Source organism: Theropithecus gelada, chromosome 7a (assembly GCF_003255815.1).
Source record: "Theropithecus gelada isolate Dixy chromosome 7a, Tgel_1.0, whole genome shotgun sequence".
NCBI classification, from domain to species: Eukaryota; Metazoa; Chordata; class Mammalia; order Primates; family Cercopithecidae; genus Theropithecus; species Theropithecus gelada.
The window spans coordinates 49,983,003-50,053,053 of record NC_037674.1 but is presented as its reverse complement, the minus strand read 5'-3'; the positions used below and the strand labels follow the sequence as shown (position 1 = coordinate 50,053,053).

At 49.1% G+C, this 70,051-nt stretch overlaps 1 protein-coding gene and 1 long non-coding RNA gene across 4 annotated transcripts in view; one reads left to right on the top strand and one right to left on the bottom strand.

Moving 5' to 3' along the window:
* The window catches only part of LOC112628085, a 15,894-nt gene extending 6,983 nt beyond the window's left edge, over positions 1–8,911 (bottom strand). The window contains exons 1-2 of the long non-coding RNA XR_003120268.1: positions 8,812–8,911; positions 6,142–6,224 (exon numbers count right to left, since the gene is read on the bottom strand). This is a non-coding gene — a long non-coding RNA (uncharacterized LOC112628085). The remainder of the gene's footprint in view (positions 1–6,141; positions 6,225–8,811) is intronic.
* A 29,770-nt stretch (positions 8,912–38,681) lies between these two features.
* On the top strand, positions 38,682–69,368 carry LOC112627656 (cholesterol side-chain cleavage enzyme, mitochondrial). Of its 3 annotated transcripts, none has more exons than XM_025390203.1 (9): positions 38,682–39,105; positions 59,153–59,308; positions 61,936–62,135; positions 63,172–63,375; positions 64,026–64,186; positions 67,390–67,556; positions 67,816–67,894; positions 68,363–68,560; positions 69,026–69,368. In XM_025390203.1, exons 1-9 carry the CDS (start codon positions 38,837–38,839, stop codon positions 69,155–69,157), a joined length of 1,566 nt encoding a protein of 521 aa, XP_025245988.1. In that variant the 5' UTR covers positions 38,682–38,836; the 3' UTR covers positions 69,158–69,368. The 3 variants fall into 3 exon arrangements, with proteins under 3 accessions (XP_025245988.1, XP_025245989.1, XP_025245990.1); XM_025390204.1 differs by lacking the exon at positions 38,682–39,105 and adding an exon at positions 40,210–40,698; XM_025390205.1 differs by lacking the exons at positions 38,682–39,105; positions 59,153–59,308 and adding an exon at positions 40,216–40,698.
* Positions 69,369–70,051: the final 683 nt, after the last annotated feature.

Genomic DNA, 70,051 nt, shown 5'->3' with positions numbered 1-70,051 from the left:
CCTGGGTACTCCCAGAACCTGGCTATGCAGCAAATGTTCCTACCCTGCTTACATCTCAGCATCTGAGGTACCCTGGAGCCACACTGGACTTGCCTACCTTGCCCCACCCACAGTCTATGGTGCTGGTCTTTCCTCGCCCTGGACACTGGCACTCCTCTCTGGCACCAGCCCCTCCCTTTCTGCCCAGCATGCCCACTTTCCTCATGTGGCAGGGGCGGGGGCGCCTCCTGTCCCCCACCTCTCTGGGACCTTGGTCTCCGCCGGTCCATGTGCTGACCCTGTCTGGTCTGGCTCGGTAGATCTCTCGGTGCCTCCCGCCCTGATCGGGGGCTCTGCGGGCAGTGGGCAGCCCTCCCTTGCTTGTGTCTGGAAAGTGGGGCACCAACTCCACGTTGTTTCTCGCTCACTCAGCTGAAAAGCCACCGTTTCCCTGAGGCTCCCAGCCCTCACCCCACCGGTGCTGGCAGCTCCTTCCCTGATGCTGTGTGACAGGCCCAATGTCAGGGCTCCCGCACCTGGCCAGCCGCCCTGATACTGGGTGCCTCCCCCACAACACCTGCCACAAGCCATTCAGGGCACTGCAGCCCCTGCTGTATGGGTGCTGTCTGCCTTTGGGCCCAGCATGGGCCCTTCTGGGCTCCCCTGTTCCTGCCCAGTCTCCCCTCCCACCCTGAGGGGGATCATGGCAGAAAAAGTGGGGGTGGTGAGTGGACCCTGCTGTCGGGGTTGAAAGGTGATTCAGAGCACTTTTCTGTCCAGAGAGAAGGGGGTTGGGCCCTGGGGAGAGGTGATGGGGAATTTTGGACTGAGCTATGCCCCGAGGGCCTTGACCAGCTTTGCCCCACCGAGTACTTGATCAGGAACGTGCTGGCTGGAACACTCGGGGAGAGGCCGTCCTGTGCCTCCTCAGCCTACAGTCCACGGTGCTGGCTGCCGCCTCAGGAATGACTCCTGCAGACGTGGCCCCTTCCCATGTTTCTTTGTTCACGACTGGCCTGGTTCTTGCTGTGTCAGCATCGGCACTGTCCCCTGCCAGGCATGGCCGCAGTCCCACAACCAGCATGGCTCCCCAGGGAGGACAGTGTCGGGTGGGAGGCTCCCGGTTGTGGGGACCAGGTTGGGGCCTGGGCAAGGAGAGTGCCCATCTCATCCTGCCAGATAACAGATGGAGGGAGGGGCACCCACTGCCTCCTGTACAGCTGTGAGTTCCCCTGGACAGGCTTGTGCCTGCCACCCTGGGGAGGCCCCTCCTCCTCTCTCCTCATCGGGATGGCCTGGCCTGTCTCCCGCCTGCTATGAAGCCCCTCCCTGCTGGCCCGCCAGGGTCCAGGAGCCTGAGCTACTGGGACATAACCAGCTTACAACGGACAATGAGCCCAGATCTTCCCCTGCAAGCCAGCCGCCGTTGGGAAGGGAGACAGGCCAGGGCAGCCACCTGAGGGGGATCCCTGAGTGCCTCCTCTGCTCCGCCCTTTGCACCTGCTGAGCCCATCTCAATGCCTTCCTCCCTCCTTGTTGCACTTGAGCTCCCCACAGCACCCCTCTCTGAGAAGCCCTCCTGACTGCAGAATTCCCCAGCGTGAGTCTGAGTGAAGGACCCGTCTCTACGGGTCACTGTCCTGGGAGTCAAGGCTCCTAGGAGCCGGCCCAGGGTGTCCTTTTAGCCTTAGCCTGACCCCCTCCTTGGCTCATGCTAGGCCCCTGGGCTCAGTAGAGCCTTTCACAAGAGGTGGGGGCTCATGGCGGCCACAGCATGCTGGCCTATTGCTTGTGGCTCAGTTGCCCATCTGAGAAATGGGGGCGCTGTCACATCCTCTCCCAGCAATGGTCTCCATTCCTCCCCGCCTCTCTGGTTTCCTTTATGGAGCAGCTCAGCTGCTTCCCAGTTGGGAAGCGCCCTGCTCCTCTGGGAAGGGCTCAGGAAGCAATTGAGGATCTGACCTCATGTTTGCGTCCATCCAACCCTGTCTGGTGCCGCCAGATGTCTGAGGAGCTTCTGTGGGGGAGGGGGAAGGGGTAGGAGATGGGGCTGCAGGACTAGGGGCTGGATCTAACCCAAGCCCCTCTTGGCATGAGGCTGTTGTCCCTTTTGATGGGGAACTGAGGTCCCAAGTTGAGGGGAGCTCAGGCTGTAGAGCTGGCCACCCATGCCTTCCTGCTCAGAGCTACCCCTGGCATGTGCTAAGGAATTTGCAGGGGAAAAATTACAACTGGATGCCAGGCCTTGAGGCCACCTGAGTCCCACAGGCTGTGAGAAGGCAGGTTTGGGCTGGAGCTGGCACAGGAGCAGGGTCTGCCAGGGGCCGGGGAAGGCAGGAGGCTGACCACAGCTTGGGGGATGGAGTGGGAGGGCCAAGAGGACAACAGGCAAGGGAGGCTGGTCCGAGTGCCCCGAGGAGCCTGCCCAGGTGGGAGGCTGCCAGCCAGGCCCTGAGGAGGGGACCTCTGAGGCACTGCACCCTCTCTGGGAGTACCACTGAGCAGGGCGGGCAGGAAGGCTGGGCTGTTTGTGTTTCAGGACCAGTCACTTCCTCTCTCTGGACCACACCTTTCAGATGAGCTCACCACCTACTTCAGTGCCCAGCCCACCTAATGTTGCAGGAGCAAATAAGGTGATGAAGACTCTGAAAAGCAGAAAGGTAGTATTATTAGCAGAAGTCATATTTGACTTGCTAATTCACTTCCTAAAAATAGCCACGTTTATTATAGCACGGGGAGAACCCTATGCTACAGTTGGCACCCTGGATTCTTGGTGCAGCTCTGTGACAACTATGCTGTGTGACCTTGGGCTGGGCCCTAACCATCTCTGGGCATCTAATTTCTAGGTAGAGGCTGTGTAGTCCCTGAGGGCCATAGGCCCTGAGATTGGAACAGCAGCTGGATGCAAAATCATCAAGGACGATGTGGACTGGATGTGGGCTCTGGAGGACTGGCTTCCTCTGAGTCACTGGGTCAGGGCAATTGATGTCACTGAGGCTACCCCTGTAACTTGTTGGACGGGTATTGAGTCTTGAGTCTTGCCTTGATCTTGAGGCCCCAGGGGCAGGTTGCCTGGTCCCCACCACAGAGCCCAACCATTAGGAGGCTCCAAGGACTACGGATGAAAAGGGTCATAGAGAGAAGCTAGAGCCAGATGGGGTGGGGTGGAGGGAAACCGTGGGACATCCAGCTGGCTGGGGAACCCACTCATTCACAGCACGTTTACTGAGGGCCTACTATGTGCCTAGCACTGACTACTATGTGCCACATGCTGCAGAGACAATGGAGGGCGAACTAGACCAGGCCCCGGTCCTTGCCCACCTGGAGCTTCAGCTCTAGTACAGGAAGCAGGCTCTCATCACTAACCACACAACTAAACTCTGCAAAGAGCTCAGAGAGGGGTGCATGGTGCCACAAACACATGTAATGGGGGATTTGACTTAGCTGAGAGGTCAGAGAAGGCTCACTGGAGGTGACATGGGTTGAAACCTGAAGGATGAGTAGGTACTTGCTAGGCAAAGCAGGGGTGGTAGGGGAATGCTAGGGGGAAGAGCGAGCAGGAGCGCTGGCCAGGTGGTGAGCAGGGGATGCAGAGGGGCTAAGGGGAAGCCAGAGTGGCTGCAGTGGACACCAGGACCCAGGAGTCCTGCCTTTACCATCAGCTTGGTGAAAAGCCCCTGAAGAGGAGATTTTTGATCTGAGGCAGCTGCTATGTGGGCCTGATGGTGGTTGAACCAGAGTGCGGGGGTTTAGATAGGCATGGGCCAGACTCAGACGTCAGCATGAGGCAGCTGAAGGGATCAAGGTGGTTGTGTCTAGAGACGCTGATTCATAGAAACGCTGGTCAGGAAGTGCACATGTCAGAGGATACAAGTTACCTGGTGGGTGTTCCTTCCTCCTTCCTGAACTCTCCTGTCTGGTTTCAGCTCTTCGGTCAGCCCCATGAGTCACCGGCTCCTCTAGGCGGCGCAGGCCTGGGACCTGCCAGGATGCTGCCCCCACTCCCTGCATGTGCCCCCATATCCATTTTCCTTGCCCCTCTGTCCCTGGGTGCCTGCTGTGACTCCCCAAACCCCTGCCCACCCTGTCTGCTCTCTGTGCGGTGGAACGGTAGGCTTGGGAGGACTGAAGAGTTAATTGTAGGACAACTGGCCCTGACAGGGGCTTTCCAGTAGACCGTGCCTGAACTTCAGTGTATGGTGGCATTGATGGGAAACCAAGGGGAGTGGCGTTGAAAGGACCCCCTTGGAGGTCATTTGTCCATGCTGCACAGGGCACAGTGGGCTTGGGGCTGAGGACCACCATGAAGTCTAGTAGCGTGGGATGGGAACCTGTAGCCCCCTGGCATTTTAAATCTTGGGAGAGGCAGGTGTGTGGAGCATTTCTGACCCGGAGCTTCAAGGTCCCCTGCCTCCTAGATCTTGTATTGCCAGCTGCTGTGGGACTTTTGCTCCGAGAAACTGGACTCCTGGGATTTTGAAGGGAGGCCTTGGGGTCACTCATTATAGCAGGGGCTCCTGCTGGGACCAGATCCAGAAGTTTGGTTAGGAATACAAGCCCTCGCCCTTGGGAAAGGTCCCAGGGCTGATGGGGGTGATGTGGAGCCCCCTGCACCCTGGCCATCTCTCCTGGGGGCCAGAGTGGCTCATCTTCTTGACCCCTGCGGCCCTCCTCACTCCCCCATGCCCCTGCTCTTTAGCTGTCCTGGGGAAAATTATCCCTTGTCCCACTTAAGGGGGGCCTGAAATAGCAATAAGGACACCTAGCCCCTGTCTCCCCACAGCACCGCAGTTGGCCATCCTTATTCTAGAGCATTATTTTGGGAAAGGGACAATCCCAGAATCCAGGGTGGATACTCAGTGCGGAGGCCTCTAGAAGTTCCTCCTTAGGTCTAGCCTCCTTTGCAGGACAACTTTCTGTGGAAGCCTGTGGCCTGGGACACAGTCTCTTCTCCAGCCCCTTCCCCTCTTGAGAGAGCAGACTTTGGACGGAGCTGGGTGCGTTTCTACAATGTTCTCTCAACTGGTGGAGATGCAAGGAGAAAGGAAGGGCTTATTTCCTCCCTCGCTCAGGTTAGAAGGACCTGGCATCAGAATGTGCCCAGGAGTCCCATGCTCAGCTCTGCGTGCTGCTCCTCCCACCCCAGAAACCCTGCTCCCTACCTATGCCTTCTGTGTCCCCAGCCCTGGTTCTGCCCTGGGACCTTGAGATGGGCCTGAGGGCGGTGGCTGGGAGCCTGGGAGCTGTCACTCCTGGGGCAGTACTGCCCCCTGCTGGCCACCCAGAGAGGCCTGGAGGCTAGAAGTTTCATCTGGTGCCTGCTGGTCAGCCCAGTGCCAGCTGATTGGCCCCATGGGGCTGGTTCCTGGGTTCTCCAGGAACAGCCTGGGTGTGCTCTGGCACAGATCCTGGCTTGGTCTCTGGCAGGCTAAGTGGCCTTAGATGAATTTCTGTTCCTGCCTGGCCTCAATTTCCTGATCTGTACAAAGAGTAGGGTGACTCAAGGAGGTTCCTCCAATGTCTCAGATTCGGAACCTGCTCCTAGACTGCTCTTCATTCCCGTTCCTGCTCTCCCTGCCCTCAAGGCCTCCCAGCCCCACCTGGCCTCTCTCTACTTGGCATGTCCCAGTGTTGGCAGCCCCCACTTGCCCTCCACTTCCGTGGGCCCCCCTCCCACCGCCACAGTCCGCCTCTCCTCCCACTTGGCCCCTCACTCAGTGACGGGCCTGGCTAGCTGAGATGGGCTGATGAGCACCCCCAATCCTCCTCCCACTCAGGCATGAACTACTATGAGTGGACTCCTGACGAGTAGGTAAGAGATCATACTTATCCAGTCTGTCAACTGTAAAATGGGATAATAACACCCAACTCTCAGAGTTGTTATGAGGATTAAACAAAATAATGATATATTTGCGAAAGAGCTTTGTAGGTGGTGTCTGTGTCAGAGGAGGGGCCAAGAGTTACTTGGGCAGGTTGCCTGGATGGTCCCTGAGGCCAACAGTGGAAGGCTGGACGACCTAGACAAGCCCTCGCTGGACCCAACCCACCCTCCTGGGGTTGGAAGTCAGGTCAGACCCCTGGGAGTCCAGTCCTGATCTCCTGTGGTGAGAGAGGCCTGGAGTCTGGCAAAAGAACTCTGCCAGGCATAGCTCCAATACTTACTGGTCCCAGCAGAGACACGGGGGCAGTGGGGGAGCCAGAGACAGACCTCTCAGCACCCCTGGGGCAGGAGGGGCTCTCAGTCCCTGCAGGAAAGGAAGCACAACATTCCACAGGCACCACAGGCACCAAGACATTCCATAGGCACAACATTGATCAGAGACTTAAGACTTTATCCTAGGCCGGGCACGGTGGCTCAAGCCTGTAATCCCAGCACTTTGGGAGGCCGAGACGGGTGGATCACGAGGTCAGGAGATTGAGACCATCCTGGCTAACACGGTGAAACCCCGTCTCTTCTAAAAAATACAAAAAACTAGCTGGGCCAGTTGGCGGGCGCCTGTAGTCCCAGCTACTCGGGAGGCTGAGGCAGGAGAATGGCGTGAATCCGGGAGGCGGAGCTTGCAGTGAGCCGAGAGCTGGCCACTGCACTCCAGCCTGGGCGACAGAGCGAGACTCTGTCTCAAAAAAAAAAAAAAAAAAAAAAGACTTTATCCTGAAGGCTCTCCACTCATCTCAGGAGAAAGTTCTCAGGCCTTAGTTGAGCACCAAAGGTCTTAAGGACTTAAGGACCTGGCTCCTGTGCCCCTTTTTCTGCTTTCTTTTATCCCCTCCCTCCCATCCCCTATTGGCCACTCTGAATTCCTTGGTAACCAGACTATTCACAGGCAACTCTAGGAGAGAGGTACTATTAAGACAACGATGCACAGAGAGGTTGAGCAGATTGCTTAAGGCCACACAGTCAGTGAGTGGAGGAGCAGGGGATGGAATGCACTGGAGCCCTGCCTCTAACCTCTATGCTATGCTGCTCTCAGGACACACGGGAGGTGGCAGGTTCAGGTGGGGAGAGCAGGGAGGGGCCTTTTCAGAATTCTAGGGGACAGAGGATGGTGGCCTGATGTGGGGCAAGTCCTGGGGTCTGGGAAGAGAAGGGTGGGGTTTGGAGACACTTGGAAGAAGGAACAGGGGGAGCAGCAGTTTGACGCTTTGAAGACTGGATGAAAGGGGCTTGTGGTGAGGAGCAGGGGCAGAGGAAGCTGGTAGAGTTGGATTTGGGTGTGGCATAGGTGTGGGCCTGGGAGTTGTGGGAGGTGGGAGGCTGGGGCTCAGGAGTGGAGCCACTTGGGAGTGCCAGCTCTGTGCCTAGGACTGAGTGTGGGCACCTGGGGGGCGGGTATGTACAGTGAGAAGTCCCAGGGAGCCTCCACATCAGGGCTATCTCAGAAACTGGTGGGGCTAAGGAACCAGGTGAGGTTTAGGGGAGCCGGACACCTGCCCAGGAGAGGACCAGTAGAGGGGGCAGTATCCATTGGTACATCCAGGGCAGAGGGAGCAGTAGCCCCAGAGACTGGAGATGGGACTTGTGGGAAGAAATTGCACAGAGGAGGCGGGGCGCGGTGACTCACGCCTGTAATCTCAGCACCTTGGGAGGCCAAGGTGGGTGGATCACTAGGTCAGGAGTTCAAGACCAGCCTGGCTAATGTGGTGAAACTCTGTCTCTACTAAAAATACAGGTTGGGTGCGGTGGCTCACGCCTGTAATCCTAGCACTGTGGGAGGCTGAGGTGGGTGGATCACTTGAAGTCAGGAGCTCAACACCAGCCTGGACAACAGGGTGAAACTCCATCTCTACTAAAAAATACAAAAAGTAGTTGGTCGTGGCAGCAGGCACCTGTAATCTCAGCTACTGGAGAGGCGAGGCAGGAGAATTGCTTGAACCTGGGAGCTGGAGGTTGTTGCAGTGAGCCAAGATCGTGCCATTGCACTCCAGCCTGGGCGAAGAAGCGAGACTCCGTCTCAGAAAAAAAAAAAAAAAAAAAAATTAGCCAGGTGTGGTGGCAGGCACCTGTAATCCCAGCTACTCGGGAGGCTGAGGCAGAGTATCACTTGAACCTAGGAGGCGGAGGCTGCAGTGAGCCGAGACTGCACCACTGCACTCCAGCCGGGGTAACAGAGTGAGACTCCATCTCAAAAAAAAAAAAAAAAAAAAAAAGAAAAGAAAACGAAAAAGAAATTTCAGAGGAGGCTGGATGTGGTAGCTTACGCCTGTAATCCCAGCACTTTGGGAAGCCGAGGCGGACAGATCACCTGAGGTCATGAGTTCGAGACCAGCCTGGCCAACATGGAGAAACCCTGTCTCTACCAAAAACACAAAAATTAGCCATGAGTGGTGGGGCACACCTGTAGTCCCAGCTACTCAGGAGGCTGAGGTGGGAGAATCTCTTGAACCCAGGAGCCAGAAGCTGCAGTGAGCCAAGATTGTGCCACTGCACTCCAGCCTAGGCAACGGAGTAAGACTCCATTTAAAAAAAACAAAACAAAACAAAACAACAACAACAACAAAATCCCCAAAAAACAACAAAAAAGAAATTGCACAGAGGGAAACTTATCTTGATGGAAGAAGAGCTTTCTCATTAATGGAGTATCCAAAGGTCACAGAGGCTTGGGGTACTAACTCCCAGTCACAGGAGTTATCAGAGGCAGGGCTGGATGGCTGCTGTGCAGGGTGGAGGCTGTTGCTAAGGGATCTTCAGTGGTGGTGATGGACAGGAGGCCAGGGAACCTGTTATCTAGTGGAAGGACCATTGCTTTCTAAACTTAAACAGCCCCTTTCCTGGGGAACGAGCTCTAACTCATGCTGTGAAACTACGATCCACCCTGGCATTCTAAGACTCACCTGCTGTGTAGATGGAGGCCTTCTGCATGACCAGAAGGAGTCCCTCTCCCCCTCCCCTTGTGTCAAGCTCATCATCTTGAGGGGTTTTCCCCGCCTCTCTTCATCCCATACCCACCCCAGAGCAGGCCTTTGAACCAAGGTTTTCTTCCTGGTCTGGCATGAAAGGAAGCCAGGAGGTAGACGTCAGCAGTGGCCACAGGCACTCCCACTCCATTCCGGCCAGCCTGGGGGCTGCGGTTGACAGGCTGGTCCCAGGGAGGGGTTCCTGAGATGTTTCCTTAGACGCGTAATTGGAATTGCACAGCTTGGTAATTAGGAGAGGCAGCAAAGTGTTCTATAAATGACTGTAATTATGGCCAACATGGCGAAACCCATCTCTACTAAAAAATACAAAAAAATTACCCAGGCATGGCAGCAGACCCCCTGTAATCCCAGCTACTCAGGAGGCTGAGGCAGGAGAATCGCTTGAACCCAGGAGACGGAGGTTGCAGTGAGCCAAGATCAAGTCACTGCACTCCAGCCTGGGCGATAAGAGCGAAACTCTGTCTCAAAAAAAAAAAAAAAAAAAAAAAAAAAGCCTGTAATTATAGTTACTTTCTGCAGCCAAACCAGGAGTTTCCGGGATCACCTGGGGGAACCGGGTGAAGGGGAAAGGAAGAGGGAGGGGAAGATATGGTTGTGAAGTGTCAGTTGTCATGGAGGAGGCCAGACCTCCTCCATGAGCTATATACATGTTCACAAGGCCCCTCCATGGACTTCTTGGGGGTCTAGACCAACAGCGGGCCTGGAACCCATCTGGTTCAGGGCCCCAATTTGACAGAGGCGAGAAGCCTAGAGAAGGGAGTGGACTTGGTCCAAGTGACAGAGGCGTCAACAGCAGAACCTGGGCTGGAACCCAGCCATCCCCTCAGCCAGACTGAGCCATACATTTTTAGTTTTTGGACCATGCCAAACACTTTGTTTTCTCCTGGTCTTTTCCCAGTTCCCTCTCTAGCCTGGCACTCTCCCCTTACCCCTTTCTGGGATACATTTACCCTCCCCTCTGTTCTCTATAATGCTGCCTCCTCCAGGAAGCCTTCCCTGAACCCCTGCACAGAATGTCTCCTCTGGTTCTCCATGGCCCCCATGCATCCCTCTGTCCCCCCACAGACTGCCCCACCCTGGGTAGACCTGTCTCCCTCAGACAGCAGGGACCACACTCAATTCCCAGTGATGGGCTGCAGCCAGCTGGTACCAGCTCATGGGTGCTGGTGGCCACATTTTCAGAATTTTGCAAACGAGTTGTTAAGCCCAGTCATTGTTAGTAATTAAATTATATAAGCTTACAATTAAATACATTTTGTTAAAAAAGGAAATACCCACTAGAAACTCACCATTTCCTAATTATTTTACTATATGTTACCATTATTCATGCTCGTAAGGTATTTTATGTCTCTTGCACCTGGTGGTGTGCACGCTTTGTGATGGTGTGAACCAGCCCCACTCTCAGCGCTCAGTGATGAAATACTGGTGGCTTTATATCTGCCAGGGTAGGAATATTTGCACCACAGAAATGGGCAAAGACTACAAATCAGGGCCCCTCACGCATCCAGAGAGCTGGTTGTTAAACACTGTTCAGCTCGCCCCTGAATTTGCCTCTGACTTTCTGGCCTTGACAGCAGGCTTGGCACCTGGCAGATCCGGCAGGTGCTCAGTGAGGGAAGGGCCACTGCGCAGGAGGAGAGAGGATGCAGGCTTGGCCGTGGGAGGAGGGACTGCCTGCTTCTGCTCCCAGTGCTGGCTCTGGCCTCTGCCCCATTTTCCAACCCCCACCCAGGGCTCTCACAGGGGTGTAGGTAAGCCCTGTGGCAGGGGCCTGCATCTTGGATTTGGGTGAAGCCACTTTCCCAGGCCAGGGCTGAGGGGCCCCAGAGAGTCAGGCAGGTGTAGGTGGCCTTGGCAGGGCTCACAGAGAGCTGGGCCTGGAGGGGTTCCTGGCTCTTCCTCTTCCAAACTGTACATGGCAGTGTGCCACCTTCCTGCACCCCATCAGCCTGGCCATAGCAGGTGGGGTGGGTGGAAAGGCCGTGGGAGTGGGAGGTTTCAGAGAGGCATTTAGTGGGTTTCGGCATTCCACCACACACAGGTCAGGTTTTGGGCTAAGGATGTTTGCAGAAATGTGTTGGGGTTAAAGGTCATACCACACCTATAAAAACTGGAAACGGTCAATTATTGCCAATGTCAAGAAGAAAAATTGCCCCTTTGTTGCCCTTTCGCTATAGCAGAGTGCTACTTCAAACAAACCAGTACGCAAATACCAGCCCACGGGTGTGTTCTGAGAGGGATATAAGAATGATCTGGCCCTAAGTATCAACAGTGCTGAGGCTGAGAAACCCTGCCCTGAAAAGATGTTCTCACACACACCCAATTTCAGGGGAGCCTTCGGTCCAGAGGAAGGAACCCCTGGTCTCTGCAACCTTAGTTTACAGAAGAGAAATTAACCAAGGGCTGAGGTGGGGGTGGTAAAGAGCATGCTCACGATCACCCAACAAGTCCCCCTTGTGCACTCAGCATGGTGCCTGCCCACAGTAGTGGCTCAGTAAATGTTAAATTGGGAAGAAAATCAGGACAGGATTAGGCTCTGACCTGAAACTCTTCTCAAGGTTGCCCTGGAAAGGATCCCACCAGCATCCCCTTGATCCTTGTTGGACTCCAGCTTCTTGGCAGCAGTCGCTACTGCTGATTGGCATCTTCTTGACTGACATGAGGAGGCCCGATCCTGGCTGATGGTGCAGGCAGGCGAGGCTGCCTATAAGATAAGGAAGAGAGTGGGTCAAGGTCAATTTCACACATCTAAGCCAGAGAGGACACAGTGGTTACAAGGGTTCACCATGGTGGCAGGCACCCAGGGTGTTGGAGAACTGGGCCACCACCCATGGTGATGGGTGGGCTAGCACAGGTTCCTGCAAGGTATGTGGGGTGTATGTGCAGGTTGAGCCTAGATTTTCTGACCCTACCTGCCTGATGACCCAAGGTCCTTAATTAGGGTCCTGTCTGGTGCCTGCTTCTGGAACTGGCCTTAAAGAGTCCAGAAGGGTAATATCTGTGGGGGCCTCAGCTGCCACCTTTGCTCTCCACCCTTCCCTCCCTCTTCAATGGAAGCAAAATTGCATAGGTTTATGAATGTCAGATTTATAGCTCTACCTCAGGGTTCATATCCCAAATTTGCTTCTTATTGGCTGTGTGACCTTAGGCGAGTTATTCAACCTGTTTTTGTTCTCAGCTGTAGAATGGGGTTAACACAATTGTATCCACCTTGATAGGGTTAATAGGAGGATCAAATTAGTTTTTTTTTTTTTTTATTTTTTTGGGACTGAGTTTTGCTCTTGTTGCCCAAGCTGGAGTATAGTGGTGTGATCTCGGCTCACTGCCACCTCTACCTCCCAGGTTCAAGCGATTCTCCTGCCTCAGCCTCCCAAGTAGCTGGAGTTATAGGCATGCACCACTATGGCCGGCTAATTTTGTATTTTTAATAGACTTGGGGTTTCACCATGTTGGCCAGGCTAGTCTAGAACTGCTGACCTCAGGTGATCCACCCACTTGGGCCTCCCAAAGTGCTGGGATTACAGGCATGAGCCACCACGTCTGGCCCAAATTACTTAAATTTTTTTTTTAACAGATCAGTCAGAGGGATGGCTGGCTTACAGTAACCAGTCAACGAATGTGAACTAATACCAGTACGGTTTTTATTGGGTTCCTCACACCCTCCAGGGATGGTGAGAACTAACTTAAGGCTCCTTTTCTCTCGAGCATCTCCATCTTTCTGCTGCCCTCTAGTGGAGCTCGGCTGTATGTCCTGAGAGGACAGGAGATGAACTTGGTGTGTCCGGAGAGGTAATTTCTTGCTTCAGATTTCAAAGAAAGTGTGCCATTTAAGGAAACCTTGTGATTGGTTCTTGTACAGAGTCAAACAACTAGTTTCTCCCCCATCCTCCAAAGCGGAATGCACCTGTCGTTGGCATTTGTGTACTGGTTTGTTTGACGCAGCACTCTACAATAGTGAAAGGGCAACAACGGCAATTTTTCTTCTTGACATTGACGATAATTGGCCATTTTCACTTTTTACAGGTGCAGTGACCTTTAACCCCAACATATTTCTGTAAACTTCCTTACCTGAGCTCTTATAGCAACCAGGTGGGGCCACATGTTGTCCCAGCCTGGTCCCCTGCTCCCACGGACCTTGCGAGAGGCTAAAGGACAACCACAGAGGGTGAGGGCTCTCTGCTGGGCACTGGGTGTGCAAAGCTGTACGTGATGTAACCGTGGACCCTGGAGAGAGGTTTCTTTAAGGGAAAGATGAGGATGGAGCGGGGCAGGGGGCAGGATAGGAAGAGGTCTGGATACCTACCTGGTTTGGCTGCTGGGAGGTCAGTGAGAGCGAGGGGAGGGGCAGGCCAGAGTACTGGATTGGGATAGTCCCCGGGCCCCGGCTGGGGAAACTGAGTTCTGGGAGGGACAAAGCTGTGCCGAAGGATGCACACCTGGCTACCTGAGGGACCCTGGAGCTTGATCTCTCGCAGCACGCCTGTGGCTGCGGGCAACGCGGCCGACGGCCACTCCAGATGCTCGATCAATTCTGCAGCTCAGACCCTGTCTCAGAAGGCTCCGCAACACCTGCGCCGGGTCTCTGCGCCTTCCCCACGCGTTCACGTTCGAGGTCCTCACGGCTCTCAGCCCCGCCCTTGGTCCCGCCCCCTCATGGCCAGCCAATCCGAGAACCCCAGCAACCCCCTCGTCCAATGCGGCGCCTCCGGGTCCGCGCCCGCCCCGCCCCCTCCACCACAGCCTCTGCAGGTGGATGCTTTCTGCTGCTCTGGTCGCCGGCGTTTGTTCCCCGAAGCCCGCGTCTTAGCTGCGGCCCGCCCCAGGAGGTGCTGGAGGGAACTGCGGCCTGGGCCCCGGAGCCAGTCGTAGGCTCCGGAGCCAAGCATGTCCCCGGGCCTAGCTCCCAGGATCTCCCTTCTGGAAGCCGTACCTTCCTCTCGTGCGCCCTCCCCACGGGCAGGAGATACATCCCGGAAACGGTGCAGGGGAAGGAGCTGTGGACAGGGGCGCGGACTCTGGCTTCAGCCCTGTTCTGGCTCTCCTGGATCCTCCCCTCAGGCTCTCAGCCTCCTCATCTGACAAACGGGGATTTGCGGCTGCCAGGGTTGGCTCTGGGACCATTTAGCCTTTAGTACGAGTTCGGACGGAATAGACCATGTAAACCAAATAAGTCCACTGTGGGCTGTGGCTGGCTCTCCCACTCCTTTCCGGGCTTCCCGGTATGGCCCAGACTCAGCCCGGGGCCCCCAGTCCCTTGCCTCGCGAGCCCACCTCCCTCCTGCACGCGGGCGGCTGGGTGTCCGAGCCCAGCGCTGTTGCCTTGGGCTTTGGCTCCACCTAGTGGCGCGAGGTTTGATCTGAGAGGCGCCAGCTGAGGCTCTGGAGTGAAGGAAGCTGTATCTGAATGCCTCAGAGAGAGACTGGAACAAGGACAAAGTGGCATTTCTCTGCCTCAGCTTCTGCCGCAGACCTGGCTGAGGGTGGTCTCAGTCCTCTCCGCCCTCTGGTTCCGAGGGGAGCCTGGGGTACTGTGCACTTGCCTGTGTCACCGTGTTAGCTTTTTCATGTTCTCCTTGTGGGGTGCTGTCCTTGTGCCAGGCGGAAGCCTCTCCTAGCCTGTTGGCCCCATGCCCACCTGCCTGGAACACCGAGGCTATAGTCTTCGAATAAGTGTGGGCCACTGCTCTGTGGCCGACTGTGTAAACCAGGCAGGTGGCCCTTCCCCTCCTGCCCCCACTACCTACCGTCCCCAGGAGGGAAGAGGTGCCCATGCCAACCTCCGTGGCTCACTGGTCTTGAGTCTTAGTGCCGTTTGCAGCCGCAGCCACTGGTTGCAGTAAGAAGCTTCTTGCTTACATGACATGGCATGGCATGGCTTCTGCGATCTGTGATCTGACTGGCCCCATCCTCTTCCTCCTCTGGAACTGGACTCTGTCTCCATGGTCCAGCCAAGATGGATGTTTTTCCTTATGTGCCTGTGTAAAGGGGTGCGAGATGTGTCAGGGGGAGGACAGGGAAGAGATGTTGGCCTGGTTACTTATGTACTGCCCGCTAGAGAAGCCCGCAGCAGGGACCTCCCAGGGGCCCATGTGAATATCTGACAGCTGAAGAAAAAATGATTGGCTCTGAAATAAGAACACTGTAAAATTGAAATCAATAAATTCTTAATCAAGTGTCCAACTGTAACATTATATCAACCTCATTAATTGTTAAATTTAGTATTCATAAAAATTTCATTACATTTGAAAGAATGTGTGGGCTAGGTTTTTCTCATTTCACAAGAATTCCCAATTGTAATTTAAATCAGTTACTCCTAGTCAAATGGTTTCAAGAGCAAAATTATAAATATCCTTTCAAAAACTTTACAGCAAATTTTTAATATTTTAGCATGTTTGCACTGAGGAAGTAAAGTGAAGCTGTGAAAATAAAAATGAAACTGGACGCGGTGGCATGCGCCTGTATTCCCAGCTACTCAGGAGGCTGAGCTAGGAGAATTGCTTGAGCCCAGGAGTTCAAAGCCAGCCTGGGCAGTGTATAGTGGGGAACAGGGAGCCACAGTGTGCACCCAGGCAGGGAGTGCTCTGGGGGTACTAATTCACCCTTCAAGTTGGGGCGTGGGGGCTCCTCTGGACTTACAGCAGTAATGAGGACTTAGGGGAGTAGCGAGAGGCTGCACTGCGGAGCTAAGATTAGGGCTCAGGTTCCAGATCACCATGTGGAGTAAGTTCTCATAGGAGGACTGCAATTGATGGGCCCCCAGAACCAGCCCTCAGAGATGTCCTTTGCAGGGCCCCCAATCTGGCAGCACTCCTCTGCTGGGGACTCTGGGCCTTTGAGTTCTGGGTCCAGTCTTCTCCCTCCTTCACCCCAATTACTCTTGCCCCCAAAGCTATGTCAACTCTGTCCCATATTTCCCTTCATTTCACTCTCATTGGGCAGAAGGAATAGCCCAGGATCCATAAAAAGAAACAGTCCCCAAAGCAGGGTCTCCTTTCCTCCAGGACACAGAACATTCAGTCTTCATAATCCCTGACTACATAAGTCCTGGCCTGAGCAGGAACAATGTGTTTCATTCCTTCCTCGGGAATGTCTCTTTACCATATGGCCACGTGACCCCTCCCAAGGCCAAACAACAAACAAGAAAATCCCCAAACAGCAAAAGGAATCTATTCAATAATAAAATAGTTTTAACAGCCACATCTGATACTTAAGATGAGAAATGCCATAACCTTGAATGCCATCTCTAGGGCTGGTTTCTCTCCAAACCTCTTAGGTCCTTGCCCCTCCCTCTTACCTTTAAACTGTTAGAGTAGGGTGGCACAGAAACAGATGAAACACCCTCAGAGGCAGGAATAGGGTGGAGTCGGGGGGAAATACCTCGGGGTATTTCTCCCCCTTAGTGAAATACCCTGAGCTGTGCATGTGAAAACAAACAGGGAAAGAATCACCTAATTTTCATGTATGGTGTCCATACCCTAAGCTGAGCAAGAGGGTGGTGTTTAAGACAATGACATTAGGTGGGCTACTCTGAGAACCTATGAATCTTTTAAGTGCTTTTTTTGTCTTGCAACAACCCCGAGAGGCAGGTCCGATTATCTCCATTTTAAATATGAAAAAAATTAAGTCTCAAGTAGCTCAAGTGTCTTGCCCTATGCCACACGACCACTCGGTGGTTGAACTAGGATTTGAACCCAAGTCCATCTGGCTCCAAAACCCTTGCTTGTTTCATGATACAAAACTGTATTATTATGTGTATGGTCTGGCTAGCACCTCTGCTACCAGGTGTATTGCCATCTAGAGCCAAACGACATTGCCCAGCCTCCCTGTACCCAGGTATAGTCATGTGGTTACTGAATGGAAGGTCTTGACTGAGTTGTCCCAGTTCCTGGCGTGTTAAAGAATTGAACAAAACGCACAAACAAAGCAACAAAAGACAAAGAAATGAAAGAATGGAGTAATGAAGGCACAGATTTATTGAAGATGTGAAAGTACAATTCACAGAGCAAGATTGGGCTTGAGCAAGCGGCTCAGGAGCCCCTTCAATGAGAGATTTTTATTAAGCTAAACAACAAGAACACCCCTGGTGCCCTCCAGAGGCCTCCAGTCAGTCACATCCTATGAAGGACTGACCCATGACCAATTAGAGGCTGAAGTGGAGACTTGGACTGTGGTTATCACAGGAGTGAAGATGTGGCCTGTATGTTGCCTAATCCTGCCCAGAATTGATTGTACCTGCTGTTCCTTTTGCTTATGTGAACTGGCTGCACCCGTTCTTCTTTTGCTCATGCCTTAACCGTTGGTTACCCTAATTCCCTATTCTCCTGCCTCAGTGTGGTTAAGTTCCCACCAACGAGATGTGGTTGGACTCGTGTGGGACTTTGAGGAAGGGGCTTAAATGAAGCTGGCTCTACAGGGAGGGCCCCTTTTGGTCTTCTTGAGTTCTTCCGCCTTCTGGCCAGCAACACGGTTAGCACTCAAGCAGCAGCTTCCACCATCAGCTGGCCTTAGAGATGCCAACCAAATGTTTTTGTGGTGAAGCAGGAAGATGGAGCCTGGCGTTTTGCTGGGACCGACATACTCACCCTGGACTGCCCAGGCTTGGACATCCTTTATGGGAGAGAGAATACACTTGTATCTTAAGTCTGTGATCTGGAATTTCTTTTTATTCATCCAAGCTGCCTGCAATGAACAAAATCATGTTCCCCATCCTAGGCAACGTTTAGATGGATCTAAATGTGTACACCCTCTACTCTGAGAATGATAGGATAGTTACAGAACATGGGAGGCAGGAGTGGGAGGAGAGAGCACTATAAGTATGGGCCTGTCTTGAGAGAGCCAAGAAGGACTTAGGCATAGTCGAGCACTAGGCTAACCTCACCTAGCAGAGGATTCACTTGCCCATCGTGAGGGGGTTGGTGAGGGTTGGACCCTAACTTCCCATCACTTTTGAGAGGGTGAAAATTTCAGTTTGGGTACTGGCAAGAACAGAGAGAGGGAGAGAAAAATTATGTAATATACACATAATATATATCTTTTGAAATGTATACATCATTCATTAATATTCTCAATAGTCCCAAAACAGCCACTGAAAAGTTTTGAAGCAGGGCCAGTTTAATCCACTCAGCTTGGAAGCTGATCCCCACCCTGGTCAAGCTTCAGAGACGGCAGCCCCTTTGTGAGAAACCCTGAGCTTGAGCCACTCAGCCACCCAACCACCCAGCAAAGCTGCTCCTGGTGCTGCCCCCTCAGAAGCTGTGAGATCATAAACATTTATTGTTTTAAGCCACTAAGTTTTGGGATAATTTGTTAAGCAGCAGTAAACAGCTAATACATTCAGCCTCGTCTGGGGTGAGTGATGTGTTTCCGGAAGCTCTTTCAGAGAAGTGAGGGAACTTTTCTCCCAGAAGCGGCCAGCAAAACTTTCCTTGTGTTTCATTGGTCCAAACCAAATCACTGGCCTATGCTGTGATGTGACTGTGACCATTGGGGAGGATGAGGCAATAACCCCCAGCTTGGGCCACTTCTGGGGAGGTGGTCAGTGCCCCACAACACTAGGGGAGGTGCAAAGGCCTGAACAGAAGTTGGGGTGGCTGCCAAGAGGACCACAAGTTCTTCCATGCCACATCAATTAGGGCTCCTTCTGAGGGAGGAATGCGGGGCTGCATAGAACAGCGGGATTGACTTTAAGTCAGAAATTGATAAATGTCACCTCAGTGCTGGAGGAAAAACCAGTCCTTGGAGGACTGCTTTTCTTTGTGGAAGCTCATCACCCTGCTGCTGCTCGTGAGACATCTTCCCCGGCTGATGTCATTCCAGGCTCAAGGCCATCAGTGAGGCAAAACAGGCTTTCTCCAAACTCTCTTTATCAGAAGGTTCGTGACTGATGAGGTAGCGGTCACTCCAGCAGGGAGAGCAACAACCACTCTTGATAAGTGCTTTTTTTTTTTTTTTTCTTTTTTTCTGCTAAAAACTGTTGCTCTAAATTTGTTGAAAGTGGTTCAACGGTATTGGAGTCTGGGGTCAAGTGGCTGTGTAAGGACATCTTTCGCCATGGTGGGTGATCTAGGGGCTGACACACGCAACAAAAGAGGCCAGGAGAGTGTCACTCGTGTGTGTGTGTGTGTGTGTGTGTGTGTTTGGTAACAGCTCTATTGAGTTATAATTCACACACCATACAATTCACCCATTTAAAGTATGCAATTCAATGGCTTTTAGTGTATTCAGAGAGTTGTATGATAATTACCACAATATACTTTAGAATATTTTCATTTTCATCATCCTAAGAATCCCTACACCCTTTATGTCCCATCCTCTAATCCCTCCATCCCTTCAGCTCTAAGCAATCACCAATCTATTTTCTGTCTCTTAGATGTGTGTTTTAAATGCCTTGTTTGCCAGAAAATAAGATTTTGGGGGAAAAAACAGAGAAGCTGTATTCTCCAATGATAAGTATGAGGTATAGTGCAGATTGTTGTCATGCAATGCTCTACATGGCACATGTGTGTTTTCTGACCTACACATTTTTACCAAGTGGGCAGTAATTTTGTTGAAATGACTTGAAAACTCTATAGGTGACTGACCTTTGTTGTTTGGGAAAGTGGTAGGTGCAGGGTGATGCGGGGTGGGTGTGGGGGATTTACCTGGGCTGGGAGAATGGGTCTGGGGGTATGATATAATGGGAGGGGGTATGGAAGCAGCTCTGAGGGGAAGGCAACACAGATCAAGTATGTGGACAGGGAAGAGTTGACATCCTGAGTTCCATGGCAACCAGATTTGCCAAGGTCTTAGAGTGTGTCCAGAGTGGAGCCTGACCGCAGACCTCAGCTCAAGGGATCCAGAGCCCCTCTGAGTCAGCTGTACTGAATTACAGCCCCAGATCTGGGCCAACTGGGGAGAGATGACGAGGATTAGGATTCCAAGGTGAAATTCCTTTCTTCATGTTTTTCCAAGGCTGGGGAAGAGCCACTCTTGACTCAGGCCCTTGGGGCTGCCTCTGAGGCCTGCCTCTGCCCTTGCCTCACTCTAGTAACTAGAGTGGCTCTTCCCCACAGCCTGCCCTGTGTGAGGCCAACCCAAAAATCACTGCAGACTTCCACAGAGGAAGTTCCTGGCTGATGGTGGAGGGCAAGGCCAGAGGAGAAAGAGGAGGTGATGAAGTCTGTATCCCCCAGGGTGTTGGGTCACATTGCTCACTGCCCTGCACCTGTACCCAGGTCTGCTTCTCAGAAGCATGGCCAGGGCCTGAGAGCCCAGGCCTGGGCAAGGTACAACTCAGGTTTGAATTCCAGCCACAGTAAGGCAAGTGAAGATCTAGAAGATTCTTCCATAGAGGAAATGATCAGCCCAACTGATAAGTTGTACAGGCACTGAGATTGGTGTCTGAGTCCTCCCTATCACCCTGCTCTGAAGCCACAGCCAGGTGAGCCCTGCCCACTTGTTCCAAACTCCAGCCAGTCACTTGGGTCCTGACTCTTAAATTTGGAATCCAGGGAGGACTTTGAGTTGACTGCCAAAAATCATTAGACATTTAAGGAATCTTTTTTTTTTTTTTTTGAGACGGAGTATCGCTCTTGTTGCCCAGGCTGGAGTACAGTGGTGCGATCTCAGCTCACCGCAACCTCCGCCTCCTTGGTTCAAGTGATTCTCCTGCCTCAGCCTCCCGAGTAGCTGGAATCACAGGTGCATGCCACCATGCCCAGCTAATTTTGTATTTTTAGTAGAGACGGGGTTTCTCCATCTTGGTCAGGCTGGTCTCGAACTCCTGCCCTCAGGTGATCTGCCTGCCTCGGCCTCCCAAAGTGCTGGGATTACAGGCATGAGCTACCAAGCCCGGCCCAGGAATCTTCTAATATGAAAGGCAGGGATCAAAACAAACAGAAAAAGGAATTCAGAGGAAAAAGACTATGCAGAAAGTGAAAGCAAACTAAACGAACAAACCAAAAACGATATTTAATATCTTCAGAGAGTTAAGAGAAGCTGTTACATCCATATTGTGCCTACATCCAGACATAAGAAAGGGCTGTAGGAAATTAAACAACAGATTGTGGAAATAAAAATTGCAGTGGAAAGGCTGGAAGCAGCCGGGCGCAGTGGCTCACGCCTGTAATCCTAGCACTTTGGGAGGCCGAGGCCTGCAGATTGCCTGAGGTCAGGAGTTCGAGACCATTCTGGCCAACATAGAGAAACCCCATCTCTACTAAAAATACAAAAACTAGCCGGGCATGGTGGTGTGTGCCTGTAATCCCAGCTACTGTGGCCAACATAAAGAGACCCTGTCTCTACTAAAAATACAAAAACTAGCCAGGCGTGGTGGCGTGCACCTGTAATCCCAGCTACTTGGGAGGCTGAGACAAGAGAACTGCTTGAACCCAGGAGGCGGAGGTTTCAGTGAGCTGAGATTGTGCACTCCAGCCTGGGCAACAGAGTGAGACTCCATCAAAAAAAAAAAAAAGGTTGGAAGCTGAAGTTGAGAATTATTTGGTAGGACAAAGAAATGGAACATGGGAGAGAAAATAAAACAACAAAGATAAAATCAAGAGGTTCACATATGAACCATAGGAATTCCTGAAGTAGGTAAGAGAGAAAGTAAGGGAAGAAATTATGAAATAAATTATATGAGAACAGTTATAGGGATTTGAGAACTTGTATTTCCAGACTGAAAGGACTCACCAAGTCTCTTGCCCAAGGACTGATGTGATGTGGCAAGGTGCATTGTGAGATTTCAGGGCAGCCAGAAGGTCCTGGGAGCTAGCAGATGGGAATAAAAAGAATAAATGCAAGGATACAGGAACCAGAATAGCCTTGGACTTCCCAATGGCAGTTCCAAAAAGTGGAAGACAATGGAGCTATGCTTTAAAAAATTACTTTAAAAGATTGAAAATTATTACCAACTTAAAATTTTATATCCAGCTAAACTCTTGACCAAGTATGAGGGCAGAATAAAGATATTGTCAGACAAGCAAAGGCCTCAAAACTAAGCCTTTCATGCACTCTTTCTAAGCAAGTACTGAGAGGTACATTCAAGCTAAACAGGAGACATGGGCTAGGAAGAGAGGCAAGAAAAAGGAAATCTCCAAGATGATGGTGAAGGGAGGATAAAAGCTATGCACAGGCTTAGAGATAAGCAGCGTGGATCAGGGAAAGCAATGGCTGGGAGATGCTTCTAAGAAAAAACAAATGGATGGGAATCTGATTGGTTGATTGTGGAGAAGAGATTTCCATTCCCCTCTGGGAAATGGTGTCAGGAGTAGGGAGGGCTGGGGTTGGAGCAGGGGGTTGCCCTCTTTCCTTACAAGTTTAGTAATCCTGTTGATCGTCAGTTTTATGTACAGTTTTACATATAGTAGTAGCCTTGACTGATAGTTTTATGTGCCAACTAGACACAGTTATTCAATCAAACACGAATCTAGGTGTTGCTGTGAAGGTATTTTAAAGATGTAATTAAAACCACAAATCAGTTAACTTTAAGAAATGGAGATTATCCTAAATGATCTGGGTGGACCTGGTTCAATCAGTTGAAAGGCCTTCAGAGCAGGGCTGCAGCTTCCCTGAAGGAGAAGAAATTCTGCCTGAGGAAAGTGGCTTCATCCCATCCCTGAGAGTCCCAGCCTGCTCTTCCTGATGGGTTCCCCTACAGATTTGGGACTTGCCTAGCCAGTCTCATGATTTTATAAACCAATCAATGTCTTGATACATATCTCCTACCTGTCTTCTTTTCTGGTTGAGTACAGACTCGTAGAAGAACTACTTGAATTTTTCAACCACCTACATGGATTATTTTGATAAAACTACACGATGAAGTAAAAAATGAATAAATATTTTATTTTATTTTATTTTTTTGAGATGGAGTTTCATTTTTGTTGCCCAGGCTGGAGTGCAATGGCGCGATCTTGGCTCACTGCAACCTCTGCCTCCTGGGTTCAGCTGAACCTCCTGCCTCAGCCTCCTGAGTAGCTGGGATTACAAGGGCCTGCCACCACACCTGGCTAATTTTTTTGTACTTTTAGTAGAGATAGGATTTTACTATGTTGGCCAGGCTGTTCTCAAAGTCCTGACCTTAGGTGATCCACCCACCGAGGCCTTCCAAAGTGCTGGGATTACAGGCATGAGCCGCCGTGTCCAGCCAGAGTAAATAAAATTTCAACCTCTCAGAAAACAAAGCAAAAAAATAAATAAATAAGAATTAATTAGAAAAGGGATTAGAAAAAGGACTAGAAGAAACCACATCAAAATGTTTTTTAACACTTACCTAAGGGTGGTAAAACTACAGGGAATACAGTAGCAGTCCCTTTCATGCACATCCGGCATGTCCATGTGAAGAGACCACCAAACAGGCTTTGTGTGAACAATAAAGCTTTTTGATCACCTGGGTGCAGGTGGGCTGAGTCCGAAAAGAGAGTCAGCAAAGGGAGATATGGGTGGGGCCATTTTATAAGATTTGGGTAGCTAGTGGAAAATTAGAGTCAAAGGAGGTTGTTCTCTGGCTGGCGGGGGTGGGGGTCACAAGGTGCTCAGTGGGGGAGCTTTTGAGCCAGGATGAGCAAGAAGGAATTTCACAAGGTAATGTCATCAGTTAAGGCAGGGACTGGCCATTTTCACTTCTTTTGTGGTGGAATGTCATCAGTTAAGGCAGGAACTGCCCATTTTCACTTCTTTTGTGATTCTTCACTTGCTTCCGGCCATCTGGACATATAGTGCAGGTCACAGGGGATAGATGGCTTAGCTTGGGCTCAGAGGCCTGATATTCCTGTCTTCTTATATTACTAAGAAAAATAAAATGAAATAGTGTTGAAGTGTTGGGACAGTGAAAATTTTTTGGGGGTGGTATAGAGAGATAAAAGGCAATGTTTCTCAGGGCTGCTTCAAGCAGGATTAGGGGCGGTGTGGGAACCTAGAGTGGGAGAGATTAAGCTGAAGGAAGGTTTTGTGGTAACGGGTAGTATTGTGGGGTTGTTAGAAGAAACACTTGTTGTATAGAATGATTGGTGATGGCCTGGATGTGGTTTTGTATGAATTGAAAAACTAAACGAAGACACAGGTCTGAATAAAAGAAGGAGAAAAACAGGTATTAAAGGACCAAGAATTGGGAGGACCCAGGACATCCAATTAGAGAGTGCCTAAGGAGGTTCAGCACAGCCCTGCCAGCAAAGATTATTTATTTATTTATTTTAAGAGGGAATTTAGAGTGGCGGTTTGGGGATAGCACCAGGAGACATCAGCTGTGATGGCTTGGAGAAACAATGTAAACTGGCAGTGTAAACAAGAGCAGGGCATTTATGAGTACTTGAGAATGTCAAATAGGAGTATGACTAGACAGAAGATAGTAGGGATGACAAGTTTTTGGGGCACAGTCCAAGTTGGGCTGGTGTCTGGAATGAGACTGGGGCCTAATAAAAAGGAGCGTCCATACAGGAGCTCAAATGGGCTGTACCTTGTAGCATTCTGAGGACAGGCTCGAATTCTGAGAAGGGCAAGTGGTAAAAGTATTGTCCAGTCCTTTTTAAGTTGGTGGCTGAGCTTGGTGAGGTGTGTTTTTAAAAGACCATTAGTCCATTCTACCTTTTCTGAAGACTGAGGATGGTAAGGGGTATGAAGGTTTCACTGAATACCAAGAGCCTGAGAAACTGCTTGGGTGATTTGACTAGTAAAGGCTGGTCTGTTATCAGGCTGTATAGAGGTGGGAAGGCCAAACCAAGGAATTATGTCTGACAGAAGGGAAGAAATGACCGTGAAGGCCTTCTCAGACCCTGTGGGAAAGGCATCTACCCAGCCAGTGAAAGTGTCTACCCAGACCAAGAGGGATTTTAGTTTCCTGCCTTGGGGCATGTGAATAAAATTAATTTGCCAGTCCTGGGCAGGGACAAATCCCCAAGCTTGCTGTGTAGGGAAGGGAGGGGGCCTGAACAATCCCTGAGGAGTAGTAGAATAGCAGATGGAACACTGAGAAGTGATTTCCTTGAGGCCAGATTTCCATGATGGAAAGAAAACGAGAGGTTCTAAGAGGCAGGCTAGTGGCTTGTAACCTACATGGAAGAGGTTATGAAATGACAACAGAATAGGATGGGCCTGTGAAGTTGGAAGGAGACATTTTCCTTGGTGTAAAAACCATTTGCCTTGTGTGGGAAGAGATTGATAGGTGGGAGTTTCAGTGGGGGAGTAGGTGGGAGGGACTGATGAGAAGGAGAAAAACTGGCCATGAGGGACAGAAGTTGGAAGCTAGCTGCTTCTTTAGTTACCTTATCAGCATAAGCATTGCCCTGAGCAATGGGATCTGATGCTTTTTGATGGCCCTTGCAGTGAATGACTCCAGCTTCCTTTGGAAGCAAAGTGGCCTTGAGAAGAGTTTTTATTAAAGAGGCATTAATGATGGAGGACCCTTGCATAGTGAGGAAACCTCTTTCAGCCCATATAACAGTATGGTGGTGCAGGATATAGAAGGCATATTTAGAGTCAGTATAAATATTGATGCATAGTCCTTTTGCAAGAGTGAGGGCTCGAGTTAAGGCAATGAGTTCGGCTTGCTGAGAGGTAGTGGAGGGGGGCAGAAAGTATATGCATCAGGTGTGAGGAAGAAAATAGATTTTGGAAGTTATGAGAACTGTAGAGAGTGAGTTGAGCACAGTTTGTGATTTTGAGGGCCTCTAAAAGTATTAAAGCAGCGCAGCCACCACACGCAGACATAAGGGCTAGGCTAAAACAGTAAGGTCAAGTTGTTTAGACAGAAAGGCTACAGGGTGCGGTCCCGCCTCTTGTGTAGGAACTCCAACCACACAGCCCTGCACTTTGGCTGTATGTAATGAAAAGGGAGTGATGAGTTAGGGAGAACTAGTGTGGGAGCTCTTTTTTAAGGAATGGGAAGGGGAGTGGGGAAAGGATTTAGGATCTGTGGGGTCAGCTAGGTTTATTTAGAACAGAATAGTGGGTTGTGGAGGGAGGTATTGAGGACAGGAGAGTATACGGGTTTGGCACCATGAGGTGGATAGGCAAAACAATTTGGTTGATAAGGCACAGATCCTGAACTAACCTGTAAGGCTTGTCCGGTTTTTGGACAGGTAAAATCGGGGCTTTGTAAGGAGAGTTTATAGACTTTAAAAGGCCATGCTGTAACAGGCAAGTGATAACAGGCTTTAATCTTTTTAAAGTGTGCTGTGGGATGGGATATTGAGCCGGGTAAGGGTAATTAGGTTTTAATGGGATGGTAAGGGGTGCATGATCAGTCGCCAAGGGGGAAGTAGAGGTGTTCCATACCTGTGGATTAAGGTGGGGATATACAAGGAAAGGGTGTGAAGGAAGCTTTGAATTGGGGAAAAGGGTGGCAATGAGGTGTGACTGTAGCCCAGGAATAGTCAGGGAAGCAGATAAGTTAATTAAAATATCTCGACCTAATAAGGGAACTGGGCAAGTGGGGATAACTTAAAAGGAGTGTATAAAAGAATATTGTCCAAGTTGGCACCCAGAGTTGGGGAGTTTTAAGAGGTTTAGAAACCTGGCTGTCAATACCCTCAACAGTTATGCAGGCAAAGAAAACAGGCGTTTGAAAAGACGGCAATGTGGAGTTGGTGGCCTCCATATTAATTAAGAAGGGGACAGACTTACCCTCCACTGTAAGTTACCTAAAGCATCTGTGATGGTCCCGGAGGCTTCTGAGGCGATGGGGCAGCATCAGTCTTCAGCCGCTAAGCTGAGAAGATCTGGGAAGAAGTCAGTCAGAGAGCCTTGGGCCAGAGTTCCAGGGGCTCTGGGAGTGGCTGCTGGGCGAGTTGGACAGTCTGATTTCCAGTGGGGTCCTGCACAGATGGGACACGGCTTAGGAGGAATCCCAGGCTGCGGGGCATTCCTTGGCCCGGTGACCAGATTTCCGACACTTGAAGCAAGTTCCTGATGGAGAAGTTCCTGTAGGAATGCTTGACCACTGAAGCTTAGGCATGTGCGGCTTAGGCATTTTAAAGTTCTTGTGTGCTGGAGGTGCGGCTGGGGTTTTGTCTCACAGTGGAGGCAAGTAATTGTAACTTTTCTCTATTATTGTACACCTTAAAGGTGAGGTTAATTAAGTCCTGTTGTGGGGTTTGAGGGCCAGAATTTAATTTTTGGAGTTTTTCTTTTCTTTTTTTATGTCAGGAGCTGACTGGGTGATAAAATGCATATTGAGAATAAGACAGCCTTCTGGTCTTTCTGGGTCTAGGGCTGTAAAGTGTCTCAGGGTTGTGGCCAAACGGGCTACGAACTGGGCTGGGTTTTTCATATTTGATGAAAAAGAGCCTAAATGCTAACTGATTTGGGAGAGGTCGGATAAAGAAAAAGGAGCATTAACCTTGAGTGTGCCTTTAGCTCTAGCCACCCCTTTAAGAGGAAACTGTTGGGCAGGTGGGGGAGGGCTAGTCTCGGAATGAAACTGTAAGCCGTACCAGGTGTGAGGAGGGGAGGTGATAAAGGGATTATAGGCTGGGGGAGCAGAACCTGAGGAAGAATTGGGACCTGGCTCAGCCTGGTGAGGAGCAGCCTGGGGAGGAGGATAGGTCAGATAGGTTCATAAAAAAGGAAGATCGGAAAGACTCAGTAACACTTGGGGTTGGGACTGAGGGGACAGGTGGGAGGGAAAGAAGGAAGATTTGGGAGGAGTTGCATTGGGAACAGAGACTAGGGAGGGACCGATGCGTAAAAGAATGCCTGGACATCAGTCACCTCAGACCATTTGCCCATTTTATGACAAGAATTATCTAGATCTTGTAGGATGGAGAAATCGAAAGTGCCATCTTCTGGCTATTTGGAACCATTGTTGTGTTTGTATTGGGGTTAAGCGGCATTGCAGAAGAAAATCAGGCATTTAGGTTTTAGGTCGGGTGTGAGTTGAAGAGGTTTTAAGTTTTTGAGAACACAGGCTAAGGGAGAAGAGGGAGGAATGGAAGGTGGAAGGTTGCCCATAGTGAAGGAGGCAAGTCCAGATAAAAGAGAGGGTAGAGACATGGAGAGAAGGTGTGGGGGGTCCTTGCCCTCCTAGAAAGTGGAGCGAAAAGAGAGGGTAGAGACATGGAGAGAAGGGGTTGGGGGGTGCTTGTCCCCCAGGAAAGTATAGAATGGATGGGCAGTGCTTGCCCCCCAGGAAAATGGAGAGAAAAGAGAGGGTAGAGACATGGAGAGAAGGGGTGGGAGGTGCTTGCCCCCCAAAATAATGACACTGGCCACTAAGGGTGAAGGATCAAGGCAGGCATCCCCCTGGTGATCAGACACCTCTGAAACGTGGGTGAATAATCAGGCAGGCGTCCCCGCAGTGATTAAACACCAAGGTAAGACTGTCTTCCCGAGTCCATGACCGGTGCTGGAGTTTTGGGTTCATGAATAAAACGCGTCTCCTCTGTATCTACCAGAAAAGGAAAGGAACTGAAATTAAGAGAAGGGAGAGATTGAAAGATGGAGCCAAGATTGAAAGGAGAAAGAGGTTGAGGGATAGTGAGAGAGGTTGGAGAAGAGAGTAAAAAGAGGCCGCTTACCAGATTTAAAATTGGTGAGATGTTCCTTGGGCTGGTTGGTCTGAGGACCTGAGGTCTTAGGTGGATCTTTCTCATGGAGCAAAGAGCAGCAGGACAGGGGATTGGTCTCCTAAGGGAGGTCCCCTGATCCGAGTCATGACAACAAATTTCACGTGCGTCCATGTGAAGAGACCACCAAACAGGTTTTGTGTGAACAATAAAGCTTTTTAATCACCTGGGTGCAGGCAGGGTGAGTCCGAATAGAGAGTCAGTGAAGGGATATAGGGATGGGGCTGTTTTATAGGATTTGGGTAGGTAACGGAAAATTACAGTCAAAGGGGGTTGTTCTCTGGCGGGCAGGGGTGGGGGTCACAAGGTGCTCAGTGGGGAAGCTTTTGAGCTAGGATGAGCCAGGAGAAGGAATTTCATAAGATAATGTCATCAGTTAAGGCAGGGATTGCCCATTTGTACTTCTTTTGTGGTGGAAGGTCATCAGTTAAGGCAGGAACTGACCATTTTCACTTGTTTTGTGATTCTTCACTTGCTTCGGGACATCTGGATGTGTATATGTGCAGGTTACTGGGGATATGATGGCTTAGCTTGAGCTCAGAGGCCTGACAGTCCCCATAACAAATCTTTTGCCCTCCTTTCCATCAAGTCACAGTTTGTCATGAGACTTTCTCACTTTGGTTCCCAGACTGTCCCCTTAAGGAGTTAAAGCCTGTAAATAAATTAAAAGTAGGATTATCTGAGCTGGAACAAAATGTTTGGGGTAAGTTTGAAATATAAGAGTATGACAGGCCGGGTGCAGTGGCTCATGCCTGTAATCCCAGAACTTTGGGAGGTCGAGGTGGGTAGATCACCTGAGGTCAGGAGCTCAAGACCAGCCTGACCAACATGGAAAAACCTTGTCTCTACTAAAAATAGAAAAAATTAGCCGGACGTAGTGGCATAAACCTGTGATCCCAGTTACTTGGGAGGCTGAGGCAGGAGAATCACTTGAACCCAGGAGGCAAAGGTTGCGGTGAGCCGAGATTGCACTATTGCACTCCAGCCTGGGCAACAAGAGTGAAACTCCATCACACACACACACACACACACACACACACACACACACACACACACANGTGAAACTCCCACACACACACACACACACACACACACACACACACACACACACACAAAAGAAAGGAAGAAAAGAGTATGACAAACTTTTAGCAATATAGTTAGCTGTTTACCAGGGTATCACTCACAGTTCTTAGTTGTTAACAGCAGAATTCACTCTAGCTAACATGTAGTACAAAAAAAATGTATTAAGGGGACCATGTCCCTCACTAAATCTCTAGGAGGGTCAATAATCAGGCTTGGATGCCAAGGTTTCAGGAATATCACTGAACTCACATCTCAGAGCTGCCCTGGAGGCCACTCACTGAACCCCACAGGGCTCAGGCACTGCAGCTGTCCCAGGGTGGAGATCCCTTCCACCCCATATGTCAGACTGGGTTTCACATGGTGCCTGTTTCATCATGTTGCTACCTTCTCAACAAAGATTTCATGAGGGTGCATCTGATTGGTAGAGCTCAAGTCATCTGCCTGCATCCCAGTTGCAAGGTATGCTGGGAAAGAGAGTTTCTGGCTTTTTGCCTTGAGTTGAGGCATAGAGTCATTAGCCGGAGAATTTCCAAAAACTCTGGGAATTTGTGCCTGGACAACCTACCCCCGGATGCCCAGCTGTTTTGATAAAAGCCAGGACCACATTCATAGGCCTCATAAACAGAGAGAGTCCAATGGCCATCATCTGGGTCACCAGGACGACTGTTAGGTGTGGTGATGCTGCCACCCTTACTGGGATCCACTGAATCAACTGCTGCCCCTTCCTTGCCAGATGTCAGTAAGTGCAGAGCTTCTCAGGGCAGCTGGCTTCTAGTACCCATCTCCTTGTTCTCTTCACTGTGTCAGGGTGGCCCATGCTCTGCCTGCAGTGACAATTTGATCTCTCGGGAGTCAGAGACCTCCTTCTTCCCACAGAATCTGAGGAGGAGGAAATCTGCACCAAAGCTTATTTGGGGCTTTTTCCTACTCAATGAGTCTGTGTCCTTTCTCTAAGGGTCATTGTTTTTAATACTGGAGAAACGATTACCTAGGCAAAGATGCAGAGCTTTTGTTTACACTTTTATTGAGGTAACATATTTAATAAAATGAAACAAATCACAGATGTATAGTTCAGTGAATTTTTACATATACAAACACTCAGCTTAAGAAAGAACATCTCTAGCACTCCAGAAAGTTCTGTTGTACCCCCTTCCAGTCATTACCTGACAAGAGAAACACTTCTAACACCATAAATTAATTTTGTCAATTCTTGAACTTCATCAAAATGGAATCCAACAGTGTGTACTCTTTTGTGTCTGGTTTCTTTCATTCTAACATTAATAACTCACAGGATTTTAATTTTCTGGTTTGTCTTTTTCCTCAGCATTCTATAATGAACAAATACAACTGTAATTTAAAAAATAATAATGCAACACTTTCCATTTGCATAATATTTTCAGAAAATATACAGTATTTTAAAATCAGGGAACTATACAAAACAGTTTATAATCACACATATATATACAATCACATGCTGCATAATGACATTTTGGTCATGTGGTCCCATAGATTATACTACTTTATTTTTGCTGTACCATTTCTGTGTTTAGCTATATTTAAACAAATACTTGTGTTTGTGTTACAGTTGCCCATAGTATTCAGTACAGTACATGCTGTACAGGTTTGTACTATGCCATGTAGCCTAGGTGTGTAGTAAGCTATACCATCCAGGTTTGTGTCAGTGAACTCTGGGTTGTTCACGCCTCAGTGAAATAGCCTAAGGAGGCCAGACGTGGTGGCTTACACCTGTAATCCCAGCATTTTGGGAGGCCGAGGCGGGTGGATCACCTAGGTCAGGAGTTCGAGACCAGCCTGACCAATATGATGAAACCCCATCTCTATGAAAAATACAAAAATTAGCTGGGCATGGTGGCTGTTAGGCAGGAATCTAGACCCAACATGGCGGTGTTACCCGGTGTAGCAGGCCTTTTGTTAGACTCCCTTCACCCTTGTACACACCCGCAGACTTACATGCGTCAGAGTTCTGGCTGGGCAACCACACTCCCCCATGACCTGCAGCTCACCTGCATTCCACAAGTTCGTAAACAGCAGTTTCGGTTGACAGTTTCCAAAGACCCCTTCCTCATGACCCTTACTCAACTCCTGCCTTAGTAGTTTCAAGACCCCTCAGGCCCTGTTTGCACAACCAGCTTCCCTACCTCTTGGGCTATAAAAAACCCCTACCTTCGGCCGGGTGCAGTGGCTCAAGCCTGTAATCCCAGCACTTTGGGAGGCCGAGATGGGTGGATCACGAGGTCAGGAGATCGAGACCATCCTGGCTACCACGGTGAAACCCCATCTCTCCTAAAAAAATACAAAAAAAAACTAGCCCCGCGAGGTGGCGGGCGCCTGTAGTCCCAGCTACTTCGGAGGCTGAGGCAGGAGAATGGCGTGAACCCGGGAGGAGGAGCTTGTAGTGAGCTGAGATCCGGCCACTGCACTCCACCCTGGGTGACAGAGCGAGACTCCGTCTCAAAAAAAATAAAATAAAATAAAATAAAAAATAAAAAACCCCTACCCTCCTCCCCCAGCGTGACTTCCTCAGCCTGCACCTTTGGACTGAGGAACCTCACCCGCGAGTCCTAATAAAGGGTATTCTCACTGCCATTTGCCTTGTGTCTTCGTTCCCGGTTTGGCTCCAGCCTCAGTTTACCCTTACAGTGGTGTGTGCCTGTAATCCTAGCCACTCGGGAAGCTGAGACAGGAAAATCACTTGAACCCAGGAGGCAGAGGTTGCAGTGAGCTGAGATCACGCCACTGCACTCCAGCCTAGGCAACAAGAGTGAAACTCTCTCTCTCTCAAAAAACAAAATAATAATAATAATAATAAAAGAGCCTAAGGTTGCATTTCTCAGAACGTATCCCTGTTGTTCAATGATGTGTGTCTATACAGTGGGGCCATAACTAAGACATATGTTGCCCCAAGCTGGCAAGATGGCTCTGAGGCCCCTCATTTCCCCCAAACATAGGTTGTCTGCATTCTTGACCAATGGCTGCCAGGGCATGGACTCCGCTGCAGGGGCCAGCAGGAGGCCCAGCTCAGGCAAAGGCACAGGCAGATATTTCAGGAGTCTGCTAGGACTGGCACTGAGGGCAGAGACAGAGGGGTCTCCCTGTCTGTCATGCACGTCTGTGTGAAGAGACCACCAAACAGGCTTTGTGTGAGCAACATGGCTGTTTATTTCACCTGGGTGCAGGCAGGCTGAGTCCGAAAAGAGAGTCAGCAAAGGGAGATAAGGGTGGGGCCATTTTATAGGATTTGGGTAGGTAAAGGAAAATTACAGTTAAAGGGGGGTTGTTCTCTGGTGGGCAGGAGTGGGGGTCACAAGGTGCTCAGTGGGGGAAATTTTTGAGCCAGGATGAGCCAGGAAAAGGAATTTCACAAGATAATATCATTGCTTAAGGCGAGGACCGGCCATTTTCACTTCTTTTGTGGTGGAATGACATCAGTTAAGGTGAGGCAGGGCATTTGCACTTCTTTTGTGATTCTTAGGTTACTTCAGGCCATCTGGGTGTATACGTGCAAGTCACAGGGGATGCGATGGCTTGGCTTGGGCTCAGAGGCCTGACATTCCTGCCTTCTTATGTTAATAAGAAAAATAAAACAAAATAGTGTGAAGTGTTGGGGTGGTGAAAATTTTTGGGGGGGTGATATGGAGAGAGAATGGGCGATGTTTCTCAGGGCTGCTTCAAGCGGGATTAGGGGCGGCTTGGGAACCTAGAGTGGGAGAGATTAAGGTGAAGGAAGATTTTGTGGTAAGGGGTGATACTGTGGGGTCGTTAGAAGAAACATTTGTAGTATTGAATGATTGGTGATGGCCTGGATGCGGTTTTGTATGAATTGAAAAACTAAATGGAAGACACAAGGTAAGAGAAGGAGGAAAAACAGGCACTGAAGGACTAAGAATTGGGAAGACCTAGGACATCTAATTAGAGAGTGCTTAAGGAGGCTCAGCATAGCCTTGCCAGCAAAGATTATTTACTTACTTTAAGAGGGAATTTAGAGTGGCGGTTTGGGATAGCACTAGGAGATATCAGCTGTGATGGCTTGGAGAAACAGTGTAAACCGGCAGTGTAAACACGAGCAGGGCATTTATGGGTAGTTGAGAATGGTGAATAGGAGTATGACTAGACAGAAGACCGTAGGGATGAAAGTTTTTTGGGGTGCAGTCCAAGTTGGTCTGGTGTCTGGAATGAGACTGGGACCTAATAAAAAGGAGTGTCCACACAGAAGCTCAAATGGGCTGGAACCTGTAGCATTCCGAGGACAGGCCTGAATTCTGAGAAGGGAAAGTGCTAAAAGTATTGTCTAGTCCTTTTTAAGCTGGTGACTGAGCTTGGTGTGTTTTTAAAAGACCATTAGTCCGTTCTACCTTTCCTGAAGATTGAGGATGGTAAAGGATATAAAAGTTTCACTGAATACCAAGAGCCTGAGAAACTGGGTGATTTGACTAGTAAAGGCTGGTCCGTTATCAGACTGTATAGAGTTAGGAAGGCCAAACCGAGGAATTATGTCTAAAATGACCGCGATGGCCTTCTCAGACCCTATGGGAAAGGCCTCTACCCATCCAGTGAAAGTGTCTACCCAGACTAAGAGATATTTTAGTTTTCTGACTCGGGGCATGTGAGTAAAGTCATTTGCCAGTCCTGGGCAGGGCAAATCCTCGAGCTTGATGTGTAGGAAAGGGAGGGGGCCTGCACAATCCCTGAGGGGTAGTAGAATAGCAGATGGAACACTGAGAAGTGATCTCCTTGAGGATAGATTTCCATGATGGAAAGGAAATGAGAAGTTCTAAGAGGTGGATTAGCAGCTTGTAACCTACATGGAAGAGGTTATGAAATGACGCCAGAATAGAATGGGCTTGTGAGGCTGGAAGGAGATATTTTCCTTGGTGTAAGAACCATTGGCCTTGTGTGGGAAGAGACTGATAGGTGGAAGTTTCAGTGGGGGAGTAGGTGGGAGTGGCCTATGTGAAGGAGGAAAACTGCCGTGAGGGATAGAAGTTGGAATGCTAGCTGCTTTTTTAGCTAACTTATCAGCATAAGCAGTGTCCTGAGTGATGGTTGGGGGAAGAAAATAGATTCTGGAAGTTATGAGAACTGTAGAGAGTTGAGCATAGTTTGTGATTTTTAGGGCCTCTAACAGTATTAAAGCAGTGGCAGCCGCTGTGCACAGACATGAGGGCTAGGCTAAAACAGTAAGGTCAAGTTGTTTGGACAGAAAGGCTACAGGATGCGGTCCTGGCTCTTGTGTAAGAATTCTGTCTGTACTAACCATGCCTAGGAAGGAAAGGAGTTGTTGTTTTGTAGAAGGGATTGGGGTTTGGGAGATTAGCCGGACACCATCAGCAGGGAGAGTAAGTGTGTATTTATGAGAATTATGCCGGGATAGGTAAAGATGAGGAAGAAATTTGGGCTTGACTGAAGTAATGGGGGCTGTCCGTGAGGCCTTGCAGCAGTACAGCCTAGGTAATTTGCTGAGCCTGATGGGTGTCAGGGTCAGTCTAAGTGAAAGCGAAGAGAGGCTGGGATGAAGGGAGTAAAGGAATAGTAACGAAAGTATGTCTGAGATCCAGAACAGAATACTGGGTTGTGGAGGGAGGTATTGAGGATAGGAGAGTATATGGGTTTGGTGCTACGGGGTGGATAGGCAAGACAATTTGGTTGATAAGGTACAGATCTTGAACTAACCTGTAAGCCTTGTCTGGTTTTAGGACAGTAAAATGGGGGAATTGTAAGGGGAGTTTACAGGCTTTAAAAGGTGATGTAGCAGGTGAGTGATAACAGGCTTTAATCCTTTTAAAGCATGTTGCGGGATGGGATATTGGCGTTGAGTGGGGTAAGGGTTATTGGGTTTAATGAGATGGTAAGGGGTGACTGATCAGTCGCCAAGGAGAGGTATCCTATACTTGTGGGTTAAGGTGGGGGGACATGAGGGGAAGACACAAAGGAGGCTTTGAACTGGGGGAAAAGGCAGCAATGAGGTGTGGCTGTAGCCTAGGAATAGTCAGGGAAGCAGATAATTTAGTTAAAATGTCTTGGCCTAAGGGCCGGGCGCGGTGGCTCAAGCCTGTAATCTCAGCACTTTGGGAGGCCAAGACGGGCGGATCACGAGGTCAGGAGATCGAGACCATCCTGGCTAACTTGGTGAAACCCCGTCTCTACTAAAAAATACAAAAAATTAGCCGGGCGTGGTGGCGGGCACCTGTAGTCCCAGCTACTTGGGAGGCTGAGGCAGGAGAATGGCATAAAACGGGGAGGTGGAGCTTGCGGTGAGCTGAGATCTGGTCACTGCACTCCAGCCTGGGTGACAGAGCGAGACTCCATCTCAAAAAAAAAAAAAAAAAAAAAAAGTCTTGGCCTAATAAGGGAACTGGGCAGGTGAGGATAACTAAAAACGAATGCATAAAAGAATGTTGTCCAAATTGGCACCAGAATTGGGGAGTTTTAAGAGGTTTGGAAGCCTGGCCATCAATACCCACAACAGTTATGGAGGCAAAGGAAACAGGCTCTTGAAAAGAAGGTAATGTGGAGTGAGTAGGCTCCGTATTAATTAAGAAGAGGACAGACTTACCCTCCACTGTAAGAGTTACCCAAAGCATCTGTGATGGTCCAGGAGGCTTCCGAGGCGATGGGGCAGCGTTGATCTTCAGCCGCTAATCCAAGAAGGATTGGAAACGAGTCAGTCAGAGAGCCTTGGGCCAGAGGTCCAGGGGCTCTGGGAGTGGCTGCCAGGCGAGTTGGACAGTCCAATTTCCAGTGGGGTCCCGCACAGATGGGACACGGCTTCGGAGGCACCCCGGGCTTCGGGCATTCCTTGGCCCAGTGGCCAGATTTCCAGCACTTGTAGCAAGCTCCTGGGGGAGGAGGTTCTGGGGGAACCTCTGGCAGCTGCAGTTCAGGCATTTGGAGTTGCGTGCTGGAAATGTGGCTGGGTTTTGTCTCACAGTAGAGCCAAGGAATTGCAACTCAGAAATAAGTTGCTACTTGGCTGCCTCTACTCTATTATTGTACACCTTGAAGGCGAGGTTCATTAAGTCCTGTTGTGGGGTTTGAGGGCCGGAATTTAATTTTTGGAGTTTTATTTAATGTCAGGAGCAGAATGGGTAATAAAATAAAATGCATATTAAGAATAAGATGGTCTTCGGACCTTTCAGGGTCTAAGGCTGAAAAGCATCTCAGGGTTGCTGCTAAACAGGCCATGAACTGGGCTAAGTTTTTCGTATTTGGTGAAAAAGAGCCTAAACGCTAACTGATTTGGGAGAGGTCGGATAAAGAAAAAGGAACGTTAACCTTGACTATGCCTTTAGCTCTAGCCACTTTTTTAAGGGAAATTTCTGGACAGGTGGGGGAGGGCTACTCACAGAACGAAACTGTAAGCCAGACTGGGTGTAAGGAGGGGAGGTGATAAAAGGATTATAGGGTAGGGGAGCGGAGGCTGAGGAAAACTGGGACCTAGCTTGGGCTGGTGAGGAGGGAAGAGAGGTCAGATGGGTCTGTAGAAAAGGATGATTTTTAGAAAGACTCAACGATGCTTGGGGTTGGGACTGAGGGGACAGGCGGGAGGGAAAGAAGGAAGATTTGGGATGAGTTGCATTGGGAACAGAGACTAGGGAGGGACCGATGTGTAAAAGAATGCCTGGATGTCAGGCACCTCAGACCATTTGCCCATTTTACGACAATTATTTAGGTCTTGTAGGATGGAAAAATCTAAAGTGCCGTTTTCTGGCTATTTAGAGCCATTGTCAAGTTTGTATTGGGGTCAAGCGGTGTTGCAGAAGATAAGGCGTTTAGGTTTTAGGTCAGGTGTGAGTTGAAGAGGTGTTAAGTTCTTGAGAACACAGGTTAAGGGAGAAGAAGGAGGAATGGAGGGTGGCAGGTTGCCCACAGTGAGGGAGGCAAGCCCAGAGAAAAGAGAGAGTAGAGATACGGAGAGAAGGAGTTCGGGGGTTCTTGCCCTCCAGAAAAGTGGGAAAGGGGTCGGGGTGTGGAACTAAGGGATTGGGGTGCAAAAATAAGAGGTCAGGGTAGTTGCCCCTCCCCCAGAAAAGCAGAGAAGGGGTAGAAACAGAGAAGGGGTCGGGGTGCTTGCCCCTCCCTCGGAAAAGCAGAGAAGGGATAGAGACAAGGAGGGTAGGGGTTGGGGTGCTTGCCCCTCCCACAGAAAAGCAGGACTTGCCGCTAAGGGTGAAGGACCAAGGCAGGCGACCCTGCAGCGTGGTCAGACACCACTGAAACGTGGGTGAGTAATCAGAGAGGCGTCCCTGCAATGATTAAACACCAAGGGAAGGCTGCCTTCCCCAGTCCGTGACCGGCGCCAGCGTTCTGGGTCCACGGATAAAATGTGTCTCCTTTGTCTCTACCAGAAAATGAAAGGAATTGAAATTAAGAGAAGGGAGAGATTGAAAGGTGGCGCCAAGATTGAAAGGAGAAAGAGGCCGAGGGATAGTGAGAGAGGTTGGAGAAGAGAGTAAAAAGAGGCCGCTTACCCGATTTAAAATTGATAAGATATTCCTTGGGCTGGGTGGTCTGAGGACCAGAGGTCATAGGTGGATCTTTCTCACAGAGCAAAGAGCAGGAGGACAGGGGACTGATCTCCCAAGGGAGGTCCCCTGATCCGAGTCATGGCACCAAAATGTCATGTGCGTCCATGTGAAGAGACCACCAAACAGGCTTTGTGTGAGCAACATGGCTGTTTATTTCACCTGGGTGCAGGCAGGCTGAGTCCGAAAAGAGAGTCAGTGAAGGGAGATAAGGGTGGGGCCATTTTATAGGATTTGGGTAGGTAAAGGAAAATTACAGTCAAAGGGGGGTTGTTCTCTGGCGGGCAGGAGTGGGGGTCACAAGGTGCTCAGTGGGAGAAATTTTTGAGCCAGGATGAGCCAGGAAAAGGAATTTCACAAGATAATATTGCTTAAGGCGAGGACTGGCCATTTTCACTTCTTTTGTGGTGGAATGACATCAGTTAAGGCGAGGCAGGGCATTTGCACTTCTTTTGTGATTCTTCAGTTACTTCAGGCCATCTGGGTGTATACGTGCAAGTCACAGGGGATGCGATGGCTTGGCTTGGGCTCAGAGGCCTGACACTGTCATTTGGAGAATCTCACGCTGCAGAAATTCCAGACTGAACCTTCATATCGAGTAGGGGAGGAGCTGTCTGTGGGTTAGAGCCTGCAGGAGGAGGAAGGACGTGAATGTTTTATCAGCTTCTGGCATGGCCTTGAGATGGTAGTTATAATCTTGGCCCTGGTGGCCCAGAGCTACAGTCATCCTCGCAGTCCCCACTGGAGTGGAGCAGGTACAGTCACAGCTGTGGGGACAGCATGCTGGCCAAGGGTCTTCCCCCACGCTCAGTCTTGGTCAAAGGCTGCCAGACCTTTCTGAGTGCCCCCAAGGAGAGGCTGGGGCATCTCAGGGTGCCCACCAGTGAGGGAGCTGGCATCTCCACTCGCAGTCCTCGCCCCTTCAATGAGATCCCCTCTCCTGGTGACAATGGCTGGCTAAACCTGTACCATTTCTGGAGGGAGACAGGCACACACAAAGTCCACCTTCACCATGTCCAGAATTTCCAGAAGTATGGCCCGATTTACAGGTAAGTCTGGCAGAGGGTGGGAGCTGAAGGAACAGGGAGGAGGAGCCCTGCTGTGCTCCCCACTCCCCAAACAGGCTGTTCTCTGGTTCCAAACTCCTGTGGGACTTTTTCTTTCTTTCTTTTTTTTTTTGGTAATACAATACAGAAATATACCAGCGATATTTAAAAACTCAACATTTGAATCTGTGAATGTCTTAAGTACTCTAAAACAGGCATCTATTTTTGAAATAATGGGTGGCAAGACTGTCAGCCATCTGTAAGGAAGCTCTTTAATGGGTCTAAACCCCAGGTCTGGCCGGGCATGGTGGCTCACACCCATAATCCCAGCACTTTGGGAGGCCAAGGTGGGCAGATCACTTGAGATCAAGAGTTTGAGACCATCCTGGCCAACATGGTGAAACCCTGTCTCTACTAAAAATACAAAAATTAGCTGGGTGTGTGGCAGGTGCCTGTAATCCCAGCTACTTGGGAGGCTGAAGCAGGAGAATGACTTGAACCCAGGAGGCAGAGGTTGCAGTGAGCCCAGATCCCGCCATTGCAATCCAGCCTGGGCGACAGAGTGAGATTCTTTCTCAAACAAAACAAAACAACCTCCTCCCTCTGAGGAGGGGCGACTGGTGAGGCTGAGTTTTGAACTCCTGGCCCTAGCTGTCAGCCCAGCCAGCGAGTTTTAAAAATTGGGGGAGAGTCGGGTGCGGTGGCTCACGCTTGTAATCCCAGCACTTTGGGAGGCTGAGGCAGGCGGATCACTTGAGGACAGGAGTTCGAGAGCAGCCTGGCCAACATGGTGAAACCCTGTCTCTACTACAAAAATAAATAAATAAATAATAAAAATAAAAAAATTTAGCTGGGCATGGTGGCGGGGGTCTGTAATCCCAGCTACTGGGGAGGCTGAGGCAGGACAATTGCTCGAACCCAGGAGGTGGAGGTTGCAGTGAGCCGAGATCATGTCACTACACTCCAGCCCTGGGCAACAAAAGCGAAACTCCGTCTCAAAATAAATAAATAAATAAATAAATAAATAAATAAATAAAAATAAATACGGGGGAGGGAAATTTGAAGTTCAGAGCAGAATGAAAAGGTCTCAGCGTGGTCAAGTTTGGTGCTAGCGACAGCCCCAGCATTCCTCCCAGCGCACGACGCCGCCCGGGCCGCGCTATTCCGAAACTGGGTCCGCCCTCGCGTCCTCCCGGGCCGGCTCCAGCGCTCTTCGCTGGCCGCTCACCTCCGCCTCACCCCGACGCAGCCCGAGCTCATCCACCCCCGGGTCCGCCCCCGTTTACCTAAGGGCGAGGTCTAGGCGCTCGGCCCCGCGGCGGCCCCACCGCAGGTTCCTAGGTCCCCCTCACCCTGCCGCCAAGGTCTCCAAAACGGACTCCGTGCGCTTTGAGGTGTTACGGGGGCGCTGGAACACTGGCTCCGCTGGCCCTGCCAGGAGGCGGCGGCGAAGCAGGGAGCGACCCAGGATACGTTTCTCCCTTTCTCCGCTCGGCCTGCTCCCCGCCTCTGCTGGCCTCTGCCGGCCTCTGCCCTCGCTGGCTGCGTTCACGCGAGCCCACCCGAGCCCACCCGAGCCGACAGTGGCGAGCTACGGTGACGTCCGCGCAGCCAGACCTCTCGTCCAACTTCTGATCTTACTTCTTCCAGGCCTGGGATGGTGGGGGGTATAAGGGAAAGTGTTCCTACTTCCCAGGCCTGAGGCCTCAACCTTCCCCAGATCCCACTCCCTTTGAAACTCTCGGAGAGAGGTGGTTAGAGAACAAGCCCTACTAAATGCCTTCCTACATCCTTACCTTCCGCACAGCTTGCAAGCGAAGTTTGTTGTCCCCATGGTCAGAGGAGGAGACTGAGGCTCAGAGAGGTCACCCAGCTAGATTCCTGTCCTGCTGGAGTGCTGATCTCACCCTGGGCCCTGAGGCTCTGAGTTTGTTCCTTCCCTTTCCCAAGAATCGGCGGGCTTCCTGCTAGGAGGAAAGGGCTTTTTTTGTCCTTGGGCCTCTGAGCCCCCAAGGCTTGTGGCTTTTTCCTGGGAAAACTGCTACAGCTGTTTCCACGGTGGGCAGCCTTTCAGCCACACCTGGGTTCTTTGCTAAGAGTCCCGTTGAGAGGGAAGGGAGGTGGCGTAGGGGTGGTTGGGGGCTGGGAGGGGAGACTGGAGGGACAGTAAGTTTTCCTCTAGGTGGAAGGCCTTTACAACTCAGAGCATTCTAATGGGTCAGTCACGAAGGGGAAGCGTATATGTGTTGGCTGGCTTGATGACTGGGCTGGGGGTGGGTGGGAGGGCAGGCTAGTTTGTGTTGGGGCTTCAGCTGCTCCCTCCCTCCCTCTCTCACAACTCCTTTAAAGTCCAGACTGCCCCTTTTGATAGCTGGTTGGTGGCAGAGAGCTCCTTCTACCCCGCACCCCACCCTATTCAAGGTTGAGTGCTGGGCTTGGGAGGTTGCTCCCCAACCACCTTCCTCCCCATCTCTCCTAGGCCTATTGGTGCTTTTGTCCCGTGCTCACTTCACATAGATCTCTAGTTATCCTTGCTTCCTCCTCTCTTCCCTTTTCACCACTTCCTAGACCCTCAGTAGCAACTCCTTATTTTATTAAACTCTTTTGTTACCGGTGGAGGGCGTGCAGGTTCTTGGTGTCTTGACAAAATGCACAACGTAAGGAAGGAATGAAGGGATTTACTGAAAATGAACTTATATGCCACAGTGTGGGAGCAGGTGGAGCGTAGGGGCTCAAAGGCCCTGTTACAGAATTGTGGGGTGTTTACCCCCTAGAGGATTCCATTGGCTACTTCAGATACACCTTATGTAAATGGAGAGGATGAAGTATTCAAGTTACATAGTCACACGCTCTATGGAGAGGATATTTCCTGTTATAGCTGAAGTGTGAATCGATCTTAGGTTCCCTGTCTCCCGACCCTATTTTCCTGCCTCATCTGCCCCTTCAAGAGATGTGATCCCCATAAAGCTTTATGGGAGGCAGAGGGACCGATGGTCTTTTTTCTGTAACTGCTTCATGCCGGCTTGGGGCATAGTCCCTACCTATTGGGGATCACGGTAAATCTCCTACCACTGAATTTCTATAATCTTCATTTGATGTATTTCTCTATAGACCACAAGTGCCAGCAGCTGCACAGATACTTCTCTGTTTAGCCAGTTCTATTATAACTTTCACAAGAGAATTTAGGGTCTGTAGCCTTTAGAGTAGAATTTGCTATAGAACCTATCATGAAGGATGCATTTCTAATCATTGCTTCTTTTACTTTAAACCGTGGAAAAAGGACCTAACAAATGATGCCCTTTTAGAAGAGTGAAGGACTTCTGGCGATGTGCTCTTTAACCCACGATGTGGGTTATGTGGAGTGAATCAATTTTTTGTTTTTGACTGATTATGAGCTAATGCTTGTACCATTAAAGTTTCTTACCCACATTGGGCCTTTATCCTTTATCCATGTATAAGGCTGGCTGCAAACTCCTTCACAAATAAAAGTGTACCCCATAAGTGCACATAACAGACCCCTTTTCCACTTCTATTGTTTGTAGAAGGCATAAGCAAGAAAAAATACTCAAAGATAAGAGTTTCATGACAGTAGAAGTCTTAATCTGTGAATTTGGGAAAAGCTGTTCACATCAATGATGCCATCTTCTTCTTGGGAGAAATTTCCCTGGTTAGTTTAACCTTAAGAGTCCCAATGGGTGCACAACTCCAAGAGCATGGAGGAACCCTTCTCAGTTGTGAGGTTATGAACCGAAAGTTCAAGGTCCTGAAGTTTTGCTATAGTATAGATGGCAAGGACAGTCTTTCTCTGATGTTTCCAGAAGATTCAAACCATAAGAAGCTTTTTTTAATCTGGTGAAAATACACTGTAGCATAATAATCTACTGTTATAACATCAGCCCTCTTGCATGGGAAAGCTTTTCTATAACCAGAAAACATGCATGGAAAATAACAATGGAATGAAATCCCTTTATAAAACGTTTAAATGGCTGACCAGATGACCAAATGTACCTGAAGCTTTGTTTTCCCGGGAATATGGGATCAAGCATTGGTTATAAACAATTTTCTGTTGTGGTTATTTAGTTTTTATTTCATAGTCATAAACTTTAACTCAACTCTGCAGTCCAGCTAGGCATGGAAGGGAACTGCAGTAGAGCACAAAGATACTAGGATACTGTGAGCAAATGGGGTGGAGGGTGCTGTCCTGAGCTACAGAAGGAATGGTCTGGTGGGTAAGACAAAATGTAAGTCAAACTTATTAGAGTTGTCTACAGTCAACAATGCTGATCTTCTTCCTGGTCTTGCCATTCTTGGATCCAAAGTGCTCCATGGCCTCCACAATATTCATACTTCTTTCACCTTGCCAAAGACCACATGCTTGCCATCCAACCACTCAGTCTTGGCAGTGCAGATGAAAAACTGGGAACCATTTGTGTTGGATCCAGCACTTGCCGTGGACAAGATGCCAGGACCTGTACGCTTTAGGATGAAGTTCTCATCATCAAATTTCTCCCTGCAGATGGACTTGCTGTAGCAGGACAAGCCGCAGACAACACCTCTCAGACACCGAGTTGTAAAGGAAGGGCTTTATTCAGCTGGGAGCATCGGCAAGCTACTGCCTTAAAATCTGAGCTCCCCAAATGCACAATTTCTGTCCCTTTTAAGGGCTCACAACACTAAAGATTTCATATGAAAGGGTCGTGATTGAGCAATCTAGGGGATATGTGACAGGGGTTTCATGCACTGATAGTCAGAGAGAAACAGAACAGGACAGGGAGTTTCACAATGTTCTTCTATACAATGTCTGGAATCTATGAATAACATCGGTTTCTAAGTTATGAGTTGATTTTTAACTACTAGATTTAGGCCAGGCAGGCTCAGGCTGGGTTTTGGGCCTGGTGGTGGGCTGCCTGTCTTTGGTTTCACTTCCTTGTTTTTTCTTAAAACAGGCACTAAGTATAAAACAATATAAAACAATATGAGAGGGTCTCTCTCTTTCCTCATTGCCACCAGTGCCATTATGGCATGTGAAGTCACCACCCTGACACATAAACCCTGGAATAATTCTGTGAAAGTAGGAATCATTATAACCAAATCCTTTCTCTCCAGTGCTCAGAGCACGAAAGTTTTCTGCTGTTTTGGGAATCTTGTCTGCAAACAGCTGGAAGAAGACGCGGCCCAAGGGCTCGCCGTGACAGCAGTATTGAAGAACACGGTGGGGTTGACCATGGCTGATAGTACAGGGTTCCTGGTGGCAGTGACGGTGTCTGCAAAGCCACAGGTTATAAACTAAACTATTTTAAACAATTTCAGTATTATCTGGTTTAACACGAAAGTCTGTTCTTGATATGTAGTTAATTTTTTTGTTTGTTTGTTTTACGTGGGTTAGTAGCTTTATACAAGGAAATTTGGTCATTTCTGTGTTTACAATAACTTAACATAATAGCTATAATTGTGATTGGTAACATATACTTAGATATTAGAATTTTAGAAATTCCATACAATTTTGGAATATATATTAGTATTATTCACAAAAATCTAAAGAAGATTAAACATCATTTTGGCAATTCCCTGTGACTAAACATGTCAAATAATCCTGTTTACCTCTTTTCTGGGTGTTTTCAGGGGCCCTCTGATTCATCCAGGAAGCCAGGCATTAGGAAAGACAATCTTGAAACTGAAGTTTGATTTTGGAATTCCAGATTACCATAAATTATTTATTTTGCCAAAATGATGACTTGGAAATTTTAAAGAAGCAAAAACTTCTTATAACCTTCTACAAGACAAACAAACAAACAAAAAAAGCAAAACAAAACAAAAACCCAACCCAACACGTTCTACTGTTCTTATACATCTTGCATGTAAAACTGTTTCCAGTAGTCTTAATTCCATGTTATAATGGCGAATTTGTTTTTTTTGAGGCAAAGTTTCACTCTGATTGCCCAGGTTGGAGTGCAATGGCATGATCTCGGCTCACTGCAACCTCTGCCTCCTAAGTTCAAATGATTCTTCTGCCTCAGCCTCCCCAGTAGCTGGGATTACAGGCATGCGCCACCATGCCCAACTAATTTTGTATTTTTACTAGAGATAGGGTTTCACCATGTTGGTCAGGCTAGTCTTGAACTCCTGACCTTAGGTGATCCACCCAACTCAGCCTCCCCAAATGCTGGGATTACAGGTGTGAGCCTATAATGGCGAATTTTAACATAAAACCTGGTAAGTTAGGCCAGGTAAGGTGGCTCACGCCTGTAATCCCAGCACTTTGGGAGGCCAAGGCAGGTGGATCATGAGGTCAGGAGTTCAAGACCAGCCTAGGCAAGATGGTGAAACCCCGTCTCTACTAAAAATACAAAAAAAAAAAAAAAAAAAAAAAAGTTAGCCAGGTGTGGTGGCAGGTGTCTGTAATTCCAGCTACTCGGGAGGCTGGGGCAGAGAATTGCTTGAAACTGGGAGATGGAGACTGTGGGTGAGCTGAGATTGCACCACTGCACTCCAGCCTGGGGGACAGAGCGAGACTCTGTCTTAAAAAAAAAAAAATACTGGTAAGTTAAGTTCTGATAAGGTTTGACCACTTCCAGCACAGCTAGGGGCATGGCCAACTCCACATGTCCCCAGGCCTTACCTAGCGGGAAAGCAGTCAAGTTCAACAATTTTCAAAAGCCAAAGAAGCAGTTTATCACGTTAGAGGATTTAGCAAACCTAGTATTTGAACATAATGTACACCACATGTTTACATTTTGAAGACAATTGTATTTTTCCAATAATCTTGAAAACTGTCTTTATTTCACAAATATTGCTAAAGTCACGGGAACTAAAAGGCATTACACTTTCTATTTTTCTGACAAAATATTTGACCTAAGCTCTTATTAAACCAATTAATTTAAAATTTTACAGAGGAAATATACAGTGACTTTTACTTTATATTTAACCACTTTGCAGAGAGAGAGAAAGAGCCCAGAGACTGACTCATAAGAAATTCTTTTTTTTTTTTTTTTTCTTGAGACGGAGTCTGGCTCTGTAGCCCAGGCTAGAGTGCAGTGGCCGGATCTCAGCTCACTGCAAGCTCCGCCTCCCGGGTTCACGCCATTCTCCTGCCTCAGCCTCCCGAGTAGCTGGGACTACAGGCGCCCGCCACCTCGCCCGGCTAGTTTTTTGTATTTTTAGTAGAGACGGGGTTTCACCGTATTAGCCAGGATGGTCTCGATCTCCTGACCTCGTGATCCGCCCGTCTCGGCCTCCCAAAGTGCTGGGATTACAGGCTTGAGCCACCGCGCCCGGCCTAAGAAATTCTTATCCTTTTGCCGGCACGCCAGATTTCTGGGTTTTCTCTTTCACACACATCTGTGTGAAGAGACCACCAAACAGGCTTTGTGTGAGCAACAAAGCTTTTTAATCACCTGGGTGCAGGCGGGCTGAGTCCGAAAAGAGTCAGTGAAGGGAGATGGGGATGGGGCTGTTTTATAGGATTTGGGTAGGTAATGGAAAATTACAGTCAAAGGAGTTGTTATCTGGCTGGCAGGGGCAGGGGACACAAGGTGCTCAGTGGGGGAGCTTTTGAGCCAGGATGAGCAGGAGAAGGAATTTCACAAGGTAATGTCATCAGTTAAGGCAGGAATAGGCCATTTTCACTTCTTTTGTGATTATTCAATTACTTCAGGCCATCTGGATGTAGGTCACAGGGGATATGATGGCTTAGCTTGGACTCAGAGGCCTGACATTCCTGTCTTCTTATATTGATAAGAAAAATAACATAAAATAGTGTTGAAGTGTTGGGGCAGCAAAAATTTTGGGGGTGGTATGGAGAGATAATGGGCGATGTTTCTCATGACTGCTTTGAGCAGGATTAGGGGCAGCGTGGGAACCTAGAGTGGGAGAGATTAATCTGAAGGAAGATTTTGTGATAAGGGGTGATATTGCGGAGTTGTTAAAAGGAGCATTTGTCATATAGAATGATTGGTGATGGTCTGGATGCAGTTTTGTATAAATTGAAAACCTACACAGAAGACACAAGGTCCGAATAAGAAAAGGAGAAAAACAGGTATTAAAGAACTAAGAATTGGGAGGACCCATGATATCCAATCAGAGAGTGCCCAAGGGGGTTCAGTGTAATTACTTGTTTGGTTGGTGAGTTTTTGGGCTCTATTTTTGACAAAAGTCTTTTTTTTTTTTTTTTTTTTTTTTTAAAGTTGGAGCCTGAGCTTGGTGAGCTGTGTTTTTAAAAGACCATTAGTCCGTTTTACCTTTCCTGAAGATTGAGGATGGTAAGGGATATGAAGGTTTCACTGAATACCAAGAGCCTGAGAAACTGCTTGGGTGATATGACTAATAAAGGCCGGCCTGTTATCAGACTGTATAGAGGTAGGAAGGCCAAACCAAGGAATTATGTCTGACAGAAGGGAAGAAATGACCATGGTGGCCTTTTCAGATCCTGTGGGAAAGGCCTCTACCCATCCAGTGAAAGTGTCTACCCAGACCAAGAGGTATTTTAGTTTCCTGACTCAGGGCACGTGAGTAAAGTCAATTTGCCAGTCCTGGGCAGGGGCAAATCCCCAAGCTTGATGTGTAGGTAAGGGAGGGGGCCTGAACAATCCCTGAGGAGTAGTAGAATAGCAGATGGAACACTGAGAAGTGATTTCCTTGAGGATAGATTTCCATGATGGAAAGAAAATGAGAGATTCTAAGAGGCAGGCTAGTGGCTTGTAACCTACATGGAAGAGGTTATGAAATGACGACAGAATAGGATGGGCCTGTGAGGTTGGAAGGAGATGTTTTCCTTGGTGTAAGAACCATTTGCCTTGTGTGGGAAGAGATTGATAGGTGGAAGTTTCAGTGGGGGAGTAGGTGGGAGGGACTGATGAGAAGGAGAAAAACTGGCCTAGAGGGACAGAAGTTGGAAGCTAGCTACTTCTTTAGCTACCTTATCAGCATAAGCATTGCCTTGAGCAATGTGATCTGATGCCTTTTGATGGCACTTGCAGCAAATGACTTCATCTTCCTTCAGAAGTAAAGCGACCTTGAGAAGAATTTTTATTAAAGAGGCATTAATGATGGAGGACCCTTGTGTAGTGAGGACACCTCTTTCAGCACATATAAGTATGGTGGTGCAGGATATGGAAAGCATATTTAGAGTCAGTATAAATATTGACATGTAATTCCTTTGCAAGAGTGAGGGCTGGAGTTAAGACAATGAGTTCAGCTTGCTGAGAGGTAGTGCAGGGGGGCAGGAAGTATATGCATCAAGTGTGGGGAAGAAAATAGATTTTGGAAGTTATGAGAACTGTAGAGAGTGAGTTGAGCACAGTTTGTGATTTTGAGGGCCTCTAAAAGTATTAAAGCAGCGGTAGCCACTGCACGCAGACATGAGGGCTAGGCTAAAACAGTAAGGTCAAGTTGTTTGGACAGAAAGGCTACAGGGTGTGGTCCCGGCTCTTGTGTAAGAATTCCACCCACACAGCCCTGCACTTCAGCCGTGTGTAATGATAAAAGGTTGGGATGAGTTAGGGAGAGCTAGTGTGGGAGCAGCTTCTAGGGCTGTTTTTAAGGAACAGAAAGAGGAGCGGCAAAAGTTTTAGGATCTATGGGGTCAGCTAGGGTTGCTTTTGTGAGTTTATATAATGGTTTAGTCAGGATGGTAAAACTAGGTATCCAAAGGTAGAGTATCTAACCATGCCTAGGAAGGAAAGGAGTTGTTTTGTAGAAGGGGTTGGGGTTTGGGAGATTAGCTGGACATGATCAGCAGGGAAAGCACGTGTGTTTTTATGGGAATTATGTCAAGATAGGTAACAGATGAGGAAGAAATTTGGGCTTGACTGAAGTAATGGGGGCTGTCTGTGAAGCCTTGTGGCAGTACAGCCCAGGTAATTTGCTGAGCCTGATGGGTGTCAGGGTGAGTCCAAGTGAAAGCAAAGAGAGGCTGGGATGAAGGGTGCAAAGGAATAGCAAAGAAAGCATGTTTGAGATCCAGAGCAGAATACTGGGTTGTGGAGGGAGGTATTGAGGACAGGAAAGTATATGGGTTTGGCACCATGGGGTGAATAGGCAAAACAATTTGGTTGATAAGGTGCAGATCCTGAACTAACCTATAAGGCTTGTCTGGTTTTTGGACAGGTAAAATGGGGGAATTGTAAGGAGAGTTTATAGACTTTAAAAGGCCATGCTGAAACAGGCAAGTGATAACAGGCTTTAATCCTTTTAAAACATGCTGTGGGATGGGATATTGGTGTTGAGCCGGGTAGGGGTGATTAGGTTTTAATGGGATGGTAAGGGGTGCATGATCAGTCACCAAGGAGGGAGTAGAGGTGTCCCATACCTGTGGATTAAGGTGGGGAGATACAAGGGGAGGATGTGAAGGAGGCTTTGAACTGGGGAAAAGGGCGACAACAAGGTGTGGCTGTAGCCTAAGAATAGTCAGGGATGCAGATAATTTAGTTAAAATGCCTAGACCTAATAAGGCAACAGGGCAGGTGGGGAGTCCCAAAAGGACTAAAAAGGAGTGCATAAAAGAATATTGTCCAAGTTGGCACCAGAGTTGGAAGCCTGGCCATCAATACCCACAATAGTTATGGAGGCAAAGGAAACAGGCCCTTGAAAAGAAGGTAATGTGGAGTTGGTGGCCTCCGTATTGATTAAGAAGGGGATGGACTAACCCTCCACTGTAAGAGTTACCTAAAGCATCTGTGATTGTCCAGGAGGCTTCCGAGGCGATGGGGCAGCATCAGTCTTCAGCCGCTAAGCCGAGAAGATCTGGGAAGAAGTCAGTCAGAGAGCCTTGGGCCAGAGTTCCAGGGGCTCTGGGAGTGGCTGCTGGGCAAGTTGGACAGTCTGATTTCCAGTGGGGTCCTGCACAGATGGGACATGGCTTAGGAGGATTCCCAGGCTGCGGGCAATACTTGGCCCAGTGGCCAGATTTCTGGCACTTGAAGCAGGATCCTGGGGTGGGCGGTCCTGGAAGAACGCCTGGCCACTGTGGTTCAGGCGTTTTGAAGTTCTTGTGTGCTGGAGATGCAGCTGGGTTTTATCTCACAGCAGAGGCAAGTAATTTTAACTCCGAAATGCACTGCCTTCTGGCTGCCTCCTCTCTATTATTGTACACTTTGAAGGCAAGGTTGATTAATTCCTGTTGTGAGGTTTGAGGGCTGGATTCTAATTTTTGAAGCTTTTTTCTAATGTCAGGGGCTGACTGGGTGATAAAATGCATATTGAGAATAAGATGGCCTTCTGATCATTTAGGGTCTAGGGTTGTAAAGCGTCTCAGGGTTGCTGCCAAATGAGCCATAAACTGGGGTGGGTTTTTATATTTGATGAAAAAGAGCCTAAATGCCAACTGATTTTGGAGAGGTCGGATAAAGAAAAAGGGCATTAACCTTGACTATGCCTTTAGCTCCAGCCACCTTTTTAAGAGGAAATTGTTGGGCAGGTTGGGGAGGGCCAATCATGGAATGAAACTGTAAGCTGGACTGGGTGTGGGGAGAGGAGGTGATAGAAGGATTACAGGGTGGAGGAGCAGAAGCTGAGGACGAATTGGAGCCTGATTCAGCCTGGCTGGGGAGTGACCTGAGGAGCAGTCTGGGGATAAGGGGAGAGGTCAGATGGGTTGGTAGAAAAGGAAGATCGGAAAGACTCAGCAACACTTGGGGTTGGGACTGAGGGGACAGGCAGGAGGGAAAGAAGGAAAATTTGGGATGAGATGCATTGGAGGGACCAATGTGTAAAAGAATGGCTGGACGTCAGGCACCTCAGACCATTTGCCCATTTTACAACAAGAATTATCTAGATCTTGTAGGATGGAGAAATCGAAAGTGCCATTTTCTGGCTATTTGGAACCACTGTTGAGTTTGTATTGGGATTAAGTGGCATTACAGAAGAAAATAAGGTGTTTAGGTTTTAGGTCATGTGTGAGTTGAAGAGGTTTTAAGTTCTTGAGAACACAGGCTAAGCAAGAAGAGGGAGGAATGAAAGGTGGAAGGTTGCCCATAGTGAAGGAGGCAAGCCCAGAGGAAAGAGGGTAGAGACAGGGAGAGAAGGGATGGGGGGTGCTTGCCCCCCAGGAAAGTGGAGAGAAAAGAGAGGGTAGAGACATGGAGAGAAGGGATGAGGGGTGCTTGCCCCCCCAGGAAAGTGGAGAGAAAAGAGAGGGTAGAGACATGGAGAGAAGGGGTGGGGGTTGCTTGCCCCCAAAATAGTAGTGCTTGCCACTAAGGGTGAAGGATCAAGGCAGGTGTCCCCACGGTGATCAGACACCTCTGAAACATGGGGGTATAATCAAGCATTTGTTCCCACAGTGATTAAACACTAAGGGAAGACTGTCTTCACGAGTCTGTGACTGGCACCAGAGTTTCGGTTTCACGGATAAAATGTGTCTCCTCTGTCTCTACCAGAAAAGGAAAGGAACTGAAATTAAGAGAAGGGAGAGATTGAAAGATGGCACCAAGATTGAAAGGAGAAAGAGGTTGAGGGATAGTGAGAGAGGCTAGAGAAGAGAATAAAAAGAGGCCGCTTACTGGATTTAAAATTGGTGAGATGTTCCCTGGGCTGGTTGGTCTGAGGACCTGAGGTCTTAGGTGGATCTTTCTCATGGAGCAAAGAACAGGAGGACAGGGGATTGATCTCCCAAGGGAGGTCCCCCCATCCGAGTCACAGCACCAAATTTCACGTGCATCCATGTGAAGAGACCACCAGACAGGCTTTGTGTGAGCAATAAAGTTTTTTAATCACCTGGGTGCAGGTGAGCTGAGTCTGAAAAGAGAGTCAGCAAAGGGAGATAAGGGTGGGGCTGTTTTATAGGATTTGGGTATGTAATGGAAAATTACTGTCAAAGGGGGTTGCTCTTTGGCTGGCAGGGGTGGAGGGTCACAAGGTGCTCAGTGGGGAAACATTTGAGCCAGGATGAGCCAGGAGAAGGAATTTCGCAAGGTAAAGTCATCAGTTAAGGCAGGAATAGGCCATTTTCACTTATTTTGTGATTCTTCAGTTACTTCAGGCCATCTGGATGTATACGTGCAGGTCACAGGGGATATGATGGCTTAGCTTAGGCTCAGAGGCCTGACACTCTCCCTGAGTGGCCCTAGGGACCCTGCTTGATGGTATGCAAACAAATACATTGCAATGAATTAAGAATATTCATAAATAGTTTACAAATTTTGGAGAAACTAGGCAGAGAGAGAGAAATACGACTAAAATTCTATTTGTGACGGTAAACTCAACAGACTTAAAGTATCAGGAAGCCTAAAATCCAAAAGGTTAGTTTAAGGATAAAAAAGCTAGTATGCCCCATTAATTCCTGCAGGCCCAACAAAGGTCGCTTAGGAATTCCAGATAAATGAATGAATGATTACTTGCTAGAAATGCATAGGACCACAGAACTAAATGAAAACCTTCCACTAGGAACTAAGAAAAATCATGGTTTTATGTACATGCATACACAAGCAAAGTCAGAGGAGAATAAACAGCAAACAAATGAAAACTAGAAGCAAAAACAAATAAGCAGGAAACCAACCCTAACTTTTCCTATTCAATTTACCCTGGAGGCTGCAGTGTTACCTAGGGCCCTCAAAAACCAACATAATGAATATTTTATTCCTGATACACAATTCAGTATCCTTAAGTTCACTAATATTTTCATACATCATATGCAATTAACAAATTCACTTGGCTGGGCGCGGTGGCTCAAGCCTGTAATCCCAGCACTTTGGGAGGCCGAGACGGGTGGATCACGAGGTCAGGAGATCGAGACCATCCTGGCTAACATGGTGAAACCCCGTCTCCACTAAAAAATACAGAAAACTAGCCGGGCGAGGTAGCAGGCACCTGTAGTCCCAGCTACTCGGGAGGCTGAGGCAGAAGAATGGCGTGAACCTGGGAGGCGGAGCTTGCAGTGAGCTGAGATCTGGCCACTGCACTCCAGCCTGGGTGACAGAGCGAGACTCTGTCTCAAAAAAAAACAAAAAAACCCAAAAAAACCAAATTCACTTTAGGCATATGACCAATAAGTACTACAGCACTATCCACGCAAAACAGTAAACATAGTATGAAGCAATGCAAGCATGTATGTGGAATTTGGCTCCACACTAAATCCAGCTTCATGCTTAACTGTATTAAAAAAAAGAGTTGCCAAACTGCTGATGCATTTTTACAATACTTCTTGCTTTAATCAAGACTAAGAGCTTTAACTATAAAAATGTTAGTTAGCCAAATGTTTCCAATTCTTTATCATGTTTTAAAGGATATTTTATTATTTAAACTTTTCCACATCTTTCTCCCCTTTTTAATGGTACCTTACTACATTGTTTCATAAATAACCTTTTCAAAACTGTAACTTGAACTAACTTTTAGATAACTTCTGAAGTAGACAAAATTATTCTTTTCTTTTTTTACTAATAACCCTTTTGGACACATTTTGTATACAGAATTACGTATTAACTGGAAACCTTATCCTTAGTAATGTAAAACTTCAGTGAAACCCTAAAAAACAAGAAATCCTGAACTCTCAGATATGGGCATTTATAGATAAGAACGATTCCACAATTTTAGAAACATATTTCCCCATATCGCAACCCTTTCTTACTTGGAAATGACCCAGATATTAAATGAGCACCAAAAATAACTTTAAGATTTTAATTTACACAGAAAGTTTACTTAAAGCATTTATCCCATTCAGTGTACTCAATTTTTACTTTTAACAAGGGAGACATGAAACACTAATTAACATATGTAAAAGGAACATCGGTTTGGTCCTGAAAGGTGGGACAACTCAAGGCAAGGAGTGGGCTTGGGGGCTTTCAGATCACAGGTGGGAGACAAATGTTTGTGTTCTTTTGAGTTTCTGATTAACCTTTCCAAAGGAACCAATCAGATATGCATTTATCTCAATGAGACTTTGAATGGAATGGGAGACAGGCTCGCCCCAAGCAGCTCCCAGGTCGAATTAGCACTGACATTTAAAAATATCTAGTGGTGGTCCCAGCACTTTGGGAGGCCGAGATGGGCGGATCACGAGGTCAGGAGATCGAGACCATCCTGGTTAACATGGTGAAACCCCATCTCTACTAAAACATAGAAAAAATTAGCCGGGTGTGGTGGTGGGTGCCTGTGGTCCCAGCTACTGGGGAGACTGAGGCAGGAGAACGGCGAGAACCCAGGAGGCAGAGCTTGCAGTGAGCCAAGATCGTGCCACTGCACTCCAGCCTGGGTGACAAAGCGAGATTCTGTCTCAAAAAAAAAAAAAAAAACTAGTGGTGGCTCACGCCTGTAATCCCAGTGCTTTGGAAGGCTGAGGCAGGCAGATCACAAGGTCAGGAGTTCGAGACCAGCCTGGCCAACATTGTGAAACCTCATCTCTATTAAAAAATTTAAAAACTAGCTGGGCGTGGTAGCACGTGCCTGTAGTCCCAGCTACTCAGGAGGCTGAGGCAGGAGAATTGCTTGAATCTGGGAGGTGGAGGTTGCAGTGAGCCGAGACTGCATCACTGCACTCCAGCCTGGGTGACAGAATGAGACTGTCTCAAAAAACAAAACAAAACAAAACAAAACAAAAAAACTAGCAAAGACAAACATAAAATTCGGACAAAATGTATACTGATAATACCGAAGGCATTTCTATTTTTATTCTACCAATAATTTTAAAGCTAGCTTGTTTAGTAAAGTTATACTTTAAGTCACATGATCTTGAAAATTGGTTAGACTTATTTACTTAATTTATGAGTGCTCTTTTTTTTTTTTTTTTTTTTTTTTTTGAGACGGAGTCTGGCTCTGTTGCCCAGGCTGGAGTGCAGTGGCCGGATCTCAGCTCACTGCAAGCTCCGCCTCCCGGGTTCACGCCATTCTCCTGCCTCAGCCTCCCGAGTAGCTGGGACTACAGGCGCCCGCCACCTCACCCGGCTAATTTTTTTTGTATTTTTAGTAGAGACGGGGTTTCACCATGTTAGCCAGGATGGTCTCTATCTCCTGACCTCGTGATCCGCCCGTCTCGGCCTCCCAAAGTGCTGGGATTACAGGCTTGAGCCACCGCGCCCGTCCCTATGAGTGCTCTTTTGCGTATAAGGCAATTTGGTAGGCACAACATATAACAATAAGTGTACATACAAATAAACACATCTAGACATGTATACACACACATAAACAAAGATTCAATAGCTTGGAACCTTAGCCATGAGATAGCAATACAAGCTTGCCGGGTTTTGCCCCAATAGATAATCCAATGAAGGCTGTGAACCGAAATTGTGGGTAAAGCAGTCTGCATGGCAGTTTGATTTTTAAAGGCCAAACCTCCCAAGACTTCAAAGGAGGGTGTCACGTGTTAACCAGGCTCCCTGCTTAGAGCTGCAGCACAAAAGCCTGGATACATGCAATGCTATTCCACTTTCCAACTCAGCAGTATACTTCAGATTCCAAAAAGCATTGCAACTGTGAGAGAAAATTCTAAGGAGGGCTAGACCTCAGAACCTCTGCCAACAGCATCCTCTTTGGAGTGGTTGGGGTCCAATCTTAGAGTCCCAGATATCTCTGGCTTTAGGTGGGCATCACACGCAGGTTTTCCCCTCCAGAGCGTACTATGAGCTTTATAAGGATAGCCATGAACTGTAATGTGAACTGGATGCCGCGTGGGCTTTTTTTGTCCTTAGCTAGTTGAGTACTATGAGGGAAGAATTTAGCATAAGAAAAGAAGGTTTAAGCCTCCAGAAACGTGTACGAGTTTGCTCCCAGCAGCACCTCATGTAGGGATCAGGAACTACAGGCAAAAAGATTTAAAAAAAAAGAAGTCCTTCCTGCTTTGGGACAGGGCAATTATCCCCTTTCATTCCTAGGCCTTCAGGCAGTACTGGGGAGTGACCCCAGCCTCAATTTCCAAGGAGCTACTGGGAAACAGCCGCTGAAAGACTGAAAAAGAAAGAGAGGAAAAAAAAGAAAAAAAAAAAAATCAAAAAGACCCAGGTCCCTTAAGCGAACCGGGCAGTGGCAGTCAGGCTGCTTCTCCACATGGAAACCCCTTAGTTTCACTGGCCGCGGCCAGAAATCTGCCCTGTTTAGGCGCTGCCCAGCCAGGGTCCCAAGTTGGAACGGAAAAGAGAAAGAGAGGAGAGAGGTCCTGTATGGAGCAGAAAGGAAAGGGAGAAAAACGAATCCCAGACTTTACCTCTTCCTCCTGGCTGGCTGGCCAAAATATATGTTACCAGTGGAGAGTGTCCAGGTTCTTGGTGTCTTGAACAAAGAATTCAACAAAATGCACAAACAAAGCAAGGAAGGGATGAAGGGATTTATTGAACATGAAAGTGCACTCCACAGTGTGGGAGGGGCCTGAGCATAGGAGCTCAAGTGCCCCTTTACAGAATTTTTGGGAGTTTAAATACCACTTAGAGCATTCCATTGATTAATTCGGTATGCCTTATGTAAATGGAGAGGATGAAGTCAAGTTACAGTAAAGTTGTGATCATACCACTGCACTCCAGCCTGGTTAACAGCATAGCCCTATTATTTCCTGTCACAGCTCAGGTGTGAATTGGCCTTATGTCCCTGCCCCCAGACCCTATGTTCCTGCATCACTTTGTGTTTTCTGAGTGACTTCCATCTGACTCTTGCAACATGTCCCTGTAGTCTGTAGTTGATGTTATTTCCCCATTTTACAGATGGGGAAACCGAGGCCCAGTGAGAAGAAGGGTCTTGTCAATGTCACACAACTCATGAGAGCAAAGCCATGGCGGGAACTGGAATTGTCTGACTTCCAGCTCTGTGTGTCATTATACTTGAACTTATAGCTAATAAACAATAAACTTCTGAATAAATGTGAGGAATTTAAAATACAATGTTTGTGGGTTTTTTTCCTAACACAAAGGCTGTTCTTGTTTTATATAGAGCAATTTAGAAAATACAGAGAAACACTAATGAAAAATTGAAGTCAGATACAATAAATTCCAATTGATTTAACATTTAAGTATCATTAAGTATGTGAATATACTATATATGCTGCTTGTGTTGTCTCACAACAATATATCAAGGAATTCTTTCCTTTTTTCTCTCTGTAATATAGAATTATTTTATTTTTTAATTTAAGAGAAAGTGCTGTTCAGTGGTCCTCAGACTTTTCTGGGGAAAGATCCCATTTCGTTTATTTGTATCTTCTTCCTTTTTCTTGATCTATCGTATTAATATTTATTTTTTTTGAAACAGGGTCTTGCTCTGTCTCCCAGGGTGGAGTACGGTGGTGCCATCATAGCTCACTGTAGTCTTGAATTCCTGGGCTCAAGTGATCCTCCCTCTCCCTCCTCGGCCTCCCAGAGTCCTGGGATGACAGCCACTGTGCCTGGCCTCTAATATAATTTTAAAAGGCAGCATAGTAGTCCACAGTATGGACTTTTTTTTTCTTCAGCTGGTTCTTAAAGTGAACATACAACCTACTCTTGACTTTTTTGCTGTTAGACATGAGGCTGCAATGGACATCCTCATCCATCAAGCATCGTTGCTGATATCAGATCATTGCCTTGGGCTAGATTCCCAGAAGTGGAATTGATCATGATAACAGTAGTTCAAAGGCTTGGCTGAACTGGGTTAGGGGTATGGAGCTAGTTAGTGCAAAGACATGTGGTAGCTGGAAAAACACTGAGGGGATTTTCTGGGAGGCCACAGAACAGGTGAAGGCCTGAGACTCACCAAGGTAGGCCCAGGCTTTCTGGCTCAGTGGTTAAAGCAGTACTATGAGGGGAGAGAGAGAGACAGAGAGAATGCGTACACATGTGAGCACACTTGGCTTGTATCTGTATGTTTTTATGATATTTTGCCTAAAAGTATATCTTAAATTTTCTTAGACAAAAGGCAGAGGCAAGCAAGAAGTGGAATTTTCTATTGTTCTTTAGTAGTTGTATTTTTATTTCTTTTTTTTGCTTAAACAACAGAATTTTCTGGCAGTTCTGGAAACTAGAAGTCAGAGATCAAGGTTTTGGCTGAGTTGCTTGCTTTCTTCTGAGGCCTTTCTCCTTGGACTTAGATGCCATCTTCTCCCCGTATGTTGACATGGTCTTTCCTCTGTGTGTATCTGTGTCCTCATCTCTTCATGTAAGAACACCAGTCATATGTCACAGTTGCATTTGGCTAGGCACAGTGGCTCACACCTGCCATCCCAGCACTTCGGGAGGCTGAGGTGGGAGGATCTCTTGAGCCCAGGAGTTTGAGACCAGCCTGGGCAACATGACAAAACCTCATCTCTACAGAAAACACAAAAATTAGCAAGGCCTGGTGGTGCCTGTAGTCCCAGTTACTTGGCTGGGCTGAGGTGAGAGGATCGCTTGAGCCTGGGAGGTCAGGGCTGCAGTGAGTCATGATCACACCACTGCACTCCAGCCTGGTTAACAGAGACCCTGTCTCAAAACAACAATAACAACAAAAACCCAGTTGTATTTAATAGAGACTGTCTGCAAAGCGATTTGCAAGCCCTTCTCCCCTGCCTGTATGTTGGGGCCTGATGTTTTACTGAAGTTTTATTTTAATAGAGACAAAGTATGTTGTTGGGTGACCGCTGACTCTTAGGGGCAGGGTGGCCACTCCCTGAATTTCAGTTGTAGAGTCTGACGGGGATTTGGCCTGGAATATGGCCTACCTTGCAAGCTATAGTGGGTCACTCCAGCAGTGACATGAAAGTGTGCCATGGTTCTGAGCTCTGTGGATGGGTGAGAAGCTGGGGCTGCTGTGGGTGTGGACAAAGGAAGAATGTGTGAGGAGCGGAGGACTTGCTGGTCCGCGGAAGTCTCTGGGGTGGGCCTTGGGCTGGCCCTGGGGATGTGCTGTGGGACAGCAGAAACAGTGATCATAAAGCTGTCACTTGTAGAATGTTTAACAAAGGTCACATCCATATACTTTCTATCATCTTGTCCTTCAGCAACGCTCTGAGACAGGTACTGTATTTGTCTCCATTTTACAGAAGAGGAAACTGAGACTCAGAGGGGTTAAGGGCCTTGGCTCAGGTCCCACAGTCAGCAAGTTGTGGAACTGTGAGGCAGCTGTGCTGAGCCTGTATCCATAGCTCTCCTTGGATCCTTCCATCAGCACCTCTCCTCCACCCCTCCAGGGAGAAGCTCGGCAACGTGGAGTCGGTTTATGTCATCGACCCTGAAGATGTGGCCCTTCTCTTTAAGTCCGAGGGCCCCAACCCAGAACGATTCCTCATCCCGCCCTGGGTCGCCTATCACCAATATTACCAGAGACCCATAGGAGTCCTGTTGAAGTGAGTCCTGGGCCATCTCCCGGGGACTGGAGGGAGGTGGTGGGAAGCTGTGGAGAGGGCAGAGGCTGGGGGTGAGAGGCTGAGGCCAGGCTTGCCCTGTGCCTCCTAGCAGGGCCTCTAGGTGAATTCCTGTCATTTTCCTACCTCCCTAAAACAAATGATGGTGATGATGATGATAATGATGAATTGCTCTGCCAGCCTTCAGGGAAATGGTCATGCTGAAGATCCTAATGAATAATTAAAGATGTGGCAAAGTTCTCACTATTGGTTTGCTCACTGAGTCCCACCCTACTGAGCATCCTCGATGAGTCAGGACTTGTGCCAGGAACTGGAGATACAGTGACAAATAGAGCAGGGACCTGCCACCGTGAGTCCCATACAGGCTAAAGGGGCAGTGAGACATTTGTCCTACATGGGGACAGATCGGTGTATTTAAGTGTAGTGGATACTGTTTTCTACCAAATTGTTCATAATTTTTTTTTTTTTTTTTTGAGATGGGGTCTCATTGTGTCACCCAGGCTGGAGTGCAGTGGTTTGATCATGGCTCACTGCAGCCTCTGCCTCCCTGGCACAGGTGATCCTCCCACCTCAGCCTCCCAAGTAGCTGGGATTACAGGTGTGTGACCACACCCAGTCAATTTTTACATTTTTAGTACAGATGGGATTTTGCCATGTTGCCCAGGCTGGTCTCGAACTTCTGGGCTCAAGCAATCCTCCCGCTTCAGCCTCCCAAAGTGCTAGGATTATAGGCATGAGCCACCACACTAACCCCATCAAAAATGGAAAATGCAGGGCAGGGCACAGTGGCTCATGCCTGTAATCCCAGAACTTTGAGAGGCCAAAGTGGACAGATTTCTTGAGCTCAGGAGTTCAAGACCACCCTAGGCAACACAGTGAGACCCCGTCTCTACAAAAAATAAAAAGTAAAAAATTAGCCAATGTGGTGGCACATGCCTGTGTTCCCAGCTACTTGGGAGGCTGAGGTCAGAGAACTACTTGAGCCCAGGAAGCAGAGGTTGCTATGAGGAGAAATTGCACCACTGCACTCCAGGCTGGGTGACACAGCTGGATCCTGTCTCAAAAAAAAAGAAAAGGTAAAATGTAACCATATCAAGTGTGAGTGAGGCTACAGAGCAACTGGGGCTCTCATCTATTGCTGGTGGGAGTGTAGACTGGAGCCACTACTTTGGAAAATAGTTGGACATTTTCTCCTGAAATGGAATATTTGCATACCTGTGACAGAGCAGTTTGATTTCAGGGATATACTCCAAAGAGTATCCCTGCTTTGGCGAATGTGTAGTAGAATGTTTGCAGTAGTACTGTTCATGATATTAAAAACCAGAAAGCTACTGAAATGCCCAACAGGATTGTGAGTGAGTGAATTGTGGTACACACCAGTCAAAATGAAGGGACCCAGTCTCCCACAGTAATACAGATGGTATTTAGAACAGTACAACTAAGTGAAAAAAGCAAGTCTGACAAAGCATGACAGCTTTTCTTTTCTTTTCTTTTCTTTTTGATGTGGAGTCTTGCTCTGTCACCCAGGCTGGAGGGCAATGGTGCGATCTTGGCTCACTCCAACCTCCGTCTCCCGGGTTCAAGTGATTCTCTTGCCTCAGCCTCCTGAGTAGCTGGAATCATAGACACCCACCACCATGCCCAGCTAATTTTTGTATTTTCAGTAGAGATGGGGTTTCACCATGTTTGCCAGGCTGGTCTCGAACTCCTGACCTCAGGTGATCCACCTGCCTCAGCCTCCCAAAGTGCTGGGATTACAGGCGTGAGCCACCGCGCCAGACCGACAGTGTTTTAAAAGAAGTTAAACACAAGTATATATTTTGTAATAGTACCTTTTGGGAATAAATGGAGAACAGATAAAATTAGACACAAACGACAGCAAGGGATTCTGGTGGGTGGTCTCCTTAGAAGGGAATGAAGGGTGTGGAAGAACCAGGAGGGCAAGTGTAAGTTACTGTCAAGTTCCTAGCTTCTGTGGTGGGTAGTAAGTTTATGATAACATTCTTATCAACAAAACACCCCTAAGTCATGAAGAGGACTTTGCATGGATTGATGAATTTCAAAAGTGTGTCATGAATTAAGGTTTATTATGACCAACCCAGTTCTGGGCACCTGAAGTCCCCCGGCAGAAGTGAGTAATGGGATGTGTTGGGGGTGCAGAGGAGGAGAGGCTGGTCACTTTTGTTTGTGCAAGAGTCAGAAAATGTTATACAGAGGGGCCCTGGAGTGTCATAGGTGAGCATTGGCCAGGAGGAAGTGGGGGTGGCATGGAAGGCATGCCTGCAGCTGAGGCAAAGACTGGAGAGACTGAAAGTTACGCAAAGGGTTCTAAGAATAACAGCTCCTGGTTCTCAGCAGAGGGAGCGCAGGGGAGTTGGAGTTTTGTTCCCCTTCACTCTCTGTTTTCCTTTCTCTTCTCTCAGCCAGGCAGAGCAGGGAGGAGGTGAGAGGCAGAGGGTGCTGGGAGAGGTGAGGGTAGAGGCCCTGGTGGGAGTGCTGGATGCTGTGAGCTGTGACTCAACTTCCTGGGAAAACTGAGTCAGCCCCCTCTGTGTTCACCAGGCCTGGGGTCTGTGACCATGAGGGCTTGTGGGCCCATGTTTTCTCAGGAAGTCAGCAGCCTGGAAGAAAGACCGGGTGGCCCTGAACCAGGAGGTGATGGCTCCAGAGACCACCAAGAACTTTTTGCCCCTGTTGGATGCAGTGTCTCGGGACTTCGTCAGTGTCCTGCACAGGCGCATCAAGAAAGCAGGCTCCGGAAATTTCTCAGGGGACATCAGTGATGACCTGTTCCGCTTTGCCTTTGAGTGTAAGGGGCTTGCACCTGGCTGGCACTGGGCATGGGGGTGGGAGAACTCAGTGTTTACTCTCTTACCTTGAGGTTCAGCACAGACCCTGCAGAGGCATCGAGACAGGCTTCTGGGATGAGCCACTGATCATATCCTCCACTGCCTGCTACTCAGAGGCAATTTAAGACCACCCTGGGCAACAGAGTGAGACCCCTTGCTCTGGGGTTCTCTCATCTGGCATTCTCTCTCATCTGGCATTTGTGCTGTAGGAGCAGGGGTCCCCAAAATACAGGTCCCTATTGCCACCATCCTCCAAAGCCAGAGCTTGGCTTGGACCTTCATTCTGCAAGTCTCCACCACCTGGGCTGTAGACCTTTGGAGTCTGGTAGGGTAGAGGAGAGTTCAGTGGTTAATCTGAGGTAGGCATTGAAGAATCTGTAGGAATTACCTACATGGGGTAAGGAAGTCAGGCAGTATAGGCAGAGGGAACCGCACATAAAAAGACCCTGTGGCTTGATGAAGATCGTGTGGTCATAGCAAAAGATTTGGGGTACCCAGAGCTTTGTATGAAATCAGTATTCAAATTCCTCACCTGGTAGGTGGGGAAAACTTGAGGCTGTTGTAACTTCTTAGGTCCAGCAAGACTAGGTCCTGGATGGTTAATTATCCAGGGATTTATGACCTTCAGTTTCAGGAAGTATTTAGCCAATTTAGCCAATTACAGATGAGGAATCTCTCTCGGTGGAAGTGTGGGCAGAGCAGTTGCACTCTGGGCTGGGCCCTCTCTCAGCTCTGCCAGAGACCCTGCTTCTCACCTTTCAGGTCCTCCACATGCCCCTCTGCAGGACCTGTGTGACTTGCATCTTAGCCTTGCATCTTAGCCTTGCATCTTAGCCCATTAGGACTCAGGCCTCAATTTATTTACTGAAGGAGGCTGAGGGTGGGGGCAAGAGATCCTTTGTGCTGAGAGAGGTGAGGGTGGAGGAGTCCCTGGGAGTTGTGGCTCTCAGATGGCCCCGTTGGAAATGGCTCCTCAGCCTCTGCCTCTCCCTGCAGCCATCACTAACGTCATTTTTGGGGAGCGCCAGGGGATGCTGGAGGAAGTAGTGAACCCCGAGGCCCAGCAGTTCATTGATGCTATCTACCAGATGTTCCACACCAGCGTCCCCATGCTCAACCTTCCCCCAGACCTATTCCGTCTGTTCAGGACCAAGACCTGGAAGGACCATGTGGCCGCATGGGATGTGATTTTCAGCAAAGGTGAGGGCTCCTCTGGCTGTGCTCTCCTCCTTGGAGTCCCAGGCCTCAGCCGGCTCCTTGGTCCCAAGCTATGTCAATGGGCGCTGACTTGACCTGTAGGAAACCCACACTGTGGTGGGCAGGCACGGGTGTCAGGAAGACCCTGGGACCCCGGGAATGGCGGATGGAAGGCTGACTGTTGGGGATTATTAGATTTTTTCTGGAAAAAGAGGAGCAAAGACGTCTGTGATCTTCTTCAAAGGAGCTCATGCTCCTTTGGGTGAAGGGCTAGTGTCTGAGCCACTGCTGTGCTAGATGACAGGGACTTGGGTGGGAGTGATGGGGAAGGTTGGGTGGTGAAGGCTGGTCAGGGTATGGCAGAGTCAAATCCCACCTCTGCCCCTTACACCCACGTGACCTTGGGCAAGTGACTATCTCTCTGCACCTCTGTTATCTGTAAAATGGGAATGATGTCACATACCCCAAGAATTCGATGAAAAAACAGATATGAAGGGCTTAGTACACAGAGTAAGTGCTCAGTAAATGGCAGCCTAAGAAGCACAGGGCTCTGGAATTGCCAGGCCCTTGGTGCCGCCTTTCACCACAGACTGCCCGCCTTCTTGGCCACCTGCAGGGAACCTCACTCTTTTTTCTTTCCTCCTGCCCCACAGCTGACATGTACACCGAGAACTTCCACTGGGAATTGAGACAGAAAGGAAATGTTCACCATGATTACCGTGGCATCCTCTACAGACTCCTGGGAGACAGCAAGATGTCCTTCGAGGACATCAAGGCCAACGTCACAGAGATGCTGGCAGGAGGGGTGGACACGGTAAGGTGGCTGTAGGGGCAGCACCTTGTTCCCCTCTGTGCCCATGTGCCCCTTCCCCACCAGGCTCCTCATTGTCTGAAACCCTGTTGTTCAAGGTGTTCCTACTCATGTAGGATATGTCTTCCTCCTTGCCTCCATTTCCAAAGTGCTAATCTCCTAGGGTGGTGAGGTCACAGTCAAGTCACCCTGGGTATGATTTGAGACTGATCAGCCATTTTTCTTTGCCTGTGAGAGAGGAGTGGCCGGGCATGGTGGCGAGGTCCAGGCTCCACGTGGAGTCTCCATAGGAGGAGGTCCCCTCTGGAGGCTAGCTCTGTCAGAGCCCTGCTGATGGAGGACAATGTCCCCAGCTCCTGGTGGAGAACACACTTGCTCAAATCTGGGGAAGCAGGCAGGAGCCCGGAAACATTGGGAGGCCGGGGCATTTGCTGTGGGCTCTGCTGTCCAGGGTCTTTTTGTCATCCTTCCTCCTTCCCGGCCCAGCCCTCAGTACCCTACGGTACCCCCAACGCCCAGAGGCATCCCCTGTGCTCTTTCCATAGCAGCATGGCACCCTAGAAACTTCTTTTTCCGGATATTAAGAATGATCAGTCCTGGCCGGGTGCAGTGGCTCACGCCTGTAATCCCAGCACTTTGGGAGGCCGAGTTGGGCGGATCATGAGGTCAGAAGTTCGAGACCAGCCTGGCCAACATAGTGAAACCCCATCTCTACTAAAAATACAAAAAATTAGCTGTGCCTGGTGGTGGGCACCTGTAATCCCAGCTACTCGGAAGGCTGAGGCAGGAGAATCGCTTGAACCCAGGAGGCAGAAATTGTGGTGAGCTGAGATCGCGCCACTGTACTCCAGCCCAGGCGACAGTGCAAGACTCCATCTCAAAAAGAATATGGTAGACCTCAGATGTCCTCGCATGGCTCAGAGGGGAGGGGTGTACTGGTTTGCTAGGGTCGCCGTAACAAAATCCCATTGACTGGGGGATTTAAACAACAGCCATTTATTTTCTCACAGTTCTGGAGGCTGGAAGTTCAAGGTCAAGGTGTTGGCAGGCTTGGTGCATTCTAAGGCCTCTCTCCTTGGCTTGTAGATGGCCGTCTTCTCCCTCTGTCTCGCATGGGCTTCCCTCTGTGTCTGTGTCAGAATTGTCTCTCCTCATGAGGACACTAATCAGAACTGGATTAGGATCCTCCTCAAGGACTTCATTTTACTTTAAAATCTTTAAAGGTTCTATCTCCAAATATAGTCACATTCTGCAGTTCTGAGGGTTAGGTCTTCAGCAGATGAATTTTGGGACGGGGTATACAGCTCAGCCTATAACAAGGAGGCAGCAATGTGAATGGAAGAATAGCATACTGCAGTGACGGAGGCAAGCACCTGCCACTGACAAAGCTGAGAGGCGGGGATTGGCTAACGTGGCCGTGAAGGACACGGAGAAGGCTCCACAGAGGAGCTAAAATTCAACGGGCATGTCTTGCAGGCTGTTGCCAGGAGGAGAGAGAAGGAATAGCATTTCAGGATTAGGGAGAGGCACGTGTCAAGCCCCTGGGGTGAATCACTTTTGTTCCTAGGTATTATATCTGTGTTACACTCTGATGAAGGAGTTTCAGTTCCTGAGACAGGCTGCAGACGGGGCCTTTGAGCATACCTTAAACATAGTTCATTGTCTATTATGTAGAAGAGATCTTCAAAAATCACTCACCGGCACCAAAGAAACAATTACTGTGAGGTAACATTTATTAAGCAGAAACTATATGGCAGGCAGGGTCCTAAGCTGTTTACATATGTTACCTCGTTTAATACTCACAGATAACACTCTAAGGTGTGTTACCATCATCCCCCTTTTTCAGATGTGGAAACTGGAGCACAGAGAGGTTAAATAACTTGGTCAAGGTCACACAGCTAGTAACATAGTTAACTAACTTTTTAAATCCCAAGTACCTCCCTATGGCAGGCCTTGGCAGTACTGAGATGAATACACACATTGGATTAGAGTCTTGCAGAGGGAGCACATCTGTGCTTCTTAGGTGGGGAAGGGAATTCCAGGAAGAGAATCTAGCATGGGGAAGACTTCTGGGCTTCAGGGGCTGAGTACCACTCCATGTAGCTGGAGCATTAGGTGGATGTTGGAGAGAGAGGTGGGGAGTAGGGGATGGGGGAGCAGCAGGCAGGCGTTGAGGGGCCCTGTGGCTCAGACCTGAGCCTCTGCGTTTCAACTGGGAACCAGTCAAGGATTTTAAGCTGAGAAGGAGCTGTGTATTGTTTCAGTTTCCTCATCTGAAAAAGGGGATGATGGTAACATACCTTAGAGTGTTGTTTGTGAGTATTAAACGGGGTAACATATGTAAACAGCTTAGGACCCTGCCTGCCATATAATATGTGCTTAAGAAACGTTACCTCACAGCTTGTCCTTGTTGCCCCTGCCAGGAGAAGCGGGGAGGGTGTCTAAGTCTGTCAGACAAAAATATGATCCTTGGTAAGATAATGTGTCAGCAACCCATGTCCTAGTCCCCAGCAGGGAGGGCTGCTCCAGGCTGGAGTCCCAAATGGGCCTGGTTTGTCATCACTGAGGATCTGGGACTGTGGGGTTTGACGAGGGTCATCCAGATGTCTGGTGAAGGGCTAGTGGTCACAGCCTGTGGCTTATGTTGAGATTAGCTAATTAATTTCAACACACAGCACACACTAATTGCAACACTGATAGGAAATATCTGGCTGGTCGGGTTTCAGCCTCTTTGAGACTTACTTGAAGCCATGCTGCTATAGGTGAATGCTAAGGTTTCAGGAAGTTCTATTGGAAAGAGGGGTGGTTGTTCAACAAGGCATTTCAAAAGGAATGGCAATCAGTCTGTAGTGCAATCATTACAGAAGGATTTGGCCTCTAAGGGCCTCTGGAATTCTTTGGAAGAAGGCATTGGCTGTGTAGTTGACACTCTACTTGCTGGGGCTCATGGTGACATGAGGGACGAGGGCCGGGACAAGTGCTGCCCTGAACATTCCTGCCTGGCCAGCAAGAAAGGCTTCTTGGACATTTGCCTTTTAGACAATGGAATGTGTTTTGCTTTTGCAGAGGATTTTCTTGGAGACAGGGATGGGGGTTGGGGGAGAAAGAGGTTCTTGGAAATGAAAATTTAGCATGGGGTCAAGGACCTCAAGGGGCCCTGGAGTGACAGGCCCTCCTGGTCTTCTGTATGCCCTACTCCCCACCAGACGTCCATGACCCTGCAGTGGCACTTGTATGAGATGGCACGCAACCTGAAGGTGCAGGATATGCTGCGGGCAGAGGTCTTGGCTGCGCGGCGCCAGGCCCAGGGAGACATGGCCACGATGCTGCAGCTGGTCCCCCTCCTCAAAGCCAGCATCAAGGAGACACTGAGGCAAGCCCACATCCACCCATGCCGCCCCAACTCCAATCCCTGGCCAGGGGGAAAGGGTTACGAGGATGGGCTGGTGGAGGAGGTTGGAAGCAAGGAGTGAAAAGTCTGGAGGAGAAAAAAATAGAGCCAGAGCCCCACCCCCAGATCCTCCCAGGCTGCTGCAGCTGGGGCTGAGATGCCACACATCTCAGGGTGTGGGGCTCTGGGGGCTGTGTCTAGCCTTTGGGTCCATTAGCTTCTGAGTGCCCTCCTCCCGCAGACTTCACCCCATCTCCGTGACCCTGCAGAGATATCTCGTAAATGACTTGGTTCTTCGAGGTTACATGATTCCTGCCAAGGTAGGTGCAGCCAGCAGGCTGCAGGCTCTGCCAGTCAGAGAGGGCTGGGACAGGCTGGAATTGTGGACAGAGGGTGGTGCTGGGGCCCTGGTGGGGCCCTTGATGGCAGCAGTCCAAGTCTGAGTGAAGGGCAGAGGTGGTGGGCATGGTGGGTGGTGACCTCTAGGATGTTATTGGAACCCATGGTTAGGAGGGAGACTTCATGGTTTGCCTGGGTCTGAGGAAAGGGTGGGACAATCACCCTAGCCTTGTGTCTTCAGCCATCCCCATTTGGTGGGTAAGGATCACGGAGGTGCGGGGCTTTGTTCAAGGCTGCACAGTGGGCAGAATGTACTGCGCTGGAGAGCCAGGCAGCTATGCTGGGGAGTAGGAGTGGTGGTGAGAGGGCAGGGGACTGGGGAAGGGGGTTTTTTGCTCAGGGCTGTGGGGAGGTGGGGCTTACTCAGGCCTCTGATCACCTTGCCCCAGACACTGGTGCAGGTGGCCATCTATGCTCTGGGCCGAGAGCCCACTTTCTTCTTCGACCCGGAAAATTTCGACCCAACCCGATGGCTGAGCAAAGACAAGAACATTACCTACTTCCGGAACTTGGGCTTTGGCTGGGGTGTGCGGCAGTGTCTGGGACGGCGGATCGCCGAGCTAGAGATGACCATCTTCCTCATCAATGTGAGTCAAGCTGGGGACATCTAGGCACCCTGGGCTGGCCCTGGCCCTAATGAGGGCACCAACCTTCCTCCTCCCATCTCTGTCCAGAGCTCAAGGAGGTCAGGGCTGGGGCACGTCTACCTCCAGTTACTTGCTTTCGCTCTCTCCCACAATTCCCTGCTGCCCCCGCTTTCAGGTTCAGCCACTCATCACCCACTGATGCCATGGCCATCCATTCTCCATGGTGGTGATGGGATGGGATAGGGCAGAGGTTTGTAGACGTGTTAAGGTCTAGGCCTAATCAAGGGAATGCAGCACTAAGGGTGCATTATCAGGCACTGTCCAGGGTTACACCAGGAGCTGGTGGTTAACTCCTTGGAACTCCTCAAATCACACTCCCGAGGCACTGCCTATGGGTGAATGGGCCTCGCTAGGGAGACAGATCCTCCACTGCCCTCCCCTAAACCTACCATCTGCCTTTCTCAGATGCTGGAGAACTTCAGAGTTGAAATCCAACATCTCAGCGATGTGGGCACCACATTCAACCTCATCCTGATGCCTGAAAAGCCCATCTCCTTCACCTTCTGGCCCTTTAACCAGGAAGCAACCCAGGAGTGATCGGAGACGATGGCCTGCAGCCACATGGGAGGAAGGCCCAGGGGGTGGGGTCCATGGGGGCTCTACAGCTTCAGTCCTCTGTCCCCAGCCCTGCCCCTTTCTGCCCAGCCTGCTGAGCAGGTAGAATGGGTTCTCAGTGGTCACCTTCCTCAGCTCAGCTGGGCCACTCCTCTTCACCCACTCCATGGAGACAATAAACAGCTGAACCATGTGGTGTCTTGCATTCCACCAGACTCATTAGGTGTTCATCACTCCCGTGGAGATGCTCCCTGGGTTAAAGCAGGATCTGGGGCATGCTCGGGAGACCCCAGGCAGCCACACTTGAAGCCACCTCTGCTGGGACCCCCTCACCCATGGCAGCTCAGGAGCCAGCAGAATCACCTCCAGGCTCCCTGGGGCAAGGGGTGAGGCAGAGTGGGGCAGAGGAGGGGAGGCAACCGTCACTGTGCCAGGAGCTACAGAAGCGTCAGGCAGAGGGACAAAGGAGAACTGGGGAGTTCTGTGGAGAGAATGGGGTGGCCCCAAGAGGTGTGGGCCAGTACTGCCTTTCTGAGTGGACCTGTCCCGCAGGGGTAAGGCTTGCACAGGGCTCTGCTTGGGTGAACCCTGGGTGGGAGTTCCCTGTGGGGCATGAGGACGTCCTGCCAAGGCCCAGCCAGAGTCCTGGGCATGGCTAAGGCCAAGACCTGTGGGTGAGAACCCCTGCTACTGAAGGGCTGGTGTGAGGTGGCTGACAGGGGATGAGAGGCCAGCCTGCTTCCTCTACCCTTCCTGGGCCTCCTCTGGGCTTGCTCCAGGCCTCATGTTCTTGCTCTGGGGGCTTGTGCCCCCTCGTCCAAGGGCGGGAGGTGGGGAGACTATTCTGCAGCAGAGCCGCTGGTTTGTTATTTGGAC

What these genes read in the sequence shown, in the direction of transcription:
- LOC112627656 (XM_025390203.1), top strand. Translation starts at nt 38,837, where the DNA reads ATGCTGGCCAAGGGTCTTCCCCCACGCTCAGTCTTGGTCAAAGGCTGC. An exon ending in GTTACATGATTCCTGCCAAG is followed by an intron (nt 67,895 to 68,362) that starts GTAGGTGCAGCC and finishes ACCTTGCCCCAG; the next exon opens with ACACTGGTGCAGGTGGCCAT. An exon ending in TGACCATCTTCCTCATCAAT is followed by an intron (nt 68,561 to 69,025) that starts GTGAGTCAAGCT and finishes TGCCTTTCTCAG; the next exon opens with ATGCTGGAGAACTTCAGAGT.